Below are 68,492 nucleotides of genomic sequence, written 5' to 3'. Positions count from 1 at the left end.
TGATACAAGAAGAAAGAAATTTTGCTACAGGATCAAAACCAAATAAAGCACATCATATTTACATTTTCTTCTCCTCAAAACGCCCCCATGTAAGTAAAAGAAACAGTCTAATATTGAGCACCATCTTTGTGAGACTGTATAGAGAAGGCCCATAACGTTGTCTTTGTTCCTCCATCGGCCTAAAGTAACATGAAAATTGAAATCAAATATATGATTATATGTACATTAGTTATGCAACAGAATAGTTAAATGAAAATAAAAACTGATAAGTGAACGGTCCAAGAAAAGGATTACCCTTGATCATCATTTATTTGGCGTATGAAATCTAATAAAACCTGAGATAAAGTGGATACTCAAGTTAATTTGGTTAACAAGAGAAAATAAAAAAATTATGGTTAAGAAAATCATGCAGCAATCATACATAGGACATCAAGTAAAAAAAAAACAATTTATCGAGAAGGAGAACAAAGTAAAAAGTTATTCTTTATACAGTTTAAAATGAACCTGTGGGACCCCAACCAAGTACTTCACAAGTGTCTTGTACACCCCTGATGCAGAACCAAGCTGAGCTAGTTGTCTCCTCCTGGAGGATAAAATAATTTTTTTTTTTTGTAGAGAAAACATCATCTGCAATGATTTTACTTATTTATGATGGCAAATAAATAAAAAATCACCACCTCTCCATTTGCTGCTGCCACAATAAAGCATATCGATCATGTATTCTTCCACCAGAGTTAACTAAAGCATCAACCTCAGCTTGCCTGTTCCTCTCTGAGCGTTCTCTTTGCTGTCTGATGAGAGAACCACGAAAATCTTGTGGCATATAAGTCATCACTGCAAATATATTTACAGACCCCCTAATTAATTACCAAGACAGAATCTTAGCAGTGAACTCATTAGCCAAGAAGACTACACTGGCCAACAATGCAACTGAATTATATCATAAATCATTGTTCACATGAACAGATGAAATGAATCAGTTTCTAAGAAGTGTTGCAGATGCCAAAGATCATTCAGAGTTTCAGACAAATGGGACGAGGTTGCAAGTTTAACTAGTAGCCAAATGATGTTCAAAACACTAGAAAAAAGGATTTTTTTTTTTCTCAGTGCACAAGAGAGGGATGCAACGAAGTAAAATACAATGCATGATAAGTTGGAGATGACGGAACAAGCTTGCTAAAGTGAACCATTAACAAGCAACCGTTTGCAAATAAGTCACATAGGACAACAACAGGAGGAAAAATAAAATAAAATCCTGATGTTCACATCATGAACAACTTTATAGTGGAGAAAAAGTGTGATAGAATGGTTGAATAATCAAGATTTTTGGTGTTGATGTAATAACTAGACAATAGTATATTAATAAGGTAAACACCAGTGTGAAACAATAAAAAATAGAATTAAAAATTAAGGGCAAGTCTGCTGTTAGAACGATCTCCAAGCACATAAACAAGGATAGAAGAGGAAACGATGCATAAGAAAGTAAAGTGAGAGAAACAGATACATATAGCAAAAGAATTAAGGAATTAGTTAGAGGATTAAATGATAAAGAGGTAAAACAGACTTCAATAATTCCATCGAATATGCTTGTAATAATAGGAAGAACACAAAAGCTTATTGGTTGAATATCTATTATTTAACACTATCCAATCATCTGATTCTATTATAACCATGCTTTACTCATTCAGAACACATCATTCTCACTAGAACTAAAGCTTAAAGCTGTAACCAAAAGAATGAAAGACAATTCGTAAATGCTCCAAATTTGAGTTTAAGTTATAATATAAAAACAAAATTATAAAAATATAACAAACATGAGACGAAAGTTGTTCCTTAAGTATCAATGTTCCGTGAAACAATTAAATTAATTAAAAGTGAGAGCCAAGCAACTCATTTAACCAATGGAGGATGAACAATGTGCAATTAAAGAATTTTTTACTAGTATTTCATTAATCTTCTATAACATATTAAATTCTCAGGTTATCTCCTGAATGAGGTAGTGTCCATATGCTTATTATGTGGCTTCAACCTGGACAAAATTTCCCATAGCATATCTTTCATTTTATCTTTCCCAAAACCCTTAGTGAAACTTGAGAAAATTTAGAAGATGCCTCATCATTAGTAAACTGATCGTTGGAGTTAGGTTCATGGATCGTAGTATAATATTGACAAATCATCCATGGTGTTTTCCTAAAATTGTATGAGTTTTTTTTAACTTTCCATATGTAGCTAATATACAGAAAAATTCAATTAGACAATCTAATTTGAAAACCAGCTTATAATTTTACTTGTTTACCATTCATTGACTTCATTGTTTGTAACTAAGTATTAGGAAATTGTAATAACAATCCAAAAAGTAAGCAAGATTATCAGTATGCCAACCTGTATTAAATACATTATCAGCATTAGTTTGCTGAAATGCCTCCAGTGTCTTCAGAGTACTCCTAAGCTTAACTTCAAGTTCTCCAAGTGTAGCAGCTATATCTACATGTTCAGGGATGGCTTTCTCTTGAAGCTGCATATGTGGAGGTTTACCCAACATTGATGCTAAATAGTCTTAAGAAGCAGAAAGATTTACTGATAGCCACCAAAATAAATGGATCATAAACAATAGGCTACAGAAATTGAAACAGTGAGTAAATCCAGTTTACTTCCTAGAAGAATAAATTGAAACAATGAAAAATGGATTTTAGTTTTACCAATCTTGGTCGATGAGATTCCTCGAGCAATAACAAAATTTCTTCAATATTCTCCCTGTTCTTCCACAAGTTCTCATCAATTTTATGGGCAGGCTGATGGTCTACTTCATGTACCAAGAGCTCCTCACCTTCAAAATGTAACAGAAAATTCTGTGATATACAGAAAAAGCTCACTGTTCAAACTTTCAAAATTATGGTTCCCTTGCAGATGTGAATTCACACTCTATAAGGATCTGCGCTGAAAACTTAAGAAGAAAATCTAAATTGTACAACAAATAAATCACAGAGGACCACTATAATTCAGTACTTCCAAATAACTTAAATTCAAGCACCTTGTCAAGTTAAGGGCTCTCCCAAATTTTTTTTTCTTAACCATTCGAGTAAGCCTACTGATTCATGGTCTCACTTAGTCTCAATGATATCCAACAAGTGTGGTCAAACAATCTCAAAGTTTACACATCACCTAAATCGAGCAAAAGTTCACACCAAAGGGTCTAGTCTAGCATAAAGGTTTCTGAATGTTCAAGCACTAATGAGTGACTGCAAGTCCATAACCTACGATAGAGTAACCAAGATCTAGGGTTTTAAATAAAATGAATGGACATGTCCACATATGTCCTAAGTTCTGAGGAAAACTTTCATATTACACTTCAAAAAAGAAACGGTCCACTTCAAATAAAAAGCGAGTTTCTAAATCCACATAGACTACAATGTTTCACAAAATTTCAAACAAACACAAGTACATCTCAGAACAAAATAATTTCCAGATATAGACTAAAATATCGCATTCTGTAAACCTAAATTTTCTCAATATTTCAGAAACAACATAATGCACTACTCTTGATTCATACTTAAGATTGAGATTCCAAAGGCAATGTGGTTGCGCTGGTTTATTTTTCAGTCTTTCCATTGAATATCATATTCGTAGAATGGATGTCCAACATTTCAAAGCAATCAGATTCACGAATTGGAACTTAAATGATACAGAATATGTATGAATGATGCCATATTCTGGAGTTCTTACTCATCTCAAGCGCAATGAGAGCAACTACTTTGGTATCATAATGACAAATGCTACTCCCAAATGAGAATGGCATAGTATTTGTCATCAATGGACCATTGCCTTCAAAAGCTTAATCATGTCAGGAAGTACAACAAAATTCTGAGAAATTTACGTGCTGTCCATTAAAAGGATAGTTTACAACCTAATTCACCATCAACAAACAAAAGTAGCTGCAAGAAAAGACTCAGGAATGCAGTCTGACCCAATTACAACTATAAATCAAAACTTCCCTATGAAAATTACATATCGAACTCAAAATCCCTACGAAAACAAGAAAAAGACAACATCGCGACGAAAAAGCCAGGGAAATCACCAGAAGTAAGGGGGGATTCCCTCGCGAGCCTGTCCGACAACTCCCGGAGCTCCGCGGTGAGCCGGGATACGTCTTCTGAAAGCGGGGGCAGAGGGCACGTATCGTAATATCGGGCCAAAAAGGCCCTAGTGATCGGCACTAAACCCTCGGCAGACGAAGCCATTGTCACGAGCGATCAACGACTCGGCAACAAGAAGCCTTCCCTCGCCCAAATCACGCTTCGACGACCAGATTGGCGGAGGCGGCTATTCTGAGTCTCTCAAGAAGCATCATCGCCCGGGGCGGCGACCGTCGGCAACAAAAGAAGCGGTGGGGTTAAAGAAGCTCGGGAGACGTCGATGCCCCATCTGACTCACCACGTGATCCGCACGCTTCCCGCTGGTGCGTGTATCAAAACTCTCGGTAGCTTTAATAGAACCGTTACCCAATCTTTCAGCGAGCTCACGGGGGCCACGTTTCGCGGGAGGTGAGCGTCAAAAGCGGTGTTTGGATCACGGAGTCGTAAGAAACGCAGCCTTCGTATTGTCTTGCTTCTGTTAATGTTTTTTACATGTACACCCTTGCCCAGTTCCAAATTACTTATTTACCCTAATAAAGTTCGATGCAATAATATATCTTTAAACATTATGTTGGATTACCATTTGATTAGGCTGATTAATCTCAATCAAATATTAATTAAATCTAACAGTTGATCTGTAAAAGCCAATAGTCATTAACCTAATCGATGAAAATTAGTTTAATTATTAATTTCATGCATAAAACAAACAGTTCATGAAATTTTTTCCCTAAATTGAGATAAATAGAATCTATCAAGCGAACCATCTTTGAGACTAGCAAACTAGCATGTTGATCACATCCTTTTGATTGGAGCAATGATTGCACCAGTTGTCCATGAACAATAAATACCCTTAATGATTGCATTCTAATCCACTCCTAATCCCTCAAAGAACAACAAAAATTGATGATAGCACACATTGCAACATAACCAGTATATGAAACTTGACAACTTTAATAATGGTAATGAATCTCGATTCTATCATCAGATCGTTGGTTGAAACATTGATTTACATTAATAGTTATAAGAAATTTATTATGATGGTAAGAATATTAGGGATACTTTAGGTATTTTATGTTTTTATATCATTTTTCTTAAATATAAATTGCTTCCGGTTTTTTTTTCCGGAATCGAACCGGACCGAACCGTGCGCCAAATGCAGCCAATTCGAACGAGATCGACAGTTACATGGTCCATCGGGCATCATCTCGGCCTCCGCATTGGTGCCGCAAGGTTTCCCTGATCGATGACGACCCTGACGCCGTCTACGGCAGCCGCATCGGTCGCGCTCTTCGCCCTGTTGGTCCGTAATGGGGAGCAGCAGCACGCTGCGATACCGCAGGACTTCCCTACGCCGCCGCTCACCGCCATCCGGAACCTCGTCGATGCCTTCCTCCTGCCCTCTCCTCATCCCGCGGCTTCGGGTCCCACCAATTCGAGGTTCTTTCCCCTTTGTGGTCTCTTGATGTGGACTGTTGGTTGCTTTTATGGTGGTGTATGTAGGAAACTGATGATGAGGTGAACGGTGTCGGCGCCGTCGGACTCGCTTATATTCTTTCCCGCGGTCATCTACTGTGTTTGTCGGATTACTTTCGGCGCAATGTTGGTGGTAATGGAGAGGAAGGTTCGGCGACGTGGTGCTTGCGTTGATACTGCTTAAAACAGAGCAGGTATACACTCGATATGCTTCCTCATGCACGCATAGAAGTACTCACAGAAATCTTCTTCACCAAATAATTGATCTTCCCTTCATTTTCTAATAAATGGCTTTTTTGCTCTCCATCGAGGTTTACTTTCTTCAAGCCTTTTGGAACTCCAATTTTGAGTTATATTCAACTCTCAATTTTGAGTTCACTTTGGTGGTTCATTTCCAATGAAACAAATTGGTCCGCAATGTCAACAGGTTTCGAATGATTACTTGTCATTTACTCTATGCACTAAAGCTTTGCTTTTCTAAGATTGGATAGTTTGAAGATAGAAATAAGTTTTTCTTATTTATTCACATGAATATGGATTTAGATATAGAAAACATACAAAATTGTGAATGCTTTTTCGAAAACTTGTTGAAATTATTATGAGGAGCAATCAACTTGATTTTAACCATAAAGCCTCTTTTTGTTTTCTAGACGATATGTATATATTATTTATGTATATAAATTATAAATTGTTATTCAGACTCGTGTAATAAAACAGAACTGAGGAGAAGTATAGGAGGGAGTAAAAATAAATATTGCTTTAGAATTAGAGGTTAATGAAGCAAGAGAAAACAGCTTGGAATGTTACCTGCAGGCTGAGAATTTTCTTTTTCTGTAGTTCTGCAATGCATTGACACTTCGAGGAATATGTACTGTCCAAATACAAAAATAAAAAAGATAATTGGAAATGGAGATCCCTTGTTATTTGGGTTCAGGTTTTGTTGAGAATGTGTATCCACCACTGTATTCAAAAGAATTGCTGCTGCTAACATCCTTTCTAGAATGAGAATCGTAAGGATGTTTCGGAACGCCTTTTGCATATCCAAAATCTGTGGCAGATGAAGATGCTGAATTTGAGTTTGTACTTAGACCATCAGCATTCAACATTATCTCGATTTCCTTCACAACATCACTCATTGATGGACGATCTCCAGCTGACTCTTCTAAACACCTCAAGGCCAACTCTGCAAACTTCCTGAAAGCTATGAGATAAGCTGCGTTTTGGATTGCATGATCCATCAACTCTTTTAAACCATAGAATTCTTCATCATCTGCATCTATCGCCATCTTCACCTCACGGACAATGTACTTTCCTTTCTCAAGTGGTTGTTTAGCAGTCATCAGTTCTAACATAACCACTCCAAAGCTATAAACATCACTTTTGTCACTCAACTGTTGTGTCAAGTAGTATTCTGGATCAAGATAACCCTGTAATGATAAGCATTAAGTTGTTAAAGAATCAAACTAGGTCCAGTGCCAATATATTTTGGGAGAGTATATGGAGGTCCATTGTATGTCTCAATTTAATCAATTGCTTATCTATGAACAGGTAAATTTTATCACTAGCAATAATGGTTTAAAAACACATGAAAAAGAACATTCTGTTGCTGATAAAAGGAAGTAATTTTTGCTGATAAATGAAATAACAACTGCTAACCATTGTTCCTTTTACTTGAGTAGAAATATGCCCCTTCTCGTTGTCTGATACTAGCTTTGAGAGACCAAAATCTGCAACCTTTGCATTCAACTTTTCATCCAGTAGGATGTTACTTGACTTAACATCCCTGTGGATGATTGGAGGATCAGCAAGCTCATGAAGATAAGCCAATCCTCTTGCTGAACCCAGTGCGATTCGAAGTCTCCTCCTCCAGTCAAGTAGTATCCCACTCTTTCCTGAAGTTGACATTGAAGAAAAAGTTATGACAAAGAGTATTAACTCACTTTTAGGGGTACAGCTGAACATACCAGAGAGGCCTTCTCTTAATGTTCCATTTGGAATGAATTCATATACCAACATCTGCTCCCCTTCGTCAAAGCAGAAGCCCACTAGAGCCACCAGGTTTTTGTGATGAACCCTGGATAGCAACTCAATTTCAGTCTTGAATTCATGCCCACCTTGCATTGATCCTTGCTGTGCCCTCTTGATTGCAACTACTTGCCCTCCTGGAAGCATTCCCTTGTAGACCTGAGGAGGTCGGTAGAAACATCACTTGTCTAAGTTTATAATTGTATGGTTGACATAGGATAACCAATATGTTACCTTTCCATACCCTCCAGACCCAATTTCATTAGACACTGAAAAGTTATCGGTACATCTTCTAAGTTCATCGTACGAAAACCATCTTGCTCCCTTCAATTGTGGTGCATCAACAATTTCATCACCACTGTGTGCCCACGATGCTGAAATTCACAAAACGTACTTGTAAATGGTAAATGTTTCCATGTATTTTTTTCAGTACAGAATGAAATTCTTCTTACTTTTTTTGGTTTAACAATTTGTTTTCCTTATGCACATGGCTTAGAGTTGTGTTCCTAGTCCTTTATTAAACTGAGATGCGATATGACACCCTTGGCGACACACCTTGTATCTACAGATTTTTTTTTTTAGATTTTATTATGACAAGTTTAAGGTACACTTACCAAATGGTTTGCTTAGTTTTATGGCCCTTTGAGCCTGTTTCCTTTGTCTCAAGGCATAGATTGTTATGAGAAGAAGTCCAATAACCAGAAGTGCACAACCAACTGCTATTCCAATGATCAAGCCAATAGCTATTGGAGATTTTCCTTCAACGCCTAGATAATTTATTGAGTCAGCATAAGAAATGATCTTAAGTTGTATTTGTACATAAAGGATGGAGAAGTCACCTGGGAAAGGATATTGGAATGCTTTGAAATAGTAAGGTCCGAAAATTTCAGGCGGCTTGTATATTTGATTGCTCAATTTGAATCCAATCTGTAGAATTTCAGACCTGTTGAAGTACATTCCGCTGGATGGGAAAAATTTAACTTGTACCTGCAGGTAAGAGTCATTGTTGAAAAAGGGGTTTTGAAGAAACACTGATCCAGGAGGAAGGTCAAGTTTTTTCCACAGGCTGCTCTCCAATGATTGGAACAGTGTGCTGTTTGTCACATCTCGGAATAGAGGTGCTCTGAAAAACATCACTCCCTCATATGGGTAGACGCATTTGCAATTTTGTGGGTTGAGACTCTGATCTGGGGGACACAAGTTCGCTGCACATTCGGCAAGACTGGTTGAATAAGAAGGAATTGCTGGCTCTTGTCGAAGACTGCAAAATTTTGTCATGGAGAGCCAATCGCATAGAGGATTTCCTATGAGACTGCAGTCAACAACGGATTGAGGAAATGTTGGATAAACAGTTGCATTCAATGAAATCGCAGTCTGATTAAAATGTCAAATCTGCATCCAGAATTCTTACATGAGAGTTCTATCATAACTGGCGTCATGTGCAACTCCTGTAAGCTTATTATTTTTGAAATTTACGATTTGTAATTGCTGGCTGATGCTATTGCCCATGTCAAGGGTTCCGTTGAATTCATTGTTATCAAGTATCCTGAAAAATGTTGACAACAATAGTCAAATTAGACCCAAGGATTTCTTTGTTTTTATATGGATTCCCTCTTTTGCCAGTTCATGATTTGTTACGACGCTTACACTTGCTGCAGTTGAGTGAAGCTGAACAGCTCTTTCGGTACCTCTCCATAAAGTCCTCCAGATTCTATCACTCTGGGCGACAACCGTCAAGAAAACTTGGTGAAATTACAAGCTTATGAACTAAATCACTTGGTTCATAGTGACAATGGGTATTCGTTGTACTCACAGAGCTCTCAGAGATTGCAGTTCCGAGAACCAGGCTGGGGTTTCTGATGCGTCGAATGTGTTGTTGCTCAAATCCCTGAAGGCCATGCCAATTTATTGCTGCTCGTAGGTAATAAGAGAAAAAGTAGATTGCACGAAAGCAGTTGCAATAGTTGGATGAGTTCTTACACATAGTTGAGGCTATTCATGCCAGTCAGATTTGGCATCATACCTGTCAACCTGTTATTTGCTAGGTTTCTGAAGAAATGCAAGCAGAAAGTAAGTGCGACTTATCATATTACGACGGCTGAATGTGGATGAGTTATCTTACAGTTCCTTGACGTGGGTAAGATTGTTAATGTTGGAAGGGACCGGACCGCTTAGAGCATTCCTGTCCAATCGACTGTCAAAAGAAGAACTTAGTTACCGATGAAGAGCAGAGGAAAGTTTACGTCTGTTCGGAGGACACTTACAGGACCTGAATTTTCTGAACGAGGCCTATGGAATCTGGAATTTTTCCGGTGAAGTTGTTGCCGTCGAAAAGCCTGCGTGTAGAACAATCGGGAGTCAGGATACTGAAGCTAGCAGAAGCGAAATGAAGATGGAAAACATCAGCTTACACATGTAACAATGTCATGTCAGAACTGAAGAGTTTTTCTGGGATGGGACCTGATAATTGGTTCTTGTTGAAGTGGCTGTTAAGCATAGAGAGCAAAAGAAAACAAAATGATCCACGGGAAAGCAAGCATGAATGGGAGCATCGTCTTTGAATTCATTTGATCTGCAGTACTGACTAATTGTGATTCTGGTTTCTCTTTCTGCGGTTGAAGAATGACTTACAAATGCTGCGTGCGGACGAGCTGGTCCAAGCCTGGTGATGTTTCGGTGGAGATCGGAAGAGGCCCCGTCAACTGATTGTCTGCGATATCGAACCAGTTCAGATTGGAAAGCTTGCCCAGGGAAGCTGGGATGCTACCGGTGAACTGGTTCGAGTTCAAAGCCCTGGGAACAAAGGAAGAGATCCAAGTATCAGCGGAGAAAATTCAGCTCCTCGAATGTGTCATCTTATTGAGCTTTGAGGACTCAGGTTTTGTGATCATTCGAATTAATTCCTCACAAGTAAGAGAGGTTTCCTAGCGATCCTAGTTCGTCTGGGATGTTCCCGTTGAAGCTGCATCCCACCAAGATCCTGTCACGGATCAAAACCATTACATGTTGAACGTCTGAGAATGGTATGAAGCAAATGAATTCTTGTCGTGACAGGGCTTCTTACAGAATGGTGAGTTCCATCAGGTTCCCAATATTTGGAGTGAGCGTTCCGCCAAGCATCGTGTTGTAGGACAGATCCCTGCAAGTGCTTGTCGTCAGTTCATGCATTCTAGATCATAGTTTATGGAGCATGCTTTCTAGATCGGGCAGCGGTGGCCTCCACCGGATGGTGAATATTTTGTGGCACATCTAGCGAACAAAGGACAGCACAGTACAGATGCGGTTTGCCGATTCAAACTATGGTTTCGGTGGATGCTTGGTCAAAGGAGTTGAGCCATGGATCGCTATGAACTTTCACTGGTTTTCCACTGGCAAAAGAAGTACTGCTTGAGCTTGCAAGTGTAACTTACAAGATCTTCAATTCACTGAGCTGCCCGATGTCGTCTCCTAGTGTACCTTTGATACCCATGGTTGACAGCGTCCTGATACGCGCAGAAGTCGAGCAGAGAATCAAGGAAACAGGAAAGAAAATTCAGAAGAGAGGTTCTTTATGCTTATTTTTGATGGTTTCCTGAAACATGCGGGAATGCAGAGAACACTAGCAAGGAAGACGAAAGCTCACAGGCTTGTCACTCGGGAATTGCTGCACCGGACTCCTTCCCATGGTGTTCCGCAAGGATCGTCCGTCTTCCCCCAGCTTGGAGGTGTGTTCTGCCACTGCGTCATCAGCGAAAGTAGAGCAGCAGCTGCAGGGGGGCGGAAGAACAGCTTCTTATAAGTCGAAGGTGTTAGTAGAAACAAGACATCTGCTGAGCTTACAAGAGATCTCTAATCAATTTCAAGAGTTAAGTTTCTGGTCCTTGCTGAATCATTCACTGAATCTTCCATTAAAACTCGACACTCTCAGGGTATCACCGAGAGTTAAGCGGATGTTCATCGAGCGAGAATGGAACTCTCACTTTTCTGCTTTCAGTTTTCCAAACCACTAAATCAAGAAGAGAGAAACAGAAGGAATTGATACCATCTTGGGCATCTGTGCTTCCTGAACTGGTTTGAAGACTCGCCAGGAACACGAACAGGAGGAAGACGAGAGTCCCCATCTCAGTGCGCGGCCTAGAGAAGCGATGAAGCTCTCCACCCGCTGCAGGGCACGCTGGTCGAGTATTAGAAGCAGCTGCTTCCTGCCATGGTTCACCTCGTCATTTCTCCTGTGATACAGGTGATGAATCATAAGGTGAAGATGCTTTTTCCCAAAGAACTGTGCCGTGCATCGACTTCAAAGTCGGTCAATCTTGGATTACCACACCAAGTTCTGGTTTTGTTTGGATCTTGGAAGACTCTCGCTGGGGTCGAAGGCGAAAGGATGTCGGCACTATGATTGATGTCAACAAGCAAAAGATTCCGATGACTCCACAGAACATCCAACGCAAGCTTTAAGGTGGCATCGGCTTCGGCTGCAACTGTTGCTAGTTGGAAGGTTGGTTGTGTGGGTTGTGGACCCTCTCCATGCCATGCCTTCCCTTCCACTCTCTTCCGCACTCGATCGAAGACCCCCCCACCGAACTTTCCGAGCTCAACTTGATACAAGCCTGTGCACCGTACGTGACACAACAAGCTGAAGACGGTTTCATGCTATGTAGTTGAAGCCATTTATTGCGTGTAGGTGGGGAGGGCAAAGATCTCACGGACCAGTGGGGCCCGACCAGCCATGAGAGAAAGATGTGGTTTAGATGCATACACCATCATGAAATGCTGCCGATGCTGGCTCGGATACGACCATGGTGCGAAAAGCACTGGTCTCCAGGACAGGGAAGACAGGTCAAACACGGCTTCCACGCAGGCCGATCGATAGAGCTTTTATGTGTGGTTGGGCAAAGGTGATGCTGTCGTTGGATTATGTGAGCAGGGACGATGCCCAGGGAGGGATAAATCATCTTTTTCTCTTCATAAAGATCCACCCAGAATGGATGACTACGAGTGCTCATATCGATGATAGATAATGATTGATCTAATCTGAAACAAATGATATCATACATTCAAGAGTGGGAAGACTTGGATGGTGATAATATGATAGACTTCTTTGACAAGTCTACTCGTGGAAGATTATTCGCACATTGGGCCTCAAGCAATCGACGAGAGCCGAAAGGAAAGGAAATAACAACGACAACATTGTCATTCTCAATCTGATGATGAAGTTGCAAGGAATGCTGGTCCTGCAGAGAGGGATTGGATTCCATGGATGGCCCACGGAAATCGCGAGGAGGATTGAGAGCCTGAGACTTGGAGAAGGAATGCAATGCCGGGATGAGATTGCCATGCATTAAGTAGATGAAGGTATAATATCAAGATAAGTAGTCTCGACAAGTCCTTAAATGTGGTGGTTCGGGAATTGAGTTCGGGAGGATAACAATCTCTTTCGGCAAAATGACATTAAAAAAAAATAAAGGAAATTTTATTTAGATGAATAAATATATATTTTCCTCTATATCTAATTATTTTGGACAGTTTTATTATTTATATATATTCATTTTTTTATCTAAAACCCCTCGTAATTATTTTTATAAATACTAGTTTTGCCCTCATTTATTTTTTGAATAGGTTTGGCCTCTGTCGCCTCCTCTTTTACTATTTTCTCTTCGTCCTTATCGTATTCTAAGCAACATAAATAGGGGAAGATATGCTATTTCCAAACTTTACAAGGCGTAAAATGATAATAATGATAATAGTAATAATTAGACCAAAGCCATTACAACTTTATATTTTCTTGTGGTTAGCACTGAAAACTACAGGTTTGCAGTGTAAGGATGAACATTTTCCATCTCAGATATAAGTGATTGGATCAAATTGACCCAAGACTGATTAGGGTGATGAATAAGTCAAGCCTGACTTGGACTGAAACCTAACTTACCCAACAGATATGGAGGAAGTCAACTAATGAGACCACAAGAGTCTCATCAAAGATACTGTTGGAGGGGGATCCACACATGGTGACATCACCATTAGTAAGTACTAAGGGAGGGTTGAAGTTGTAAATGCAAAATTTCTTTGTGAAAATAATCTCTTGAGCTATTTCCTAAACATGGATTTTTGGTTTTTTTTTTTGCATGATTGAAAATACTTTATATAATATTTTTATAAAGCATGAAAATACATTGTAAACCAACTCAATTCTCCTATCAAACTCTAAATCACTTGCCCTGAATACCACCTATGTCCAAAATAAAGATAATAGATTAATTTATTCTTATAAATCAACTCAATTATTCCTTGGATGTCATTTTGTATCGATAAAAAACTATATTTTACATCATGTTTCCATGAAGTTTAAGAATTATATTCTGTGATATCATGTGTTTCTTTATCGTTTTACATATAAGAATTCGATATCATTACATGTGTTTTTAAAGTTTGAATTATTCAACTCGGTTTGACCGACATAATTATTGATTTTTGTTTTTTTGAGATAAAATGACTCACATAAGATCTAACATGCTCAAGGAAGAAGAAGAGTAGAAAAAGAGAAAAGAAATCTCATACAATATATCAAAATACTTGTTAAACTAAGTGGGATTGAGCTTAACATCAAACCCAACCAACAAATCTTGTCATCCAATCATTACACCATGTATTCTGAAAGCACCAAAAATAGTCTGGTCAAGTTTTGACTTTATCATGCTGCAAAATCATGAAAGAAAATTTTTGGTCACTTCGATTCACAATGTGTGTTGTCTTCTTTGTTTCAAACCTACAACTCTGTGTCTTCGAGCTAAAAACATTAAACATATGGATGTCACTCCAACAGTATCATATCCTACTGGGAAAGTGAAGAACTCATGAACAATATCATAGATGACAATATGTTGATTCGTTCATCTTTGTGCAGAACTCACGAAGAACCAGAGAGGCTTCGGGTGCAGAGTATGGAGCTTCTCGACTGCTGCAGTTGGAAGAGTTCGATTCTTCAGTCATTAATTATTCTTCTTTTTCCAAGATTGAAGTGCATAACTTGTCACAAGTATTCTTCTTTCCCATTCTTTGAGGTACTTCAGATGTTCTTCTTTCCATCTCTCTCGCTCGCTCGTGAGGATTACATAGCTTGGTTTAGACATGTTCATCTTTGTTCTTCTTTCGACTGCATCAGGTTTCTAAAGTCAAAATGGACATCAACAACTGTCAATTTATTCGCACTATGAAGGGGACTGCCATGAACTCTGCTTTTTGGGCGGTCTCATCAAAGTCAATAGCACATCAAAGACTTTGTTATATGTTCACACCATGAAGTAATTTGCCACTGCACACGACAGCCATGACATGAGGAATTGGTTTTCATATCATCTTTTCAAGGGAAGACTTCTTGTTCTTGACATATTAGTATGCATCAGTTTTGTTCTGTCATTTCTAAACCAACAGTTATCGAGTATTGTCGGGTGGTTTTAGGAGCTAAGATCATCTCTGTGATCTTTGAAGATTGAATTCTCACCAGGCCATCAAATAAGTACTTTGGTCATAGATCAGGCAATTAATAACATATGCACTATGTAAGTAAGAGCATCAGATTCATAACTTTATTGAAATGTTGATGCATCAGAGTATGTGTATTGCATGTAATAAGAGGAGGTATACATACTGTAATTAGATGAGATGAGACAATTAGTATCAATGGTGCAAAGAAAGACAGAGGAAGACCTAAAGAGATTTTACTCGATATTATAGATAAAGATATGGATGCTCCTGTTGTAACAATTCTCCTAGATAAAGCTCAGAGAAACAATCACATGAGGATTTTACATTGTGGGGAATATGATAAAGAGTAATTTTATTAGAATGAACATAAGTTGCTAAATACTGATAAAGTGCTGACATACCGAACAACATACCAATCTTTACTCTTAGGTATCACTCGAAAAGAAAACAAATAGGCTCATTCTTCAGCCCTGGTCAGTCAGCAAAACACCATTTGATGATATGGAGTAGATATAAAAAATTCCATCAATCGGTATGAAGGCTCCAAAAGAAAACAGTTACATTTGGCGCAATCTCCTACTTAAATTACAAAAGTGTTTTCTACATTGAAATGGAGATGAATGCAAGAGTCTCTCTCATAAAATTACCATATACAAAGCTAAAACAGGACAAAATGGATGTCCTAGCACTATATGAGTTGTATAAACACAGGCTAATGATCAAGTCATTGTTTTGACTGAACAGTGAGCATAGTTAGATCTGAACACGATGGATTTAGGATGAAGTGAACAGAAGAAGGATTAAGTGCATATGAGTCGATTCTTAAGAGCAATCATCCAGTTAGACCTCGAACTGGTAGACAGCACAAGTACCAACTATTTGTTTCTATTCATTGTGAGAGAAAATACTTATCACTGCCATAGACACCACTGTTCACTTCGCTGCTGATGGCCATTTCATCATATGGTTGCTCAGATGCACCCCTTGCATTCCCAAAATAGGTGGCAGATGAAGATGCTGAAATTGAATTTGTCTCCAATCTGTTGTCTTTTAATAAAATCTCAATTTCTTTCACGATATCATTCATTGTTGGACGATCTTCGGATGTATCTTCGAGACATTGCAAAGCCAATTCTACGAACCTCTGGAAACCGATTAGGGATCCAGCATTCAGAATTGCTGGATCAATTATGTCTCTTAGACCGTAGTACTCTTTGTCGCTCTTATCCATTGCCATCTTCACCTCACGAACAATATATTTGCCTTTCTCTATTGGCAGCCTAGCAGTTATCAGCTCTAACATCACAACACCAAAACTATAAACATCACTTTTTGTAGTCAATTGTTGTGTCATGAAATACTCGGGATCAAGATAACCCTGCAAAGATCAACAGGAAGGATAAATGTACAAATGCAACTCCCTTTCATTATTTGACAAGCAAAATAGTGTTGTGCAACACTGAATGTTCAATAAAAATAATCAAATGATATATTATTTCACAAACATATTAACTAGGAGATTTATGATCATGAATCCTGTCCTAGACAAAAGCCTTACCAGTGTTCCCTTGACGTTTGTAGAAACATGGCCATGATCGCTGTCCAGAATTAATGTTGAGAGACCAAAATCTGCCACTTTAGCACTCAAATTGTCATCCAAAAGTATATTGGTTGACTTTACATCCCTGTGAATTATTGGAGGTTTAGCAAGCTCGTGAAGATAAGCTAAACCTCTAGCCGAATCTAAAGCTATGTTGAGTCTCTGTTTCCAGTCCAATTTTATATGACTCCTCCCTGCAGTTAACAGTTGATTATTACTAATGTCATAGATGTGATAATCATCATGATAAACAAGAACTCCATCAAACGTGTTTGAAGATTATACCAGACAAGTTCTTGGTTAAAGTTCCATTAGAAATGTACTCATATACTAGCGTGCGTTCCCCCTTTTCAAAGCAAAATCCTACAAGTTCTACAAGGTTCTTGTGATGCACCCTAGACAACATCTCGATCTCTGTTTTGAACTCAAGCCCTCCTTGCATCGAACCCTTCTGCGATCTCTTGATAGCAACCATCTGTCCATCAGAAAGCATGCCTTTGTAGACCTGCAGAGATATAAAGCACTTAAACTACAATCTCACAAATTTCATTATAAAGACATTATAATAAGATTTCTTGCCTTCCCATAGCCCCCTGATCCGATCTCATTATCTACTGAGAAACCATCAGTGAATTTCCTTAGTTCATCCAAAGAAAAACATCTTGCTAGTTTTAGATGTGGAGCATCTCCGGCATCTTCACCAGTTGATCCCCATGATGCTAAATATGGAGAATAGGAATCATCAGAAAGCCTTAAAATTTCCAGGGGCTTAGACATAATTTATAAGCATCCAAATTAGCAATACAAATTAATATAATTTCCTTCTATACACATGATTATTGTGCCTAGCACTGAACTCATGCAGATGTCACTTGTACTTTCCAACATGCAGTGGAATTATTCATCATCTCAAAAAAAAAAAAAAATACTGGACACGATAATGTTCTTTTGGGGTCACATTACCAAAAGGATTGTTTAGGTCGATAGCTGTTTTAGCTTGCTTTTTCTGTCGTAAAGCATAGATTCCCAGCCCTGCGATGATGAACACGGCAGCAGCACAACCAACTGCTGTTCCAATGATCCAGGCTGGAGACACTGTGGGTGATTTAACAGCACCAAATAGACATGTATTGATTAGCTTTTGATAGGAAGTAAAAAGAGCTGAGTTCTTATTCTAAGAATATATACCATTGTGTTGGAAAGTATATGTATCAGGATTGAATACGCATGGTCCATAGATAGATGGGAGGTCAAGATTTTGGGTACTCAAGTCAAACCACTGCAGTGTCTGATTCCTGGTGAAGTATTTTGCACTTTGAGGGCAAATCTTCAACTCTACTACCAGATAAGCATTAACATCGAAGGAATGATTTCGAAGAGAGTGGTGAACTGGAAACGTGTGAAGCAAAGTTGAAATTTTTTTCTCCAATTGTGATGTATCGATACTTTGGTCACTAAAGGAAGGTGCTCTGCAGATAATTGGTCCTTCATACGGGTGCGAACAACTGACTTCAGGGGAATAAGATTGTGAGTCTTGTTCCTGACCGCAAAATTCCGTTTCCTGCAGATAACGATTACTGCAAACTGGATTTCCAACAAGTCTGCATTAGGTATGAAGAGATTTATTAGTTAGACAAGGCCTCGAGGAAAGAAGATACCCTTTTGTCTTCCTCATATTTAGACTGGGACATAGAGATGCGCTTACATTATAGTTTTGTTGTAGTTGGAAGAGAGTGTAACAGAGATAAAATCATTATTTTGAAAATTCACCATCTTCAGTTGCTGACTGATGTTGCTGCCCATGTTGAGAGTGCCATTGAATGCATTGTCGTTCAGCCTCCTGTAAATTGATTACAGCAAAAGAGATAGTTCCAGTAAGTTATGCAGGCAGTGAGCTTCTTAAACATTTTATGAATCATGTAAAGTCTTACACTTCTTGCAAGTAAGGTAAGCTAAATAGTGTTTGTGGCACTTCCCCATGAAGCTTCCCAGACTCTATAATTCTGATGGCACCAAGTGATTCTTCGCTTAAACTGCTAGCTCATGAAAATATGTAATAGTCAATGCTTCAGAAGTTAGTGAACTTACAAAGTTGTGAGATTTTGTACATCTGATAGCCATGCTGGAGCTTCTGATGGATCAAATAAGTTGTTGCTTAAATTCCTGAGGATAACATCATGCAAGTACGATGTTTAGTTTTACTAAAAAGTGACAGCATCGAAATTCCTGCATAGTCAATAAAGTAGATATTCTTACAGATAATTGAGGGCGGTCATCCCAGTCAGATTTGGCATCAATCCGGTCAGCTTGTTGTTACCTAAGTTTCTATAAGCAATGGAAATGAAGAATTTGTGAATCTAACATAAAAGAGTTTGTGACCATAGTATTAAATGCATTGAAGTGCCAATTACTGCTATATTTATCGACCACTTACAGAACATTGAGCCTTGTAAGGTTGTTGATACTAGAAGGAATAGATTCGTTCAGAGAATTTGCATCTAGACGACTGACAAAATGCAAGCAAATCATATCGGTGAGATGTAAATAATTAATAAATATTTTACTAATGGATGGAGCACAGATAAATAGGGTATCTGGTCAATGATCACTCACAGGACTTGAAGTGACTGGGCAAGACCTATCGACTCTGGAATTTCCCCAGAAAAGTTGTTATGGTCAAGAAGCCTGAAGAGAAACAATTGTTAGGAGAGAAATGTAGCGGCAACAGGCGGGAGCAAATTGTGGAAATGTTGCTGCTTACATATGTATAACTTTCATGTTGGATCTGAAAAGATCACTTGGAATTGGGCCTGATAACTGGTTTAGGTTCAAATGGCTGTCAAGCAAAGTGGACAAATCAATATTCATATTCAGATCCACTGCAGACTGCAGTGATCTGTTTATCAATATGGAAAATCCAAGAACCAGAGAGGCTTACAAATGCAGATTGTTCACAAGCTGGTCCAATCCTGAAGCCCCATTTGATGAAGTCGGGATAATACCAGTCAACTGATTCTCCGCCAGATCCAGCCATTCAAGATTGGAGAGCCTACCCAGAGATCCTGGTATTGTACCATTGAACTGGTTCGAGTTCAAAGACCTAGAACAGATGTTAAAGAGAACAATTAACTTCATTTTATATTTGGAAGATCAAGAACACAAAAATAGAAAGATTACAAAGATCACAATCCTTACAAGATCTTGAGATTAAGCAGATTGCCCACTTCAACTGGGATACTACCGCTGAAGCTGCAACCAATCAGTCTCCTATAAATAATGCAAAGACAATCAAGGTTATGCTGATTGCATGGTCCACTCAATATTAGAAGGGATATGAATGAGATTAGCAGAAAGTATCCTACAGTACTTACAAGGTTTGAAGCTGTTTCAAGTTCCCAATGCTTCGTGGGAGTGGACCTCCCAGATTTTTGTTGGATGAAAGATCCCTGCATATATAGATGTCAAAATCATATCACACATAAACAGTTGAATTGCCCCATGACTGGATATGGCTTGCATAAACAAATCTTATTTGTGTCTAAGTTCTAAAACATAAATCAAGATTGAATAATTCTGTGAGTAGTATATGTCAACAAGCTTAATTTAGAGACTAGAGGAAATCAAACAGCATTAGCATTTTTATCCTCCACGGATGGGAACTACTGCCAAACATATAACAGAATTACAATTCGACGTGTGACACTTACAAGAGTGTCAGCTCGGTAAGGTTCTGTATATCACCACTCAATCTGCCCTCAATATTCATGCTGAATAGCTTCCTGGAAATCAGGAATTGGTCAACATCAAGGCCACAAATGAAGTAGTAGTTCAGGGAATATATAAAACAAATGTAAAGAAAATTGAGAACTCACAGCTCCTTCACCCTCGAATCTGTGCAGTTGACTCCATCCCACTGATCACAGGGGTCATCTGAACGCCTCCAGCTCGGAGGTGTGTTCTTCCATTGATTAGACAGAGCTTTGAGAGCAGAAACTGTCCATTTAACGCGGTCATAAGTCACCCACAATAATACAAGCTCCACATAATTCCTAACTTGGAAATTTTCCTGTAGTTTATCCTTCTAATCCGTATGCTATTAATGTCTTAAAACATGTTGATGAGAAAACGGATGGAAAAAGCTACAACTTCAGCCGGATCTATAAATATATATATATCCTTGAAAGAAGCATGAAGAAAAAGAAAAAGAAACAAGTGATTTGCTGATTGCTATCCACATAATTTTACTCGTATTATCAGCGAAAGCAGAAAAGAAACATGATTTAATTTAGTTGTTTCGGTTCACAGCTTCAAAGAAAGAAGAGAGAATTACCATCTTGTGAGTCTGTGCGGCTGAAACCATGTCGAACACAAACAAAGCACATCAGCAACAGAAGAAGCCCTCCTTTCATCGGCTTGCCTGTCATAAGATGAAGTACCATTACGGCTCTTGGCTTCCGGAGAGACGACAATCAGAGGAGTTGATCAGGATCTCATACCTTCTTAGAGAGCTAGTTGGGTACAGTGATGCTGATCTTTGCCTTTGTTCCGACTTGTTTGGGATGCGAGAAGACAAGAAAGATTATTGCAAGGATTAAAAGTTTATGCAGCATCGGATGCCAGGATTTATTGGCCATCATCATCAACCTACCCTACGGGGACCAAGTGTTTGTAAGGCGGAGAAGTTCCACGGGATTAACAGGTCTGTTCAACCGGGTAAAGCCGTTGCTGGGTCAACGCGATTCACATCATTGGACTCGGCATCAAGCGAGTTCCGTTCCCCATTACACAAATATCATAGGCATGCCCAACTCATCTATCGCAACCGGCCCCACCAGTGGGGCCGCGATCCCCACAGCAGGTCGATCACGATCCAACTCCTCCTGCCGCGGCCACATCCCTGAATCCAGAGATCACCAGCACGTTAAACTTCCCAGAGGAAGAAGACAGAAAGCAAGAAGAAGATCGAACTCCCCTTTCGCACGCCAAGAAACATGCGTCATGCGTAGATTTGGACGCATCACCTGGTCGTCATTAAATGACAGACAGAGCAGCAGTCAGGAAGGTGCTGCCAACGCAGTTGACCTGCAACTAAATACAGAAGAAAAGTAAACGACGAGCTCTGATCTGGAGTTGAATTGACTTGTTATATCCTTCTGGATATCTGGAGTAGTCAATTGCAAGCTTCAATCTGGCGAAACATGAGCCAATGGAAACGGAAAGCGAGATCATGAGTTCCTTCAGGAATCAAAATGTCTGTCAAATCAAAAAATGTCATAAAAGCAAAAAAAAAAAGAAAAAAAAAGGAAACTAATGTCCATGCTTAGTAATAATTAAACATTACCCTGGCAAGCAAAAAATATGGTAGCTTTTACAAACTGGTATCAGTAAGGCTGGCTCATATGTATGCGCAGCAACCAAGAACATCATACAAAATAGTAAAAGCACCATATGCAAGAATTACTCCTCTCTCCATCAACAGCAGCAGTGCACAGATCAGCCAATGTACAAAATAGTAAGAGCACCATATGCAAGAATTACTCCTCTCTCCATCAACAGCAGCAGTGCACAGATCAGCCAATGTAAAATGTATCAGAAACCAAAAGCATAGACCATGCACATTATATGATCGCTGCACATAGAAACCAGGGTGCTTACTCTACCACCGGTTTGAAGGTTTAGCATTCATAAAACAAAAGAAAATTTTCCTAAGGAGATATATCAAGTTCATAATTGGGCAAGTTCATAGTCCCATTACCAAGGGTTTACAAGAAGCAGATAAAAGGAAATACATTGAGACGGAGAAATCTATTTGGAGAGTAAGTACTTACATTATACAGCCTAGTGCATCGAGCAATTAGCTATATTTCATAGACAGACATACTGTACAAGACAGTTTAACTAGAACTACCAAATTAACCCTTCCATCATGCCTAAGCATATCATACAGTACAGATCTCTAGTCATTGTTATCTACATTGCATGCCATCAGTCACATGTCCATGCCGACCAAGTAGTCTTCCTCTTCCTCTTCCTCCTCTTTCACCATCTCATCACCTAGGAAGCCCTCTGCAGCAAGGTTGCTGCACATAACATGGAATTTAAGTCATTTGATGGCACTGCAGAAATGACAGATATATAGCTAGGATTTTCAACCAATGGACTTATTTTGATAATTTGATAACAGCATAGAGGAACATTGGTACAATATAACAGAAATTATGCCTCACTCTATGCAAAGAACACTAGGACCCACCTAAAACAACAGCATCTGAAGCTGACGACACGCTTCAGCTTCTTATTATAGAAAAAGAAGTTGAACGACCATCTGCACCACACTAAATGCATGTTAACGGTGCTAAAATACATGACTAGTTGAGTATCATTAAGAGAATATATTACATGGCTCCTTTTTCCAAAGACAGGTCGCCTTCAAAGTCTGGGTTGTAGCTGTAGATTTCACAATCCTTTAGTTTCACAACCTGTATAGAGAGAACATATTAACACTTGACCATAATCATCAACATCAAACCTCCCGATGACTGAATGACTAACCTCATCTATGGCATTTGTCATGCTATCCATGAAGGAACTTTCCCCATTCACAATAGTCCATTCCTGACATCAAAATATTTCATACAGACAGATAGCGAACAAAGTTACCTTTGAAATCACAATCAAATTTGACTTCTAGATCAAAATTGATTTAAGTTCAAAAAAGAACAAGCTGTGGAAGAAAGAAAAAAAAAACTTTCAATCTAAGGAATTATTTTATCATTCCAGAATCATGTACAGGTTCACCATACATAACCAAAGCCTGAGAATCAAGGTAACAACAAAATCATCCTATGCTAGACCTCCTCCAGAACCAGAAAAGACTGAGAATAGGCAACAGTATTACATGATTACATCACAAGGTCACAGATGCAATAATTTCGGTCAAACAAAACATGAAGATTAAGTGTTCAAAAAGCAAAACAATTACCTAAGAAGTCGAGTTCATATATCCTCAATGAATTCATATATCTTCAATTTCAAACTATATGAAGGTATAAGAATGACAGTGATATTTCTGCCACGTTTTAAGAGCATCTGAAGCATGGTTATCAAAATGGGCAAAGACCATATAATAAAATTACCGTCACTTGCTGGCTAGACAATCCCATTCTCGACACTCTAGAGAGACAAGTGATGCAAAATTATCAAGTTACACTATGTAAGAAAAACATTTAAATAATGCCACCGCTGTCACTCTAAGTAGACATATGATGCAAATTACCAGGTTATATCAATATGAAAGATATAGATGTAGTTACACAACAGGTGACATGAGATTCAGAGCATCCATTAGCAAGTGCTAACAAAAATTTAATGGTAAACAATAATTATCAGTTCCACTTGACAAAACAAGAGCTTAGGAACAGGAACATACTCTAGCAGCTTCAAACAAGTAGGTCTCAAATATTTGCTTGAAACTATCCCATTCTTCCTCTCTGAAATAGAGATGGGATCGGACAGCACTGCTAGATTGACAAACATTAATAATAGAATGTTACATAAATCTAAACATGTCTCACCATCCCATTAGGCATTAAGGGAAAGTGAGATCAAAGAACTTCATACGAGCAACAAGTATAAAGGTAACCACAATTTTAGAGGGAAATGGAGAGACTTGAACTCTCAGCTCACAGAGCAACGGTTTCCACCGTTTGTCGGACCACTTGACAACACTCCCAATTCTGGAGAGAAAAGATATTAAGCGGGGTGTCATGTCGCTTCCTCATTGGATAAGCTGACAATGACATTACCCAAGATCCTTTCTTCCATTTTTTATGATAACTTTAATAAATGGTATGCAAAGAAGCATAAATACCTGAAATCATAATCTGGATACATGTGGCTTAGTGTAAGAACAAGATAGATCAGTGTCTTTCGACTGCATTATCAGAAAACCATAATAAGATTGCCAAAACTTTGTATGCTAACTTCCTAAAATCTGTAAATATGTTTTGCTACCTTGATCTACTAGTCAAATACTGCATAGGCGACGCTGAGTCACTGTCAGAAGATTGTTCGAGATAATCAAAAATCTGAACCAAGACACCAGGTTAAGACACCTCAATGTCATGAACAGAAAAGCATCAGCCAGTAAATACGATAATCTTATCATCCGGTTGGAAGAAAGATATTCAAACAACCTTCGTAATAAATAAGGTGATATTATTTTTAACACAAAAAACATGCAAAAGAATAGAACATGTTGAAGAAAAAGAAATGTTGTTTCCAACCAACACAAATAAAAAAGAAAAAAATAAATGCTCGCTTATGCAGATGTTGTCCATAACCACACTGTATTACCCTTATCCGGTGAAAATTTGCACTGTAGTCACATATGCCTAAAAATGTGGTCCAAATATATAATGCATGTGCTCATGTGTGACTGGTTTAGTGGTCTGAACCTAATATAAAGCTAACCTGCTGTAGAGGTCTTAAGACTGTTATTGAGTTGCCTACGTCCATGTTTAAGATATTTCCAAAAGTTGGACAATAGCACATGATATAGTTATATGCCAAGACCAGGCAATGACCCAACCGATCCTTGGGTCACTAGTCGAACCAATGGGTTAACCAGTTGGGCTACATGCTTGATTAACGATATTAAATATATATATATATATAATTTAAAGATTAAAAATTAAAAAATTGAAAATTAAAATAAGAAGAAGAAGATAATATAAGTTCAAAAGAAGAATAAGATCATAACGAAGATAGTGGATTCCATAAATGCCAAAAAAAATTTATGATGCTTCATATTCCTAAACAACAATGGTGTAAAGTGATGTGGGATACTCAAGTTAAAACTTGTGAAGTACAAAGAACTCTCCTTGTCTCACTCAAAGGGTCGGGGATAGAGAAGATTTCACAATATATATTAGTACAAGTTATTGTGGTGCTTCTGATATGAGATTGATTAAGTACAATGTAAAGGATGATATGGAAAAATTGACAATACAAAGTTTTCGACACAAGATCTAATCTAGAAGAATTGAATCATTTAGCATGTCAACATCAATCTCTTAAAAAACTTGACTCCTACATTGGAATGTATCATGTCATCATCAATCCTTAATAGTTAATTGAAAGAACTTCTCAACAAAGATTACCTCTTGTTCTAAGCTGAAAGAGAGTTTTCTATCTGTCCCAGTTTGCTTGCCTGAATGACACAAGGAAATAGACGTTGAACTTCATTTTCTCCAAACAATATCGACAGTCAAGCAAGTAAATCACATATTAAACTTACATGAAAAGGCTTCAAGATTTCCTTTTATAGTGCTCTCTCCAAGGCTCAGATGATTAAGGAAAATATTTATGCTGAACAAAAACAATATCTATTAAGCATCAAAATTTATAAGAAAAAAAAAGTAAGTCTTTTATGTAGTATCATTATATGCAGTTGCCAATATTTCTAAGTAATTCCATAGAAATTCAGGAAGCACCTGTCCAAAGGAGTATATTCCAAAAATTTCATCTTGGCAACACTTTTAAAGCACACAGAACCAGGAGGCCCGATTGCTTTGTCACTGAAGCAAAATGCTCTTTGTCCTGAAAGGAAGAAAATGAAAAGGTCACTAACACTATGATGGTTAGGAACTACAGCATCTGACAAAATACTTTAGAAAGAGTAGAAAAGACGTTTCCTGTTCAACATGCATGGAGCTTATTAATTATTTTGACTGCACACGAAGCTTCCAAGAACCCAGGTTATGACATATACGAAAGAAACAAAGAAAGATAACTATGGCACGTTTGATGACTCGCATATGCCACAAGAACCACTGAGCAAGAAGTAAAATAACCAAGTATTCTCCAAGAAATTCTGTTAAAATTGATAATAATAAATATTCCTATACGTTTCAATAAAGTATAAAAGTCTAATCACATACCAAAAATCAATACAATCAAGGAAAATGTTATGCAAAAGCTTTAGAGGTGCAAAGTTCCTGAGAAAGAAAAACAATATGAAGAGATAAAAATAATGAATTCGCAGAAAACTTTCTTCTGCCTTGAAATTTTGTGGCGATCCATTCAGCTTAAGATTGTCTGCATCTAAAATTTGTAACTATTTGATAATAGTAGTTCTTTTGGTTAAGGAAAAACTTATCATGGACGACGAAGAATGACGACTAAACTAAACACGTCGTGTTTCAAATTGAACAGAAAAAGCAGCAGTATAGCACGAAAAATATGCACCACATTTGCGGCGAAACTGTCCCGCAGAAAATGAGATAAGATCGACTGCTTTATTGATGATCCAACAGGGAAACCCCATTCCCTCCAACGAAAAAAAAAGAACATCACTGACATAACCTTCGACAACCACAAGTTCAAAGAGCCATCGCATCACGAAACATAAAACTAAGAAACCCTAACTCGGACCTTTTTTTCCAGGTTCGACAAAATTAGACCAAAAGAATAGGAATTGAGACCCTCGATCGAGGAAAGGAGCTGCAAGAAAAGAGATCGAGGCACGCGTACCTGCCGACAATCGCAGACGAGATGCCTTTTGTGGGCAGGGGATCGACGACCTTCACAAAAGGATATCGAACACACCCAACAACCCTCTCTAATGCTGGTGTGGGCAAGAGATGGTGATTCGAAGAGGGCGGCGTCGGCCGTGAAACTTGTAAACGGGATTCACGGTAGAAGTCCATATTAAATTCAGCGCTGAAGCGGGGCCCACGTCAAGTGACCAAACAATGATTAGCTAAAATTGTTCCCTGCAATAAATAAAACAGCAACAATTTCCCCCCCCGTTCGCTTCTGTGGTCAAGAATCGGTGACACCTGGACGGTGTTGCTCGACTGTTAAGTGAGGCTAAGAAGTGTATCTTATATCTAGAAATCATTCGAGAGGACCCACATTCTCTGACCAATAAATGTTCGCTCTCAAGCTGTTTTCTGCATGAAGATGACAGCAATGGAGTATATGAATTGAGGACGGCATTATGCTTCGCATATATCAGAAACCCAAAAAAATTGCCACATATTTCCCCAATAAATAAAAAAATTCGTTATCTTCTTATTATAATCCACCATAATAATACATAATTTATTCATCAAAATATTACGAGCATAATTTATTCTCAACTATTATTCCATCTTCTCTTTCTATTCACATTATCACTGTTGGGGGTTTTCCTTAAAAAAAAACCTATATTTTAGGGTTTTTTTTTTTTAATTATACATCCTCTTTTATTTTTAAAATAATACTTCTAATTTTAAAAAAATAAAATATCTTTTGAAAATTTTCTTGTTAAAATTTTTCATCCATTTTTTATCAGTTTTCAACTATAGAGTGTTTTCATTGAGTTTGTTTATAGTATTTTTTAAATAACATTTATTTTATCTTATTGATATATTAAAAATGTTATAAATATAATTTAAAATAGTATAAACAGCATCATATCGTATCTCTTTGATTATCTTATAAATCATTATAATATTATATTTTTAAGCTTAATTGAAGTTAGGTGTCTATTTAGATCATTTATAAAATATTTAAATAAGTTTTAAAGTATTTTTATTGTGATGACTAAAATAATATAACAAACCAAAAATATTGTAATACATAATAGATCAAAAATATCATGATAAGTGTTGGTGAACAAATGTGTCGTGACTGATGAGTCAGCACGGCCTGGTCCACGGGTCGGTGTCGGGAGTCTTCTGTCGACTGAACTGGATGTCGAGGTCGATCGGACCCTTGCGACGGGGTGTTGATCAACGTTTCTCGATCCAGGTGCTGGTTGATGGCTCATCGTAGAGACGTCGGTCGATGACTTCCAAGGTTGGGACGCTCGCGAGTCGAGGGTGGTTACTTTTCTGCAAAAATGACATTCGTTGGGTAGCCGCTTTTCCTGACTTTGGCCCCTCCGACGAGCAAGTCAGTGGTGGGTTGAATTATTTTTTTCCCCTGAGTCGGATGCCGACCATAGGTCTTTATACTACTGTACCGGGGTCGGTCGTATGCGAGTTGGCGTGATGGTACGCAGGTTGGTGTGATGGTCGTACCCAATAGCGTCAACCTGTCTTGAGCTTCCGGGACGATCATATCAAACAGTGCCTCGATATGGATTCTGACTTGACGTGTGGTGATGCTCTCCTTGCTGATTCTCGGGTTGGCATGTGGGGGTACTCCCCCTGCTAATTCTCGGGTTAGCATGGTGGACGTATCAAACAACGCCTTAGCATGGATTTTGACTTGGCGTGTCTCGAACCCAAAATATACCTTATCAATAAGCAAACAAAATTTTGAAGAATAAGTTAGATGTAGTCAAAATTTAAGATACTATTGAAAAAAAAAAAGAGATACCCAAGTGGGAAATATGAGAAATGGAATAATTTTTAGGAAATATCCCATCATTGTTCATCTTTATGTAATACAGTAAAACTATTCTCTTTGTATTTAAAATTACTATTACAGTTGAACACAAATTTTATTTTCTATAATTTTTGTTCTTCAATTCTCTCTTTTTTTTTATCCCCCTCCTTTTGACATGTGTGAGGTGTGCCACATAAACAAGGGAGAGCAAGTAAAAAAAAAATCAAGTTATGTCCTGCAACACATTATTAAAGTATGATGAGCTGTTGGATCTCTCTCTGTCTATGAAAGAGAGATGTTTTCATTGCATGATGACCACTCAAATTAAGTGGTGGACATTATTATCCCTAGAAAAAAACAATCTCCTATAAGATACCACTTTGACCAATCAAAAATCATGTCTATAAAATTATTATTTTTAGTTATTATCACATGACTTTGCAGTGTGGTCATTTACTCAGAGTTGATAAAATGTGCTAATCACTGGTGATTTCACATTAAAGAACTATGTGATGATTTCACTAAATTTCATATGCATTCATTTTAATAGCGTTTTATTTCTTTGTTTTTTTAATTGGATGATTGAATTAATAATTTAATGATTGTGACATTTATTGGAGGAATTACGAGATGTACCGATTGATACTTAACAGCTAAGTAGAAGTGGGTGACCAACTAAGTTTTAGAGACCAAGAAAATAATATTTTATCCCAAAAAATGAATGTAAAATTAGAACACCCAATCCATCTCACTCTTAATTCATTCCAATGATATATTTTTTATTTAAATTAAATTAAATTAATTTAGCTCGTAATAATATTGATTATTTAATCACTAATGTTTGTGAAGATATTGACTAGATTGACATGTAAATAAATAAATATATATTATATTTGATAGTAATTTTATTTAGTAAGATAAAAGGGTGAAATTGAAATGGATATTTTTGGGGCAAATCTTCATAACTTTCTATGGAGATTTTACTTGCAATAAATATTGAACATAAAAAAGATATTGGTTGATGCTTAGTAGCCAAGTAAAAGGGACTAAATATAATGTGTTGCGCGGAATTCAGTAGCATGGCTGACTCAGCCTCGATATTTTTAATGGGTGATCTCGGCCCTCAGACCCAATGGGTGGGCTCCGGTACCGCGTCAACCCTGAAGAGTTTCGGGGTGATTCAGTCAGTCGAAGAAAAGATATGTTTCGTTCGGTACTTTGTGCCACGAGGCGTCTTTATAACGTCGATAAGCCTGAGAAAGAAGAGAACACCCGAGACCATGAACCCCTTTGGTCATCACGGCGGCCACCAACACCACCACCACGGCCAAGAGGAGGAGGACGAGCGGCATCGCTACCCTCCGCCGGGCTACCAGCCACCGCTTCCCACGCCGCCGTACTATGGAGGCCCAGCCTACCCGCCGGCCGTCCAGCACGTGTCCCACGAGGGCGGGCCCGGATACGGTCCGCCGGCCGTCCAGCACGTGTCGCACGAGGGCGGGCCCGGCTACGGCCCGCCGCCGCCCGTCTACCCTCCCCCGCCTGGCTACCACGGCGAGGGGAGCTACGGCGGCAGCCATCACCACCACGGCCCCTCTCCTCCGCCCACCTACCCTCCCGCTCCCGGTCCCGGGGACCATCATGACGGTGGCTACGGCCATCAGCACCATCAGCACCACCACTTCCTTCCGCACTTCCCCGGGGTCCACCACGTGAGCCACGAGAGATGGGAAGGAGAGGCAGCGGCGCCGCCTCCGCCGGGGCATGGGCAGCCGACCGTCAGGATCTACACCAAGGCAGAGAATAACTTCTCTCTGTCCATTCGTGATGGGAAGGTGATCCTCGCGCGCAACGATCCCACAGACCCGTACCAGGCAAGTAAATTTGCTTAAAGATGCTATGTTTACCTCTAAAAATTGGATCTTTCAGTTTTAGTTCTTTGTTTTTCTTTCTTTCTTTTGTCCTCCTGTTGTTGTGTCTGATTTTGCGGTTTTTTGTTGGTTCTCTTTTTCTGGTGTAAAAAAGTTGAGATTTTTATTGTGGGTAGTTGCCTATAAATCTTCCTATATCTTATATTCTTCTACTATGCAAGTTCTGAATTCTTTGCGCTCACGATTTTAACTAAGTTGCTGGTTTGGGGGTCTACCAGGGTTATTCTTTTTCTCCTTTTCACCAGTTTCTTTTGGTGTTGGCAGCACTGGATCAGGGACATGAGGTACAGCACCAAGGTGAAGGATGAGGAGGGTTTCCCAAGCTTTGCTCTGATTAACAAGGTTACTGGTGAAGCTCTGAAGCACTCTTTTGGTGCAACTCATCCTGTAAGTTCAGCTTGATCCATACAGAATTGAATGTTGTTGATTTGATGAATTTTCCCGAGTCATCCAATTTTTTTCTCTTTTTCATCATGCTTGCCTGTTAATTATTGTTCAATTTGGATTTTAGTGATGGACATGCTGGATGTTGGCATGGTATATAAATTGTTTCTTATCATGGTGTGCCTCAATTTGAAAATCTTTTAACTGATCTATTATTTTTGTTTTGAAAAATTAGTGAAATATGTGAGAATTCCTGACATATATTAGATGGATTCAGTGTATTATTATTCTCTTGTTGAATCACACATTCACTTTTTATTTCAAATGGCTATTTTATCAATTACTGTTGAGTAACTTCATGCTTGCCCCTTACTGCTCTTGTTCTTGTCTGATTCTGGACTTTTTAAATTTAGTGACACATGCGAGAATTCCAGACATATATGGATTCAATCTATAATTACCGTCTTATAGAATCAGCCTTTTTCTTTCTAGTTCGAATGGGTATTTGGCCAACTGCCACTCATAACATAGTTAGATTCAATCTATAATTACTGTCTTATTAAATCAGGCATTATTTTTCTGCTTCAAATGAACATTTTTATCAATTACCGTTAAATCTATGCTCCTCTTGCTTATCTTGTTCTTGTTCAATCCCTGTCTTATTCATAATTAAAAAAAATATATATGCAGGTTAGGTTGATCCGCTATAATCCAGACTATCTAGATGAGTCTGTCCTGTGGTCTGAGAGCAAGGACTTGGGTGATGGCTTCCGATGCATAAGGATGGTAAATAACATCCGCTTGAACTTTGATGCCTTCCATGGGGACAAGAACCATGGAGGGGTGAGAGATGGAACGATTCTTGTGCTTTGGGAGTGGCTGAAGGGAGATAATCAGAGGTGGAAGATTGTTCCTCACTGTAAGTTTCTGAAAATACTTCTGGTACTTTTTGATAAATTGTAAATAAGAAACGGATCAAGGCAAACATAGTAATCTTATGCTCATATTTCCATTTCCTTTAGCTTTAAGAAATTGAGCTCTTGTATATTACATATTTCCCTTTGTCTTCAGGATGTTGAGCTGTTGTTTATAACCTCTTTGTCTCTTCTGAAATCCTGTTCCCTCTCCAAGTTCCCTAGAATTTCTTGCCTATTGTCAAATTGTAAATGAGAAGTTTAAATCAAACATGGTAAGCTTATTGATCCTTTTTTGCCTCAAGAATTGGACCATTGGTTACTTATTTGTCTTTTATGTTGTCCATTCTCTCTAGTAGAGTTGTCCTTTAATATTCATTATAAGAAGACATCTGATATTTTTATTCTTTTTTTAACTTCTTCCTTCCAATTGTCTTACCTTTACTATCTTGTGTGAATGTAGGAAAATTCTGATGGAGATTATGTTATATCCTTGATGTGGCTCAGTATCCATCTCTACAAGCTCTCGTTGTTAGTCATATTATTCAGAATAAGCTGTATGTTTCATGTGAGAGTGCTTTTGTTTATCCGAGCAAGAGTGGAGGTTATAGTTTAACAATGGTCCTTTGTATTTTCATGCTATATCTGAATGTAAACGGTCTCCAGTTTCTTTATGTCTATCTTCGCTGCTAAATATACATGCTAAACAGTTGTTTTATTAATATCATGTGGCATATATTGATTCCGACTCATCTTCTCTTATGAGCAAGGGTTGGTGAAACCCAAATTTCCAAAGTGCACTGAACAAATGAAAGGGACTAACTTGGTTGCTGATGTTGATTTTATGTTTCACAACTGATTTTATTAGGATGGACAACACATGTTAATGGAGTATTCTTAGGTTTTGGAACAATTCTAGTTGATTCGTTTTCACTACCAACATGGAGATCAGATGGAATTGTTGTAGGAAAGTTGACCTTCGGCCATTTGTTTTTGAGTTAAGAGTGGACCAGATTATTAATTTCACAGGTGAAATTTCAAGTGACATGAAATAATATAGAATAAGTGAGTACAATATTTTGGCCCTTTAGATTATTAATTTCACTGAGAGCTTTCATCTTTAGAATGTTGTGCACAAAAGGAAGCATCAAAATTGCTAGAGTACATACCACAAGGCTAATTGATATTGCACAGTTGCATGAAACTGAGAATTGATGAATGGGAGTAGCTTCTAGTTGGATGAGTATCATATATCTTGCGAACCCTTTGTTTGAAGTTTTCTTGCAAACTCTCGAGAAGATTTGTTTTACAGACTCTTTCATGAAGTTAGGTTGGGATATTAACTCTGTAACTTTGACATAGACCTCTGGTAGGAACATTTTGACTCATGGTATGATTGATGCATTTCCTGCATTTAGAGGATCTGATGCAACTTCTCTAAGTGTAATTTTCACATGCAGTCAGCCCTGTTCATCTCACAAGTCACTATGAAACAAATGTGTCAATGGTGAGTACTTATCTCACTGATAAGGATGGATTGAGAATGCAGTGTTCTGAAAAGAAATGTACTCCTCTTGAGCCCACTCATCACCATGAATGCTTGATATTTAACAGAATGCTTCCTTTACACACATCTGTTTTCATAACCTCTGGTGATCTTCATATTGGTTTTCTTATAGTGGTTCAGATGCTCTCAGTCTATTCTTCCTTTTGAGCATTTTATATTCGTATTATTTTCTCTTATACACATGATTTATTCATGCTATATACACATTTGCTGGGCATTTCAAATTTGACTACCTTCTATGTGTTTCTTGGGAGTGCATAAGGATCAAATGGATTTTGTATTGCTGCTTGTTCTCACAGTGAGTCTGCATCCAATGCTTGCAGAATTTAGAGCATCAACATTATTTTTCATGCTGTGAAAGGTTGTATTATTGCATGTCAAACATTCCCTTTGGTCAGTGAGGACAGCATCTTCTGTTCTTTGTCCATCTCAAGCCATATCTCTGCAACGTTACCATTGTAAAGATTGTGAGTGTTCCATATCAGTCCAAGCCCTCCCTGCATCAGCATAAGGTGCTTTCATATTGGTTCCATGGGGTGTTTATATCTTGGTTAAAGCACCTTATAATGTCTGACATACTTCCATTGTTGTAATTGGATTGAAGAGAAGGAATATACTTGTGACAGCATTACGATATGAAATATGTGAGGACACTGCAGCATGTGCCATTAAGATCAGTGTAGAAGCTATAGATGATTTCACTTGTGGTGTTCAAAACGAAGGAAAGACTGTAGCAAATAGGTACTTTAATGACACCAAAATGAGAGAACAAAAAAAGACTTCTTTGTGTGTATACACACATAAATATATTTGTATAGAATGAGAAGAGGAGAAGAATATATGATCTTTTACATGACACAAGAGACAGAGAGAGATGGGACAGCTTCGAGTCTGAGGTGATGTATGCTTGTGATGTTGGATAACTTATGGCCCAAATGATTGATGTAGTTGGATGATGCTGACAGGACCAAATCTTGTTTAGTTTTTGGTGGACATGACAACATTATTTGTGTTCATGTGAAGCTTCATATTTTAGTGCAACTGCAACTCTGCAATCATCACTTTTCATGGAGTTGAGGAGCTCTACAAATCACCGATCACTCGTGTGCAAAGCAATTGATATAATCCTAGTTGATAGCTACGAAACATATTAGCATTAACCCTAAATGCCATTTCAAATAAGGCAAGTTGGATATATATATATATCAATCAAAAAGGTTGGTTTCAAGCTTTGCAATGCTATCAACAAAGAGTGAAATGAGGAAAAAATATAGTGGTGAATGTATTATGTACAGTCTCTTTTAAGTTTCATGAGAACTGTTTGTGGGAACATACAATAAATACTAAGTACAAGAAGGGAATTACAGTGCAATGTTCATTGTGTTAGGGTGATTGATATACCATGTAAGGATAATTAACTTATTAAGATTGATGTGTAGGAGCTTTCTTACTGTCACACTGTGCCATTTTGCTAATGATATTAATTCCTACTTGCTATTGTTAATATGGTGTTCAACAGATGAGTAAGAATGTGAACAAAAAAAATTGAGTTTGAATTGTCAGGTCAAGTTTTTGTTTTCTGTCTTCATATTTTTGTTGTTTGTGCTGAAAAGAGAGATGAACAAGTCTTGGTTTAGATTGGATCAGCTGATCCCTGTCAAGCATTGTAATAATTCTCACAAGAAATGTCTGCACCACCACCATATGCATTTCAATAATCCAATTGACTAATTAATCATTTGTTGAATTTGACATCATGGCAAATCACATGCAATGACATTAGTGTCTTCCCCTTCATGAGCAATTCCTTTTTTCTTGCCCTTTCCTTTGGGGTTTTGTAGTACAGGAACACTGTTGATGAAATATTTTGTGAATCAACATGATTGCTTTTCAAGGTTTAGTTCACTTCAAAGATTAGATCAATCTGCAACAATATTTGGCTTCATGCAAGTGACTTTTCAGATGACTACAACAATTTTTTTGGTACTTCAATGCATGAATAATTTGATGTCTGAATTCAAGATCTGAAGTAAACACCTTCAAACTTGAAAAGCAAAACATATGCACCGAAAAGAAGCAAAAGTATAAGCCAAATCAAATTTCTGCTGTGTCATCAATTACTTCAAACAAAGACCACTGGGACTGCAGTTTGATGTTCTATAAGCTTCCAGTGTTAGGTTGACTCAACCTGGTCGAGGTGCATGTTCCTGTGGGTCAGAGTTACCTCTGACTCGGTTGTTTCCTTCACAAGATGACTGATTCAGACACAGGCCCATGGCACAGCTAATACCCTTTCCGAAAACTTGCTTGTCAACTAGCAGTAGATTCCGGGAAACTACACCATCCAAGATGAAGGTGATGGGTGATGAGAAGACTGAGATTTGGGAGAGAGGAATACCAGGACAAACTCTATGTATTATATTGTGGGTAGAGAGAATATTCTGGGTAATGAAGCCAATAACAGTGGCATTAAAGAACCCTAGTAGCTTCTCTTGGAAGTGCCTTGAGCGTTACGTATCTTATCCTTCGATATGACTAGTCATCTCTCTATTTCTTTTCCTTTGTTACATCGACCCCGACATCACAGCAACCTTCCCTTTGTTTCCTTCTCCTTGGATCTCCATCTCTCTACCGTAATTGTCTGTTCTTGGGATCTCCAAAGCTTCCTTATTCGAGGTGCACGCAACCATGGTGGATGACTGCTGGGACTTGCCCCCTGGCTTCAGATTCCACCCTACGGATGAAGAGATCATCACTCATTACGTCATGCAGAAGATCATCAACCACTGCTACACAGCAAGAGCTATCGGAGAGGTGGATCTGAACAAGTGTGAGCCATGGGATCTTCCAAGTACTGATGCTTCTCTTCCTCCTCAAGCTTTCCATGCCTTGTACCTTTCCTTGTTGCTGTCCGGTTCTAAGATTTTGGTGCATGCATGTTGTGTTGTTCTGTGCTAGGCAAGGCAAAGATGGGAGGAAAGGAGATGTACTTCTTCTGCCAGAAGGACAGGAAGTATCCAACTGGCACGAGGACCAACAGGGCCACTGAAGCTGGCTATTGGAAAGCCACCGGGAAAGATAAGGAGATACGTAGGGGAAAAGGAGTCCTTATTGGCATGAAGAAAACCCTTGTGTTCTACAAAGGAAGAGCTCCCAGAGGAGATAGGACTAATTGGGTGATGCATGAGTTCAGGCTTGAAGGCAAATATCCTCTCTCCAATCTCCCCAACTCTGCCAAGGTACTATTATCCTCTCTCTCTCTCTCTCTCTCTACATGTAACTAAACCAGTTCCATTGCAGGATGAATGGGTTGTGTGTAGGGTCTTCTACAAGCATGCAGGACTGAAGAAGAGCTCACCACCTGCGATCAACTCCAATGGAGATGATCTCAAGGACTTCAGTGCCTTGCCTCCTCTAATGGATCCCCCATGCATGGAATCTAACATGAGGCCTGATTCCAGCTTCATCCACCATGATCAACTCTATGACTTCAAAGCTATTCCTCCTGCCTTCTTCACTGAGATGGCTGCCGAAGATCAACAAGTGATGAACCACCAGATGAGCTCCTCCAATCCACCTCAGAATTCAGTTCTCCACTACCCACTCCTGGTCTCGGCAAAACCGGGCTACTTGCACCATGATGAAGCAATTCCAAGTGAGGCAGCTGCTGCAGTCATGAGGAAGCACTGTCAATCCATCGGCTGCCCCTCGCAGGAAACAGGAGTGAGCACTGACCACAACACCGAGATATCCTCGATCATGTCGAAGCACTACGAAGATTTCGACGAACCCTGGGCAAGTTTTGGATTCTGAGAACGTTTCTGAAAGAACTTGAGACTGATTTGTGTGTTAGCAACCATTTTTAGGGTCTCGTTGATCTGCCCAAATCCACTTCTCATGCCTTATTTATCGCAGAGAGAGGAGGCCTTGTGGTTTAGATATATGCTCTCTCACTGTACAGAGAGTTCTAATTCTCGTATGCGTACACATTAAACTCTTCTATAGATGACAGAAATGTTGAATTAGCTGGTCTCATCAACCACAATGTAACTACCGGACTGGTCATTCGTACCTTTATATAGGAGTACTGTTCGTTGGCTTCTCCAACCTCTCCAAAATCTAGCAACATGTGGTCTATCCAGCTCAAGATTTGTTCATAGATATCATGAGAATCTTGGCTAGATATTCCTGTCAGCAGCAAATATGAAGCTCCTGAGCACATCCCTCAAACTTCATCAACTCATTGATCATAGGATTCAAAGGGGGATAGTGACTGGCCAAGAGATGCGCAATAAGAAATTATTTAGGGTTCAGCAAAAGGTCAGGAGATATGGATGCAAGTGCAAGTGGTGAGGTGCTCTATTCATGTGATATGCTTGACCTCATCAACCAGGTTTTTGTCTAATGGGATGAGGATAAAACACACTTCTCCTTTGGGCAAAAGAATTTGGAATAAATTAGCACAATAGTCTCACCAACAGCCATTTTTAGCCACTTGATCTCGAAGAAGCTAATCGAATTCTTGTTCTGTAAACTACAATAGTATTTGCAATAATCAAATAATGGTATTTGCCTTTGTAATGATACTATGAACGCTTCCTTAGGACTTAAACATTAGGAAGAAACCAAGAAAATAGTCTCACATACTCCCATTTGCAACCACTTGATTCCAAGCAAGCCAACCAAGAAAGTAGAGTTTGTACTCATGAAGTAGAAGTCTTTGCCTTTATAATAACACTGTATATGCTTCCTTAGGGCATAGGAATTAGGAAGAAACTAGAAAAATAGTCTCACAAACTGCTATTTGCAGGCATTACAAACTAAATAGAGTTTACAATCATGAAATAGAGGTCTTTGACTTTACAATAATACTATGCATACTTCCTCAGCACTTAACAATTTGGAAGAAATGTGGAAAATAATCTCACAAATTGCTATTCGAACTACATGATTCTAAGGAAGACAAACAAATCTTTATTAGAAAATTTAATAGAGTTTGTAATCATAGTGGTAATGTGAATGGATCATTGAGTCATGATGGCTTAATTGTCATATTCATGTAATACGTTCATACGTACACGCATACATAGCAACCACATGTAGAAATATATTGGTGTTTTACATACACATACATAGCTTACCTATATTGTAAGACATCACAATCCAATATTTGATTGGTTCTGTAAGTACTTATTGAATGACTCTTAGACTTATACTTGTGCACGTTCTTAGGCTTAGGACAGGACGATCTTTCGATGTCCTTCTCTTGGTCATGAATTAATGGTGAAAATTAGTAACATTTTTAGTACAAGCTATCTTAATTGATTATTATATTTGTTTGATGCGTGAATGACTTTCCAACCTATCTTTCCAAGTTGAGAGTTGGAATTCTCGCTACGATGCATGATGTGCTTGTTGTTCTTTGGTCCTCTACAATAAACCTTTTCCTCGGATGGGATCTGTTGTGCTCGAAAAGAAAGAGAACAACTGATCGAGGTTTTATTTTGACTGAAAACATGATGGAATTGTAAGGTGGATCCTTACGATCTCAGATGCACAAGAACTGGCCACAAGCGAATGAGATGCGTTTGTCGTGTCTGATCACCGCAGAAAAGTGTTGCCAGCTGCGACTCATGTTGTAAATGGCATCTTACAATCGGTACGTCAGATCGACAACGTGTGCTCAAAACTAACCTGCCATCCCTTTGACTTCCGGTGGGGTCAGCTGATGACATCGCAGTCTCCAATGGGGCGACATCCACCGTGTGGGTCCCGCCTCCTTCCCGGACGCACCCGAAGGGCGATATCAATAAAGAACGACGGCAAAGATATGGGGAAGACTTGCCGCAATGGCAAAGCTGATGCTGAGGTGATGTGGATAGAAGGGGGCCAAAAGACAGATACTGCTACTACTACTTTTTATGAGATGAGGATGAACTAACCCCATGATTCCATGCTTCACTGATATGAGAGACACATGATTTAACCCCGTTTAATATGTGGATAGAATGGAACCAATATGAAGATAAAGAGTACTCCTCCATGAGATCATATGCTACAATGATATGGAACATGTTCTTCTTGTTTCTTATCTTTGTTGGATGATGTGTTACCTCCCTATCTTGATGCAGATGTGGTTCCCAATCTTTGCATCACTGTGGTAAGATATCATCATCCTCTCTCTCTCTCTCTCTCTCTCTCTCTCTCTCTCTTTGCAGATGAGTTTGACTTGAATATGTTCTTGGTGTAACTCATTCATGGATAGGTGGCGTAGGCCACGGATAAGACATGACCTGAGAACAATGGATGTGAAACCCCATGGAGGATTCAGATTATGTAGAGAGATGAATCCCAGCAATGAAAGGAGAGTAAAATGGATGTCTAGTGAGGATCAAACACAGAAAAATCAACATGAAAGACAAGTAGGAAGCTGACTCAGTGAATTGACCAAATGAAGCCAAAACAAGAACAAACACTCCTACACTGGTAGTCATCTCCCAAAACCATCATCACAGGTGTTTGGTCTGGATCGTCTTCTTTTTACTGTTTCGAAAAGAAGATCAACAGCACCATGAAAAATCCTATTTAGATGTTGTCCTATGTGATCCTCATGTTTGAAATTTCTATCAAGTATGAGTTGTACCAAAAGCTTCCAGCTTTAGGTTAAGGTAGATGACCAAATAAACTTCAATAGTAGTGCTCCCACTACACCTCACCTACTCCCATTAAGATAGCTCATTGAAGTGGCTGATCTCCATTAACCACATGATGGAGACTGTTCACCTTTCCTAGCTTTGCATTTGCTCCCTCTTGATTCACCTTGATGTCATGCAAGAAAAAAAAAAAGGATTTGTTACCAAGTCTTGTCATGATAAGTTGTTCATCGCATTTGACACTCAACAAAGTACTCTTTCTTTCACACTACCGTAGGCTTCAAAGGGAAGAGTTGATTGATGTGACAATCTTGATTTGGAACCCTAAGAAGTTGACAGCACATTTTTTAGGTTATATTAAAAAATATTTTAATACATATAGGTGTGAATTGAATCAAAGTTAAATATTTTTTTTTCTCGAACCCTCTTATATAAAATATAACAAATCTTAAGTATAATTGGTTGATAATATGGAGGTTATATCTCTTTGTCGATAGTCAGATTAGGTCAAGTCGGATTGAGTTAATTAGTAAGATTGAGTGAACATAAACATTAATGACGATAGAACAAAGATTGATTGATATCACATGTGTGCTATTCTTCTTATTTATATTAATGATTTTTTATGTCATGAAAATGACATTGCCATGACAAAATTTGGATTGCTTAATTGGGCTATTATTCTCTATTTTATCAAACATTTTATCTCCCTTTGTTTTTATTTGTAGGTATTGGCTAATTATTGGTTGGATATTGGCTAATTAGGGCTTAAGGAAAACCAATTTTAAGTCCAATAGTGGTCCGGTCCAATCCAATTAGCTTGGTTCTTATTTGGACCATAAATAGGCCGTTTGGCTTGAGGCTCATTTTGTCAAGGATGAACCACACCGAGTCAAGATGTTGAATCTATGCCTCTTTAGCTACCCTAAATCTTCAACTGCACAGCACCAATTCCTTCTTATCTATGAATTCTCTGCAACGATATGTTTTCTTTTTCTTGCAAAGGAGATCAAAACATTGGATTCACACAACTCTATTGTTTCCGAGATATACAATTCCCACCGAATAAATAATTTTCTTTTGTGAAAAAAAAACCATACTCGTCAGGGATTATTTATTTTTCTAATGCAATTTTAGGACACTACTGTTCTGAAAAGTTTAGGTTATTGGTTTGTGGGAGAGTAACAATTTTTAGTTCAAGCTTTTAGAACTTTGCATGCCATGTTCATCAATCAATTTAACAAAGATTAATTGATATGAGGTGCTAATAGTCATCTTATGTCTCATCAAAAATTGATAAGCTTGTTTGGTTGTACAAATTATGATTTACTGTTATATCATTCATATCGTATATCGTATTATATATGATGATCATAATATTCTAACTATGTCCGTGATAAATAATTTTAAAGCAACGGAAGCAATCAATTAAATATCATGGCGAGATAGTATGATAAACCTAGCAAACATATGTAGGAAGAGTAGTTAGATCATGACCTAAGAAGGATAAATAAGTAGTCTCTTAATATCCTAAGCATAATGTGCTCGCAAATGGTTAGTCTATTCACAAACTACAAATTCAGCTTTTATTATTAATAATATAATAAGTGATTATTGTAAATCAACATCTCAATAATCCATTATTTCAAGTTAATATGATATCTTATATGTGAGTACGTAGTCTTTCGTCCTCTATAAATATCTTATCACTTTTTTTTATAATTTTTTAATGTTTCATTCTTAGATTATTTTCATATTTATCCAACATTCCAACTACAAAATTAATATATTATCTCATGTGTGTTTGAACAAATATGAGCTTGAGAGACTTTAAACTGTATGAGAATATCTTTTATTTAGTTCCTTTACAAGTTATTTTTAAAATATTGGCTTTAACCAAAATTTTCATGTCTAGTAATAGATATATTATTAATTGAATAAAGCTACATACTAAATCTCTTTAAGATTTAGTCAATATATTCTTTCTAAAATATTCTTCGTAATTCTTGAGATCTATCCATAAAAATCTTAATACCATTAAGAAGTATGTTGGATTCATACAATAAACTAAAATTCTATTGACAAGCAAAATATTATCAACTTATAAGATCAATACAATAAATTTACTTTTACTAACTTTTAAATATATATTTCTTAAATTTTAAGAAATTATAGTAATATGAAACTTTATATACAATTGTATAGAAGCTTCTTTAAGCTATAAATAGATTTTCTTAGTTTATAAGTTTAACTTTCGTTTTCTGCGAATCCTTTAGGATGTCTCATCTTAGTAATAAGAGTGTGATTTAATCTTTTAGCAGTGCCATTTTATTATGATATACCTGATAAAGTATATTAAGTACAAATATCTCATTTTTGTATGAACCTAACAAAAGTGTTAAGATTCTAACATGACTTATCATATTTATCATAAGATTCATTACTCCTATCATATCTAATAATTTTAATTTTTTTTTTCTAATTATCCCTTAGACTTTATTTATTATGCCTTAAGAGCATCAATAACCTTAGGCTTTCTATGTATTAGATACATATATGCATATCTTGACAAGTAATCCATAAATGTGATTAAGTATCTTTCTTTGTTAAAATAAGAAATATGAAGTGGTTCATATATATGAGTATGAATAATTTCAAGAAATTCTTTACTTATGATTTTTTTATATATTTAGTTTACTTTTATTTAATATAATATATGCAAGCATCAAAATTAATAAAGTCTAAACCTTTCAAAATATTATTCTTCACTATTATTTTGATTATTTCATTGGAGATATGCTTCAAATATCTATATCATAAGATAGAAGATTTTCTATTATTGAAACTATATTTCAATCTAACATTTGATTATAGAGTCGCCAATATCTTTGTAAATTCAAGATTCAAATTAATTTTAGAAAAACCATCACATAAAATTTTAAAATTAATTTTTATTAAATCATAATATATACTAAGTTTATCATCAATAGAAAGATAATATTATAACTCATTAATTTTGGATAGAAAAATTAAATTTCTAAAAATAATAAAAATATAATATCTATTCACAAGATCCATCAAATGACTCGTCTTTAAGTATAGACAATAACTTCACACTATTATATTTTTTCTTTTAGATAATTCCTCGTAACTTTTATTTTTTTTAGTTTTCGAGTTGAATGAAATCCATACATATTATTGACAACATGAGTTTAAGTACCATTATCAATCCACCTAAAATTAGAAGGAACCTTTGTAATATTTGATTTGAAATATATAAATAGTAAGTTTATACTTTTTTTTGAACAAGCTTTATATTTAAAAAATAATTCTTCACATATCGGTTCTTGCCATAAAAGTAATTTAGTATGAAGACTTTTTTTCCATTAGTCTGCTTAGCATTTTCAAACTTAACAAATTTATTTGGTGGATAGTATTTCAATCTTCTTTTCTTATTACCACATTGTTGCATAGTAGTTAAAACATTTTGACATCTTTCTTATCTAAACTTTAATTCTTCTTAAACATATATATGGTAGTTAGCTTATTCATGTCTCATTTATCCTATTTGTATTATAGTCAATCTTAAATAAGCTAAGTTGAGGAGAAAGAGAAATAAAAATAAATTATATAAGGAATGACTCATCTACATTAATGTCTAATGCTTTAAGTTTCGTAGTCTTGTCTTAGTCATATTAAAGATATGATCATAACTCTCTAAAGTGTCATCATGCTAAACTGTAATCAATTCTTTTATTAATATGACAAACAATAACTTATTTTCAATAGCTCTCACATATACAAGTTTACTGGTTGCTAGTGATAATAAAGCCTTGATATTATTTACAATTGTTATTCTTATAAACATTAGAGTGAACCTATTAGATCTTTTTCAAGTATTTATTTTATTAGTTAGTTCTACGGTATTTTCATTAGTCAGATCTACGGGTCTTTCAACAAGTATTATGAATTCAAGATCTAATACACTTAGTGTGAACTATACACATCCTAATTATTCTAAATAATTTGAACTAGAGAGTATAGGGATAATAGAAGCATGAGAATGCATAAAAGAAAATATCACTCTAAAATATAAAATAACATTAATACTTTGAGTTTTTTTAAATATGAACTATTGATATCATTCATATTTGGGTGAAATTTTAATGTATTAGTGTTCAGAATTGTTTTTGGAAGACTAATATTATCCTTGTTGAATAGTATTATTATATTTAGAAATATAATCCTAAACTATAAAGATATTCAAAATGATATCATCATACCTCATTACATAATTATTCAAGGTAGATTCCCCTTTTACATCATCTAAATCTCCTAATTATGTATGCAATAATAAATATTTTTTTAAGATCATTTAAAATTAATTCATTAAAGTATTTTTATAAGTCATCAATCCAAGCTACTTTAACAACTATAAGACCAATACAATAATATAAAATATAATTTAAAATATTCTATAAATGATAGTGCATATGACATACAATAATGCCACCTCGGTGCTACATTGGTAAGTGCAACCACCTTTTGCTATGGTAGTGGATATGGAATATAATAACAATAAGAGAAGGGTGATAACACAAATACTTTTAAACTTTTACGATCGAAGGTATTTAATTTTAAATACCGTAGATCATAATTATGATGTTATATGAAATAAATTTAATATAAGAATATAAAATTAAATAATAATATATTCAGATTAAGATACGTATCTTTCGATACTATTCAGAATATTTTCATTTGATTTGTAGAATACACTTTGTAATTCAATTTTGAACGTAATACCGATATGCAAGAGAACTAGACTCCTTTTTTTTTTCTTCCTCTTTTTCATGGGACCACTGTGAGTGATGAAATAGAGACTAAAGATAGACGAGAATAAATCAATAATCTCAATCATGTCATGTTGTATCATATCGTGTTTAATTTCTAGGAGATCTTATATATTTATAGTTAAGAATAAAGAGTCTAAAACAAGTGATTATAAGAGTCCCTTTAATTAAGGTCCGGTAGTTATAGGTGCCCTGCAAGCCAATCACATAAGTAATGACACGTGTGACTTGACACGCAGTCTTTTTGTTTATTATCATATTTTAGTATTTTATTACTTTATATCGACTGTTGCTTGAATATATTATGATGTTCATGGGTCTGTACAATGAGAATCAGATTGTGATGAGATCACGATAATAAGACCAATTCTCCTTTAAATATAGATCCTAAGGTTACTCGAGAGGGACATCGAGATAACCGGACAGACTGGTGTGTTGTATACCCGTCCATATGATGGATACAGTTTGTCTTATAGTTGCTCGTGTGGGACACTAGGGATACAATACATGTGCTCATTGGGGAATTAGTTCACTAATCGATCCGCTTACAGAATGCTGGATAGTTGATGATGCCTTATTGTCAGACAACGATTCCATAGTCCTAATAGTATATCTAGTCCTTAGACTTGAGCTACTAAGGATATCTTATATGAGTACTTCCACTCTTTGATACCGGACTTATAGATCTGGAGGTTCCAGATCTAGCACAACTGATCATCATGAGGAATAGCTAAACTTATGAGGACTATTGAGTGTTGATAAAGGATCATTCACTCTCGGTGTTATGAGAGGAATATCTCATGTGTTCTTGCTCAAACAAATCCATAACTAGGGTTATTCGGATTAAGAGAGAAAGAATTCTCCGGGAGAATCCGATTAGAGCGAGACTCAAGTAGAAACCGTATAAGCCTGACAGTACCATACCCGGTACACGGTCTCTAGGATATTAGATGGATGAGAGACTATAGGTATATGGTAATTGAGGATAAACGAGTCTAATGGATTGAATTCCCCTATATCATCTGGGGACTACGACGTAGTGGCATAGTACATCCGCAGTCGATGAGTCGAATGAATTATTATAGATATAATATTTCACCGAGTCAGAAGGAGTTCTGACATGTATGACTCACGGCTAGCTCGATATTAGGCCTAGAGGGTCACATATATATAGTAAGCATTGCGTTGAGTAAAGGTTCGGATATAAGATATCCGCCGAAGCCCCTATCTTATTGGATGTCCAATAAGCCCATAAATTATTGGATCATATGTATGAGATTCAATAAGAGCTAATTAGAGATTATTTGATAGAGATTCACTGATCTAAGAGGCTTGGGTATTTGGATGGAGATCTAATACCCAATAGGGCAGGATTCATTAGGGTTAAGTTAACAGGGGACCTCGGTTCATAGGCTAGAGTCTTTTTGGTTTGTCTCTCCTATTCTCCTCCCCTTCTCCTCCTCAGAGCAGGCCTGAAGTTATGAGAAGTGTCATTACAACCCTGTTATATGAATCACCGGTAGAGAGGAGAATGCTTGACCTCCTTCACCCTCTCCTAAAGATCTGTAGGGATTCAGGGATATACAATCTCCCTATGTAACACAATCTTTCATTTACGTAGTTTTAAGTTTTACGAATCTTACGCACCAATCTTCGTACGATGACGAACACATATTTGAGAATTAGAGATTTTATTTTTTATGTTCTTCCGCTGCGCATGTGATATCGCCCCCTAAATTTTCCAATAAGATTATCCTCTAACAAAATCATATCATAAGTGAACTTTCTTTTTATTAACGATAATTATAATCATAACACAATAAGAACAATAATATATCTTATTTAATTAAATACCATCAAATAGTCTAACATTAGTATGATTATTTTTATATATCAATGTGAAATGTCAATCATATATATATATATATATATATGAATGTGAAATATCAATAAAAAATGCATGAATCTGTAAACCGTTTGTTCAGATGCAAGATATGAATTTTTTTGTTATTATGAGAAAAATATTGGATGCAAATCTGACATAGATGCAAGCATTTATGTAAAGAAACACATGATTTATGATTGTTTTTTATATGTTAACGAGAGCTATCAGTCAAATATTCATGAATCTGTACGTTGTTTGATTCTTAGAGAAGCCAGATATGCAATTTATGATTATTATGAGACAATAATGGATGCAAATCTGAGAGAGACACAAGCACTTGTGTGAAGAAACACATGATTTATTCGAATAAAATACAGCAAACATGGCAACAACCAAAAGAAAACTCAGTGGGTCTCCATTGCAAAACACCATTGGAGATCTCATGTCTCTTGACTACATACTGTAGCACCAAGAACATTTGAACTGATAAAAGCATGGCGTTAACAGATGCAAGAAAGCAATGGAAACATACACAAATGGCAGAAGAACTGCACCAGAAGTGGATTAAGCGGACACGGTCATCAGAGGTTTAACATGAGGAGCAGGAAGAAACATGTAGCCAAAGACAACTTGCCCACATCTTCTTTCTCCAGTTTACTTAGCTGCAGAAACAATGGCAGATACTGAGCAATGTCGGCAAGTCATCCTTGGCTGCAGGCATACTTCCTGATCCTGATGTCAAGCCACAGATGAGAAGGGATCAGATCACAGCTGAGCTCGAAGCCTAGTAAGTAGAAGAAGATGCAAGTACGATTTCGGCGAAAGGAAGATGTTTATTCTGCTTATATAGAGCAATTTGAAGGGATTTAGATGCTTCATATTTTATGAATTATCTCCAATCGAGGTGATGAGGACAGCTCCTGGAAGGATCTAGTTGTGGTCCTGTAGAACGAGGAGCAAGTGATAAGGTCTCACTATCTCTCTACACCATTCAAAACAATGCACTTTCCACTTCCCCATTACCAGCTGAGAAGATTAGCCAGAAACTTGTTACCATGAAGATTTTATCCACAGATTGTCATAGAAGAAACACTTGTCTGATTAGATTGGATTTTCCAACAGATCATTTAACGTACTCGAATCATCAAAAGAAGGAAGAAAGACAGGTAGAATAAATGCATATGATGGCATTTATAGCATAATGTGATACAAATCCTGTAGGTGTTGTGATTATACTCTTCTGACTACCTCATAAATACAAAACCAGGCATCTGTAAATGCACATGGAGGAGGCAGAGGAGTCATCTCAGTGGGATTATGATGGACATAGATTTATTAAAATATCATGATGAAATCAAGGGAAAAGATTGACTTGTCTAACAATGATTCTTTCTATTGAATTGGCTCTCATTTGATTCCTTTTTCTTCTTTATCATTGTCGAGGAAAAGTTGCCAAAAGGATCTAAAGAGATCACCTCTCTTTTGGTGTCACAGGTTGTCATTTTCCCCAAGTATCATCCATTCGAAGCTTGATGTCAATGGCGACGGCAACCACAGCTGCCCTCCCAGGACCTTCTTTAGGGTTCAATGAATGGTCTCACCTTATCCTCAAGTGGAGTCGAGTCTCACCTTATCCTCAATGAATGGTCTCTACAACTTCTCACTGTCTGCACACAAAAAGAAGCACCTTTGAGCCCTTTCATGGGGAGGGGAGGTGCAGGTCCCATGGATCTCACCTGGCAGCCAATAAAGTAATCAGTAGCAACAAATGAATTCCTTGGAAAGATGAAACCAAGTGGGCCTAAGGAATTGAGATCCAGAGAGACATCTATAGTAACACAACTTATACAAGTTCTTTTGGGGATTTGGAGGAAGCTGGAAAATGATGGCATAATATGTCACTAAAAGAATTTTTACTAGTAAAAGAGAAGGACCTAAATAGAAAAATATAGCCAGATTGCTTCACAAGATTGGAATTTCACAGGTGCCATGTGCCATCATATTATGGTTAAAATATAGACAAGGAAAGCTTTTCTGTTCTCAGAATTTAAATCAGATAATATCAAACATTGAACATGACAATAAGTAATAGTAATAGTAGTAGTAGTAGATTAATTAGTTTTAGGAGATTTTGACAACAAGAACTGTACAATTGTCATCCCCATCTATGAATTAAGAACATGAATGATCTATCTCTTATGATAAAATATTTTCTTTCAATGCAATTCTTCAAGGGAGCTGAATTAGCACCCTACATAAAAACTATTGTTGGCATGATTAAGATTCAATGTGAGGATATCACTTGAGGATCTTGAGATTCATGAATTGAGTCAAGTGCCTGTTTCTGAACAAAATGCTGGGATATTAAAAATTCTGATGCCAAGTGCCAAAGGAAACGGCACTTTGGTTTTGACATGAAGCCTTCCCCCATAAGATGGATAACACTGTTTTGGTGGAGATATTATAAATAGTATAAAATGCATGGTAAGAAAAAGCTACACATGTCACAGTCATATATATATCAGGTTGTGCATAGCAATTGAAAGCCTGGATATCTGTAAAACCAATGAAGTAAAATAATATAACTTATAATTAGCTCTTTTGAGTAAGAACTAAGACTGTTTAGAGAAGGGTATCAGGACCTGCATGTGCCCAATCCCTGGAAACTTTTCATAAGAAGAATGCACTTTGTAGTTATCAACAAACAATGTAAACAATAGAATCCATAACCTCAACAGAGGCAAAACAGTTCCACCAAGAACAAAGTCTGTTTTCTATTGATTGTAAACATTTTATTTATTTTTGCTTAAATATCACAAAATCAATTGGTCGGAGAGCTCCAACCATTTGGCCGATTGTATAAGGGTGATTAAATCTCAAGCTGAGGATTATATGTGATTAAGTCTTGCAGAATGTACAAAAACTAGCTGTACAGAAAATTTAACATAAAAAAGGAACCAATGAAAAAAACCAATTTACTACTGCATATTTGATTTTTTTTTTTTTTGTAACAATTTTCTGCAACAAAACCGACCAACGGCATGTTTCTTGTTCTTTTTTCTATAGCATTTTAAGTGATTTCTTTTGGCCAGTGGGATTTTTCTCAGCTTGATTACACAAAACAAAAGAAACACTTTAGGCACCAACAGGAATTACCTGACAAAAAAATCCCAACTACGTCCAGGTAATTAGATCATTCCTAACGTCAAATGTCAAACAGTGTTCAAGCAGCTCTTCGTTTTCCTATCCACTAAATACACAGCATAGTGATTAAATCTCAAAGCAAAATGTTGACACATTCCACCACAGCAATCAAATATAAACTAAGCAAGCAATCGACAACAATAAAGTAAAGTAAAGAATATAACTGGTAACAACACCAAAATTTACCTTCAAGAATATCAAGTTATTTCTAGAAGCTGCGGTTGTCATGAAAAATGTTCAAAAGTAGGCAGACCTAAACTATTAAGAAAGTTAAAAACCACAATGAATCCTGAAAATAGTGCATAAAATTGTTTTTTTACTTTGCTACACAAGAGACATATCACAGCAGCCAGAATGCCGTTCATCGCTTCCCACCACCTCCACCAAGCTTAGGGCCTTTAGGAGCCCTTGCCATGCTGCCCTTCGTCTGTGTACTCTTCTGAGCTTTAGCCACTATCTCAGCCTTCTTAGCTTTCTTTTCATCCTTGGTTTTCTTAATTCGTTCTTTGATCTCTCTGAAGAAATAAAAAGTAAACCAAATTTCAGTTCCTTTCTAGGAATGCAACAGAACAGTCTTCTCAACGATCCCACATTAAAGGACATTCACTGAAGGATGCTAATGAACTACCAAGTCACTTAACAATTGGTATTATTAGCTGAGATGATCACAGATAAGCTTTCCTACAAGCCTAAATCAAATGCATTTGGGAATTAAGACTATATTACAGAGAAGATACAACTGATAGGTTGAGTGTGTTTTCAATAGTCAGCACCCCAAAGAAAGATAGTCGTTAAGAGTATCAAATACCCCTATGGGTAGCAATTATAGGTTGAACATTCTGGAAAACTTATTGAAACATTTTAAAGTGGTCGGGTAGGATAGTGGAGATTAGTTGTGCTTTTTTTTCTTAATTAGTCATGCTACTCAACATGAATGCTTGTGAATTGAGAGCTTTACCGCAAAGCAGATTCTCTAGCAGCATCACGAACTTCAGGCTTCTCTGTTCGCTTTTTCTGAATGACTTCCAAAGTAGCACCAACAATCGACCTTGAATAAGGTTTCTTTGTAGTACGGCGTCTCTTCTTTACAGCTTCAGCATGAATATCCTAGACAAGGATTTCACAAACACCAAAGGGTACATTTCAATGATAGCAGATGTAAACAATCATTCTTAAAAAGCTAAACCAAACTGGATAACAAATAAGCACGCTCGGCAACTAGTGAATTACCACTGACAAATGAATTTTGCACCAGAAATAAATGAGCTTTGCATTTAAATAGTCATTACACATAAATAAGTCTGATGGACGCTAGATTAGCCAATTAAACTACTTGCTTCCTTTACACCAAGGAAAAGGACTCAATTTGTAGCAATGACAGACATATCCTACAGCAACAAAACAAGTAAAAGCAAATCAGCATTGTTTAACCATGTCAGTGTCATAGAGAAACGGAACTTGTGCCAGAGCCATGAAAGCAACTTAAGATCGGGCAAAAAGATAAGCTCTTATTGTCAAGTAGCAATCAATGAAAATCTCTCCTGTCCAAGTTCTTCTATGTGTATACTTCATGGAGCATGCATAGATCCTCAATAGACTAAGGACATTATATGTATATAACAGACTTTGTCCAAGGAAAATAACTCTTGACCTCATTTTCCCAGATAAGAAAAAATCAGCTTATAATAATATACCTTCTTATGCTGCTTTCTGTACATTGCTGTCCAGGTAAGCTTTGCAGGCTTCAATCGATTGTGAAAGTAGCGTTTACATTTTGAATTGGCAAACAGGAAAACCTGAAAGATAAGAGTAGCATAATGATGTAACAAGTACATCCACGTTAAAAGACAAAGAGAAACTCAAAGACTTCCAAATATTACCTGGGAGTCGGATCGAACAAATCTGATGCCTTTCCCTGGATATATCTTTGCACCACTAAAACGACAAAGCTCGGTCCTATAATCCAAACGACACTATTAGCTTATGAAAATCCACCAACTAGTTATAAAACATTCCTAATCCACTGTCATAGACAGTCTTGTCAAGGGCATTAGTTTTTGTATCCTTGCATTGCTGATGCAACATTGACAATATATATATATGTATATATGTATATATGTACATATATATAAATAAAAATATATATAGATATACATATATATAAGTATATATAGATATACATATATATATTGTGGGTTATGATTTGGTCAATAAATAATTGATGCATGACAAATAAACTAAACATAATTGAAGAAAAGTAGGACACTTCCGAAGAGCTTAGGTGCTAGAACCCGAGGCTTGCACCAAGATACAGAATAAGACAAGTCCACTATTGACTAAATACATTTACTATACTGAAAAGAGACATACTTAGAGTAGATCGCTTGTAAAAGTGCAAGGAATGTGAAAAGGAGGGCAGTCAAATATGGCTAAGAGTCAAATGAAAATTTTGTGGTCAGAAGTTACCACATGTCATAAAGAAAGTGCTAAAAATGGTGATGAACAAAGTAACTTACTTGAGTACCATCTTCTTTGCCTCAAGAAAATTTTAACAGCTTACCTACAAAAGTTTCATATCCCATGATTAAAATAAAGACAGAGCAACACGAGGGAAAAAGAAATTAGAGGGAATGCACTGGAAACACAATGATATTCAACATTTCTATTAGATACTTCATCGAACAGCAATTCTTTAGCTAAATTCAAGTTCACTTAGCAATTATCTTTTATTATGTTTGACACCCAAACAAACAATTACAGTATTATAAGAAAATAAATAAAACTTTGCAGCCTAAACTGTGGAAAAAATAATAAAAGTTCAATGCTGGATCCACCAAAGAAAAGAAAATATTTCATTCACTACAGTAAGCATAAAACAATTTGCTCTATTTTTCAAACAAAAAGACACGTAAAAACCTCAGAAGGGTTCTTTTCTAAGTGAAGGGTCTTGCTCATTACGACCTTTAAAGTTACGATGTCCCCATATATACAGAAGCCAGTATAATTACTCAAGTACAGAACAGATAAAAATGCTGAAATCGAAATGTTCATAGAAACTACGATTAGTAAACAACCACATCACTTCTTGCTAATAAGATGTAAGATTCTCATCCAGCAGACAAAGAACCGCAACAAACGCTAACCACAAACAATGTCGAGTCCGCCTACATAGCATGCTTTACAAGGACAAGATTTAGGACAAATATGCAGGATGAATCAAACATTTTCCGATTAACGTTCTCCATCTTGGTAAAACCAGCATAAATTCTTCAAAAGTTTGCTTCTCTTGAAGAAAAATACACAACTACCTACTCGTTTCTTAATTCAAGTTAGACTCAGAAACCCTAAACCTGAAATCTATTCGCATTTCTGCATGGAACCGAATGTGATCCAACGCATATTGTCATGAGAAACGAACAATTAAGAGCAGATCCAGATCGATAAATAGATCGAACGAGGCAAAGAGGAGATCAAGGGGGATCAGCTCCGTCGAGGCTTACGTACCGAAAGAAACCCTAGCCGCCAATCGGGAGGCTCCGAACTCGCCGCTTCATCTTAGGCCGGAGTGGGGTCTTTTAAGGCTTCCAACCAAGGGCTGGGATCTTCTGTACACCAGCGTCTATTTGATTAATATGGGACCGTTCATATCCTGAGTACGGATTCCTTTTATAAGCATAATTGGAGGGGATCCGCTCCGTGGGGTCCGTATTTGGAGATGCGTTCGGATGTGAGAAAGAATTGGCTGACGACTGTGATATACAAATTAAAATTTATTAACTTATTCAAGGCATTGACATTAATATTTTTAGGAGATAAAAATTATTGGAGGCGTAGCCATAAATATTTTTAGGGGATCTGCTCCTTTTTACTATTTATAATTTTTATATTAATTTTTTAGTATTTCTAAAATATTTATCTATAAATAAATAGAAATATTCTCATCATTTTTCTTTTTTTTTTCTTGTTTTCTTCTTCATGCGATAGTGAGTGAGTGATGTTGGACGAACATAAATACCCTTATCATCAGCATCTTTTTCTTTGAGTGGCATTGGATAGTGGAATGATCGTGAAAAATAAGAATATGATTGATAATTAAGAAATTATAAATAGTAAAATTATATTTTATTTTGTTAAGGTTGCCGAGCTTCCATTTTTAGAATAAATCAAAGTCAAACACTTATTCACTTTCAATTTTAGAATAAATTAGCTAACCAAATTATTCAACCCATCTAGAGCTCAATAAGGATCCTCTCAAGTGGTTTTATATTAATTTTATAAATAAATATATTATTATCTAAATTTTAGGTTAAGTTATTTAGGAAATATGCATTAAATAATTCATAAAAATAATTTTTTCATCTTTTTCTTAATTTTTATTATTAATACTAAATATTATCTTATCTTAATGCATTTAACGTTAGGTAAGGATCCTCTTTCTTCCGTTATTTTACTAATTAGATATATCATTTTTTAAATTATACTTTGTAGTTTATGAAATCTATGTTTCTTACTCATGAAATTTAACCTATGATTTTTTTTAGGCCGAACTCTATGAGATCATAAGATTATTGATATTTTAGTATTTAATACGTAAGCATGCCACACGACTTAAATAAAATTAATTATTATATTTATATATTTAATAATCTATCGATATAAGATATTTTTTTATTTTATTATTTATTCAGATTTTTTTTCCATGAAAATTGGCAGCGGAAAGCTTGAACAAGACGACTCACAAGCCCAAGAAAAGTGCGCCGACTTCCGTTAGGCCCAAAACTATATGGGTAAAGTTTCTGAAAAGACGCTTATAATATGTATTATTTTTGAAGTAAGGCCGCAGTCACTTTTCTGAAAAGGCCCTTATTTATCAATTATTTTTAAGTGAAGGCCCCCAATCGGCCATTTTCCATACCAGTGGGGTATTTTGCTTAAGGGGCCCTTATTAATATCTATTTTAGTAGCTATGGCCCCCCATTTTGGTATTTTACATTAGAGGACTCAAGTAAGAAAATAAACGTAGGGAGGGCTATTTGGATAATTGCACATTCCTCTTCCCCACCGGCATAAGACGAGAGAGAAAGAGAGCCCCATGGGGCGAAGAGAGATGATGCCCCAAGCCCAGCAGACGACCTCAGCGGTGGGGGCCCTGGCGGCGCCTCAGGATCCGCTGGAATCTGCGGGAGACGCAACCGCGGAGGCTCCTCCGAAGCAGGTGGCGCTGGCCATGGAGCGGCTGACCCGCGCCGCTCGCGTCATAGCCGACATCCGGCTGGGGGCGGATCGCCTACTCGAGGCGCTTTTCATGGCGGCTGACGCCCGCGACCAATCGAACAGCAAGGCCGTCGAGTTCATCCTCAAGGAGGAGAGCTCCATGCGTCAGCACTTCCAGGATCTCCGGGCGCTCGGTAGCCTCTTCGCTCTTCCCTTTTCCCGCCCTCATTCTTATTATTTTTCCGCTTTTACTCGCATCGAGAATTAGATTTGTCATTTCACTCATCTCATTACTGATTCTCTCGCTGATTTCTTGAGTTCGAACCAGCAATAAACCAAGAATATAGTTCCAACGAGATTAAAATATGCTGGACTAGGCTTGAATTCTGGTGTTGGATTTTATTTGTGTTAGATTCTATTGGTACCAATAGTATTTTTTTCTTAATTTAGGCACAATGTTTCTTTAGCGTTTCAGAAGGTAGATGCTGATCTTTTGGTACTTTTTATAGATATATTATCTCTAAGGTTGTTAAACCGATGGAATTTTCTCATGGCATGTTTTTTTTTTTTTTTTTTTTTGTGGAAAAGATAAAACTATTCATTAGATATCATGAGAATGTAACATACAAGAAGGCAGAAGTGCCCAGTCAAAATAATTTTCCCAGGTGGATACAGCCCGTGAAGTTCGCCCCAACATAGCTAGTTTATTTGCAGAGCAATTATCCTCTCTGCTTATATGTTGAAATCCAATTACAGTAACCTTTGAGGCAATGGCCAAACTATCTTCAAGTAAAGCCCTCAAGTATCTGGTTATTTGAGTAGAGCCATATATATAAACTTGGTCCACTCAAGGGAGTCAGAACAAATTAAAATCTTCCTCTATCCATTGCTCCTTGTTCTTCGTAAAGCCTCCAGGATAGCCTGTCCCTTAGCTTGTTGTGGGCTTGCTGCTTCTTCAGGGAGAACATCCAGCAACCAAAGATATGTCATCTGTATCTTTTGCTAAATAGCCTGTGCCTGCAGCAAAAAATTTATGAGAGAATGATCCATCACATTCAATTTGAACATTTCATGATTCAATCAAATTATTTCCATTTGTCAAAGTAATAGATTCGGCTCCATTAAATTCCTGTGATTGCTTAATCATATTGGTAGTGGCAGCTACTAAGTTCCTCCTAAGAGATTCATAATTAGATTGGTGATTTCGATAGTGACAATCATTTCGGTTTATCCATAATTGCCAAAGAGAATTTGCTATGATAGCTCTAGAACTGTTTTTTATTTCTTTAGTGGAACCCATGTCACCCTCAAGCCACGTGCCAAGTTACCATATGTTGAAATCAGTGAAATCCACAAAGGAGTTTCGCTTAAATAGATCCCAGTAATTTCTAGCAAATGTGCAGTCAATGAATATTTGTTTGGGTGATTCAGCTACACATTTGCTGACAGGGCATTTGTAAAATTTGAGACTGAAATATAGTAGTTATATAATCGGACCGAAATTTCTCATGGCATGTTAAATGATGAATTGTATCAAAAATTTATAAAAGAGTACTACGAACTTAGGCATTCTAGTTGATCTTGATTTATAAAATCGTAAGTTCTTTATGGTAGTTTTCTTTGAATACCCTAAAGATTAAAGGCACATGCAGAGCTATGGTCCAACTTAGAGTTCCTTGACCTTAAGGTTGCATCAACCAATATATTTTCTTGGAAATGGCATACAAAGTTAAATGAAAATTTCAGGCTCTTGAGAAATATTTATATACCAGGAATTCTTGGACTGCAGATTAGGGGTTATTCAACTTTAGGAGATGTTAGCAACTGTAGAATGACACTCCTTTTATTAAATGGATGGCATGACAACAACACAATCATGTTTCCAAGGTTCAATGTGGGGCGATGATCGTAATGGAGCATTTTTGGCAGTTCTATCTGGAGTTTTGACAGCTATTTTAAAGATAACAGAAAAGAAAAAGATTGAGAAAGTACAAGAGCAAGAACAATTGTAAGGCATTTACAGGTAGAACAAATGTATACATTTCAAAATAGCAACTAACAAATGGATGCATATTGAAACTTAACTTTAAGCTATTTTTTCTCTGGGATAAGTAAATATCTTATGATCTTGATTTTGAAATAAACTTGTAGTTATTGGCCTGATTAAGAAAAGAAGAGGTAGACAAAATTGAGTGCAAGTTTGAAGACCTTTTAGAAGAGAGGGAAAAAGGTTCTATGAGCAAGAAATTGGTAGGTTTTTACACAATAGAAATAAACCTCAACCTTGATAACTGGACCCAATTTAATAGATCTCTTCTGGAGTAAATTGACACAAATACTGCATTTCAATTGAAACAGTTGAAATTTGTCCAGAACCAAGTTAATTGCTGTTTGCCCAAGCTGTAATTGAGAGTACCAGCTTTTAGCCTTCCTTCAGCTCTCACTTGAAGCTACAAGCCATGAGTGTGATGATACAAGTTGTCAAGTGATTTTAGGTATCTGTTATATCTTTGCTTTGCTTTTGACTTCAATTTTTTTTCAACTTTTTAATTTATTATTTATTTCAGCCAACATATGCGAAAAAAATGGTGTTGCATGGGCTAGCTCACAAGTGTCCAGCTACAATAATTTCTACCAAATGAAAGTTGTAATTAATCAAACTTGCATGTTGTTACTCAGCAACCCTGATTCATCCCTTTTTATTGCTGGTTTTGTATGATTCATTGTTAAATTAATTTATTTAGCTGTCTCCATATATTTCAAAAACTTGCAGTATGATTATTCTCTTTGCACTTTAGGAAGACAACTGGAAGATTCTGGAGTATTAAATGGGTCCCTTAAGTCACGAGGTAATTCTTGGGGCTTACACATGCCCCTTGTTTGCCCAGATGGTGCTGTTGTTGCATATGCTTGGAAACGTCAACTTGCTGGACAAGCTGGTGCATCTGCTGTTGATAGAACCAGGTAGGATAAGTTGATCTTCAAATGGTTGCGATCACAATAAAATTTTTGCATTTTATACTCCTTATAAAGTGGCTAGAGACTGATTGTTCATCTTTGTTTATTTTGAAACTTTTATGGTTCTATGCTAATTATAATTTATTGTTATTTGAAGGAAAAGAATGCTGGCATCAGATATTGCTGAGGATGCCAAGTTTTTCATTCGTATATTTGGGTTAGGCCCTAGGATATAATTCCTTTATTAATAAACCATGTGTTACTTTAGCATACATGTGAACTTTTCCATAGTGTCCTTGCTCCCTCTTTCTTAATTGACTATTTTTCATCATAATTTATTATGGATGACAAATCATGAGTGACAATGGCACAATTCTGCGAATCACTATGTTATTAAATCTTGAAATCAACATCAATGAAGAATTTGATCATTTTGTTTGGCTAGTTGCAGCATGGCATGTGGTTCTTGAGCATGCAGCATGACATCATTGATTAGATCTTTGTTTTGGACTATTTATGAATGCTAGGACACCTTATGGCAAACTATTATGGATGAAAATTTTTTATCTGCAAAAGTCACAATTTGTTTTGAAGTTACGATAAACATTGAATGGTCAAATAGATTGTTAAAACATCCAGCTCTGTATCCAGAAACTTGACATTGATTGGGAACTTACATATAATAATTATTCGCAGGTTAGCTCTTAAGGCATTCACTGATCAGAAGAGGCGGTTTTTCCCTCACCTAGATGATGAAGTATCTGGTGATGGGGAGATTGGAATTGCCAAGAAACGTTTGAATTCCCAAGGATTGATCATGAGTCAAAGAGAAGAGCTTAGAGAGAAAAAATCTTTGTCTGATATCCTTAAAGATTTGGAACATGAGTTTCCAAATGCAAGAATCTTTACTTATCAGCGCCTGGATTGGTTAAAAAGAGCTTCCTTATTATCCTCTTCTGCAATCGAGAATTCATCAGATCCATTAAAGGAGCAGATCTTGAATCACTCAAGCAACACAAGATTTGGTTCTGTGAATGTTGCTGCTGCAGATCAAGCAGCTGTTATTGAATTGCTGGTTCCTTCCGTCTTTAGAGCTGTAGTATCATTGCATCCAGCAGGATCCACAAACCCTGATGCTGTGTCATTTTTTGCTACTGATGAGGTATGAGATTTACATTGTTATTTATTGTTATAAATGGTAAAATATGCTCTATTTTTTGTCTGGTAAATGAACTTTACATGTTATTTCCGTTTTCTGATTGGAATACTTTTCTAGGGAGGAAACCACATTCATGCAAGAGGTTTATCGGTTCATCATGTATTTAGGCATGTCACAGTAAGTGTTCTTTGAGTTTTATTTTTTTCCTTCTTATTTATGTACAGTAGTCTTATCCAAAATGAGCAAAAGAGAAGTTAGTGGAATGAAATCCACTTGCTTCTTTCAGCTTTCTTACAAGTATGCCATGTTCTCAATTCCTTTATTTCTCTGCAGGAGCATGCTGATAAGGCGTTGCAATACTTTGTGTGTGTGGATAACAATCTTTCACTTTCTCTACTTTTGGTACGTCAAACGTTTATCAGTACATAGAAATATGACTTTCTTACTAGTCCCACCTCACATATAAACCCTCTGATCCTTTCATGCCAAGAGAGCCTTTTTCTTCCACTTGATTAATTGCTGTTCAAACATGGCATGTATTGCAACTATCCCTTATGAACTAACGGGAAAGTAATTTTACCTTGTTAACTTGTTCGTTATGTTATGGTATTTCGTGGTGGACTCACCTGACTTTACATTTCTTGCAGCGCTGGATCTGCAGCCATCAAACATTGTTTTCAAAAACCTGCAGGTAATATGATGGTAATTTTACTGCATCTGGTACAAGGCCAGTATTTTCACATTTAAACTGTTATTTTTCTGTGCAGTAAATGTGATCGTCTTCTGGTGATGGATAAATCATTAGCTTTGCTTTTACCTCCTGTTCACCGTGCCTATCAGGAAACCACGACAACTGTTTCTAGCCAAACTGAATCGACTCCACCGACTAAGGCTGTCCATCCAGATCATATTTCTGCTTATCATATTGGGTGCTCTGCTGATGATTGCTGATAATGTTGCCACCATTGTATGTCCATTTATTCTCCTATTTTATAACTGAACAGCTTTATGTTTCTTCCCAGTGGAAGTACGAATGATGTTCTAACCTAGTAGTAACTGGTAAGATATCTGAGTTCTTTTTCCTTGGTTCTTGTAAATGATTCTGCTGGGACTTCACATGCTCTGTTGAAATGAAATGTGGTAGAGAAAGCTGCAGACATTTCCCTAGTTATTCTGCTAGCTTCATTGTCTGCCATAGTATTAGCAATTGACTATAGCTCCAATTTGTGCTACTTTGATATTTTCTTACAGCTAATGGAACAATCTATTTTCAAATTTGAGTACGCCATTTCTTTTGTCTTTGCTACCTTGCTTTTTTACTTTTCAACTCTCTATGTTCTTTTAGTTTTCTGAGCCTTCATATATGATATACTAGTTTCCATTAGCCATATCAGTTAATATCATCCCTTGTTCTTATGCCATCCTGATTAAAGCCTCATCTGTTCTCAGCAGTGGCTTTAAAGTTTTTTAAATCTAAGGTCCTATTAAAGGTTTTGAGCTATGCAAAATCATCATTGTATGTTGTTCAGGCTCGTGGTTCATTATTAAACTTGAATCATCTCGCTTTTGTACATGCACATCAGCACGTGGTTGCATGGAACAAAATAGCGGGTGCCTGATCTTTTTCTTGGTTTCTGTATGTGACAACAGCTATCACTTATTATGGAAGCAATTATTTTTCTGGCTTTTTTGCTCTGTCTGTAGTTTAGAGTCTTTAGACATCATCGTATTTTGACCTATTTCTTTTTTTAGCCTCTCTATGATAGTCACAAGTGAATCATATAGTATCCATGATAATATTGTTTTTTTTTTTTTCTGTTGAAGTTACAGTGAGTTTCTTATCTAGTTAAAGGAAGATCCTCACCAGGATTATTCACAATAGAGAATGCTAATGGTCTTGGAAGTCATAGCCTCCTTACCAGGATTATTCACTCAATAGAGAATGCTATGGTCTTGGAAGTCATAGCCTTCCTTCAGTGAGAAATCCATCCCATTCAACTTATATTATTGAAACTTATTACCTAAATAAAGCAATTCAAAGACTTAGTTGATCTTTATTTCTTACTGGAAGTTTGCAATATGGGTGAAAAAGGTAAGGTAATATGAGCTAGGTCACGTTAAGTGGAAGGAGATCTGAATTAGGGAGTTGCACAACTGTAAGTACATGAAAGAGGAACTCATTCATATTCCATTGACCACCATTTTCTTAGGGAGTTCCTTTTGCTTTATTTTGAACTTCAATAGGCAGGGCACACACGTTACGGAACTTGGTGGAGATCTGCTTGTCCATATAAAGTTTCTTGCAGCACAAACCTGATGACTTGATCTTGGTAAGTGGTCAGGAAGGTGTTTGGTAGGTTTAAACTTGAATGGGAAATATTTCAATTTGTTCAGCCATTTTGGATCACCCAGTTAAGAGTTATACTTAGATCAACAGGCCTACGGCCCTAGAGGCCATTGAATTGTGACAATGTAATGACCAGGTAACCTACTTAGGCCACCAAGCATGACACTTTTAGTTCATCTGCATGATTACCATTAGTTTGTAATGGTTAATAGGTTATGCTAGTTATCTTCATCTTTATATTTGCTGCATCTGTGATTTAGGATTTAGGATTATTGCCACTGGTACAGTGACATCTGCAGTTGGTGTTAGTACCCAGGTCTATCAGGTCACTTGTTTTCAGAAAGCCTTAGATATAAAATTTTAAGATTTTTTTCCTTTTCAGAAGACTAACAAGATGAAGTTGTGTGTGCGCATGAGAGAGAGAGAGAGAGAGATTATCAACCAAATTTCATTTTTCTACATAGGAACAAGTTTTTCTTCAATCATTGATCTCTAACTAAGTGTGTAGTCTTTGATGATTCCCTTGACTATTTGCATATACTGATTTATATAGCATAACGAACCAAAAATAGCCCTGTTATTCTGAAAGAATGATGCAGGATTCAATGTCTCTTATGCTTCTTGAGGCTACTGGAGATGGGACCAACAAGGGGACAATCCCAAGAGATGATAAGTAACAATGTTTGTTCTCTTTGAACTCCTGTTCGATTAATAGTTGTTGAGATAAGACATGACAAAGTCATGCTTTTTCTGTGTGGCAATAGTTTCACATTGCAGCACTTTGATTGTTGTGGTTGGCATAAAAGAAAAGTACTCTTCAATGAACAGTTTATGGCCATGATGACAGAATCAAACACGACTTGCATGGGTTCGTAACGATTAAATTAATGTCTGTGCTGCTTATGTTTATTGCATTGGGAAGATTACTGTTCCATGCTGTATAAGAGAAGTTAATCTTCTTTATTAAAGTTGTTGAGGTGAAATAATATTTTCAATTGATGTTCTTCAAGCCAAGATGGAAGAGTATCCCCATCGAGGCTTGTGCTTTGCTGGTACAAATAAAATTATATGTTTCAGTTTGTCTTGTTTTCTGGTTAAGTATGTATCATTTATGAATCTGCAAAATTGTACCTGGAATGCGTCACATTTGTTGAACATTAATTTTCGCTCATTATGCATTTCAATATAATAGTTACTCATTGTTCCTTTAGTTGTACAATTTGTTTGATGAAAACAAGAGAGCACCAAGTTGGGATAGGTCCCAACACCTACCTCATGAAAATGACCAAGGAAGATCCACATATCAATTTATTGACTTCATTTCTGAATCATTGCATTGCACACTTATCAGTTTATTACGCCATGTTATTCTAAGTCTAGATTTGTCATATGAGGTGTTGCTTGAGCTAGTTGGAACAAGTTATGATGCTTTTGATCTCTTCCTGGTTGGAAGAACAAAGAAGTGATCTCTCTCAACAAGCATTGCTCTTGCCTCCCCCCAGCTACTTGGAGCCTAAAAGGAATAACCAAGTGTATGAAACATTTCATACTTGAGTGTATTTATGAATCCCATGGATTCTGGCCTCTGGTATGCCAGTCACTTCTGCCACCTGCTCACATACACACCCCCCCCACCCCCAAACAATAAATGGTGCTTTACTTTTATGACACAGTCATGGCTTTAAACCTCTTGTGCCTCCTTCAAGTGGGGTCAAATAAGTGAACATCATTTCCATTCATTAGGTGGAGAAAAGATGCAAGGCATTTTTCATTTTGAATATGTGCATAATTTATACCTTTTAAAATGGAATTTATCATTTCCATAAAGCTCAACTTGCTTGCATCCCCTGTAGTAAATCTCTTTTAGATGACTGTCATTTGATTGTTAATTACATTTTGGAAGCTTTGTGCTATGATACTGAGAATTAGATATTTTAATTATATCCAAACTAATAACTGATAAGAATGTTTAGTAGTTATCAACCAGTCTTTTGGATGGATGTTAATGGGAGGGATGTTTGTGAAGGGTCTTAATATGCTTTTGTGATGAGATGAACTCTATTTTATATAGTACCATATTCATGCACATGCCATTGGGATTTTGTGGTTGCATATAGAGAGTGTGTGTGTGTATATATTGTGTAAGATCTTTATTCTTGTTAGGGATATACAATTTTTTTTTTTTTTTTTTATTTCCAAGAGCAAGTGAAACAAACTTTACTTGGTAGGGTAAACCTGCAAGTCTGCCTGTATTTGTCTTTGTTCCAATTGAGTAAGATTTCAACAGTGAAAAATAGTGTTCATCAGGCACATTCTCAAACATCCTTTTGGTCCTCTCATTGCCAAACATTTTATCTCAGTTGAAAACAACTACTTACATCACTATCACTGTGGTGTGGGGATTCAGGGGTTGTCAGTAAGTTTTCAGCACCTCTGAACACCCGATGGCCCTCGAAGTTGAAAACAAAGAGGCAAGATTGCTTTGCTTGCCAGACCTTCTTCATCTTTTCCCATTAGCATAGCAGTGGAATCACCTACCTACGCTTTTGTGTCTCCACAACTGTACGCCCTCTATGGGGACATGTGGCAGGCACTGCTGACTTGGCTAGTTCCCATGATATACTCGTGTTCTCATTGGGAATTAGTTTTATCTCTCTTTTACTTTCCAGTGGGTATGGATAGGGATGTGGTGTAGTTAATTGGGTTTGGAAAGGTTACATTTAGACAAACAAATTGGTGTGTGTCTATGTAGCTGAAAAAAATAATAAAAATTAAAATTTGATAAAATACCGACATATAAATACTGGTCAGAATACATCATTCTGATTGGTATTTGAGAGAGTCAGTCAACTCACAGGGGATGATTCATGTAACATACATTATCTTTGGCACCTTGTGTTTGATTAACATGACTTTTATACTAGCTCACTTTTCTTCAGTAGTTTTGGGGTTGATAGGATACAGCATCGCTCATGTAGCTCTGACCAGTCAACCCCTTGATGAGGGTCAAGCAGTGTAGAAATAAAGGTCTCCAAAAAAAGAACAGAGTTGCTGCTTTTGATGTTTTAAAGCTTCCCCCATTCCCCTCTCTCTCTCTCTCTCTCTCTCTCTCTCTCTGTCTTCATAGATTTCCTGTACACGAGGCTGGAACCCATTTTTCTATGTTGCTCCTACACCTAGGAAATCAATGAAGGGTAAGCTAATCTTCTCCCTGCCATATGTGGTCTCACCCTGCAACCAAGCTTTGCTCATGTGATAATCCACTGTCCCCTTTGCTGAAATCTCAGGATTTGCAGAGGAACCAGACTGATCAAACCCAGGAAACCACCTAATGGGAGCACCACCATTAGGTAAGAAACCACTGCCAGGGTCATCAGACTTCTGATGACATTGATTCCCTGCACTCAACACCTTTTCACCATATCCTACATAGAAAAAGGTAATTGACATTAATGTACTCTCAGAATCTGATTAATATGAAGAAGATGCAAATGACAAGATTACTATCAGTAAAGGCCTCATAACAAAATTGAATCATATAATTATCAAGAAAAATAGCCCACAATCATTCAACAAGAAAAATTGAGTTGTGGGATGTACCATTTACTAGATCATGAAGGTGTGTCTGATAAGGAGGAGGGTTGTGTCTGCTTAGGGAGCTGGGACCAACCACGCTGGTGATGGTGCTGAAGGAATTGAGGGACAGGTCTGTTGTGCAGGTGGAGGCAGACTCATCTTTGGTGCTGATGATGGTGGAATCACAACTGCAGGAACCATGGCTGGTGCTGTTCACCTCCGGTCTCTTGGGGAGGGCCTCCGGGGGTGGGGAGCTCAGAGAGGAGGAGGTGAGGGGCTTCCTCTTCCTGTAACCATTCGACTGCTCCCTGTGCTTCCTGGCCATGATCACATGCCAGTGATTCTTGACTGCATTGTCTGTCCTTCCAGGGAAGAGCCTGGCAATCAGTGCCCATTTGTTGCCATAGAGCCTGTGGGCAGCCAATAGCCTCTTCTCTTCTTCCTCACTGAAGGCTCTCCTGTTGATTCTTGGGTCCAGTTGGTTGAACCATCTAAGCCTGCAGCTCTTCCCTGTACAAAAACCAAATCCAACAAGAGTAATATCACAAGTCAAAGAAAGATCCTTGGAAAAGAAATTGATAGGTGTTTTTGCAATGAACATCTTTTTCTGAGGTGACTTGCTGGATTACCTGATCTCCCTTCTAACTTCTCAGCAATAAGGTTCCAGTTTTGGGGGCCATATTGGGAGACTAGCTGCCTTAGCCTGGTATCCTCAGCTGGCCTCCAATGTCCCCTGGCACAGAGCTTGTGGCGCTGCACACTCTCATGGGTGGTACTGTTACCACCTTCATCTTCCTCACCTCCATGATGCTCTTGCCCCCATCTAGAAATCTGGAACGCCCAACCTTGTTCAACACCCTTGCATTCCCTCTCTCCAAATGGAGAGCCTAAAGCACCAGGAAATGGAGGCAGTGGTGGAGGAAAGAAACCCATGTCAGCTGTAGCTTTCAGTTCATTTGAAGCCATTTCTCTTTGTCTTCCAAACCAAGATCATGTACATGAAAATAGATGAAAAAGAAAGAGAGAGAGAGAGAGAGAGAGAGAGAGAGAGAGAGAGAGAGAGAGAAGCCAAAGAAACACTAGAAAAGGAAACACAAAGCCATCCCAAAAACCAGCTGATGAGTAGTTTGCAGGAGAAGCTTGAGAGGGTAGCAAAGCTTTTAAAACAGGAGGAAGGTGGATGATAGAGGCCCCCAAAGAGTTACCTCCCTTCCAAGAAAAGGACACTGTCACAGAAACAGCCTTGGCGCAAGAAAGCCACACATCTCTCTCTCTCTCTCTCTCTCTCTCTCTCTCTCACAGTGTATGTTTGTGAGTTTATGGTTCACCTAGTTTGAGTCTGATAGCTCTGTGGGCAGTGTGCATTGGGGTTCAAAAGGGTACCACTCGTGTGGGTTTTGGAGTATGAGCCTCCTACAACAGTCTTTTTATAACAGAGCTGCCCTCTGTCCCTCACAGCCTTGACAAATCCACCAGAGCTGTCCTGTCTCCTCATGCCCCCAACTCCCCTTCGGGCATTGGCTTTCAAAACACATAAAAACTGGTAAAAGTAACTGCACACACGACAGAGAAGGGGAGTCAGTAGAGGAAATGGGACAGGTACTGTTCATCCTTTCTCTTTCATCACCCTTTGTTATCATCTGTTCTTTTTGTACACTTTTTTTGGTTTGCTGACCGATGTGGTATGCTGCTCTCTTAACTCTTGGTCCTTCATCGGATATGCTTCCCAAAATTTCATCTCCTTTATTCCTTTTCTTAATCCAATGCAATTTGATTGGGTTAGTTTCTGATCTAATTTCTATTATATGGAAAGTAGTGGTTCATGTGGCTTTTATAGAGTTAGAAGAGGAAATAGTACAGCCACTGTTCATCAGCATTTGTTTTTGTCTGCTGTTTGTGTTAATTATTGGTTTGCTGACAGATGTGATTTGTTTTTCTTTTAACTCTTGGTCCTCTACTAATGCTTCCAAAATTCCATCTTCTTTATTCCTTTTCTAAGAGAAATTTGCTTAGCTTGTGTGCTGATTTTATGAGGTTAAATTAACATGGATTTGTTTATTGTTTGTAGTAACCAAAAGGTTTATACACACAGGTTTTAGGCACACTAAAAAACAAGTGCAATTCACTGTAAGTAATGAGCTTTGATCTGTTCCAAGTTAGAATTACTAATGATAATAATACCTGGTTATCCAAGAAAATAATATTTTCCTTCTCTTTTCTTTCTTTTGAATGTGTGTGTGTGTGTGTTGGGAGACAAGTTTTTTAGGTCTTCTGAAATTTTAACCTAATGTTTATTTTTTTTTTGGAAGAACCATGAAAAAGGAATAATAAATAAATTAGCTACATATTTAAGCTAAAAAAAGCAGTCAGGAAAAATTACAAGGAATTAGAGGAGTTTGAACCTTGTAAAGATCAATTGTAGCACATATCTCTTTGTTTACCTCCCACAATATAACTAAACATTTTTGATAGCAATGTATCAAATAATTAAACCTTATGTAATGAGGTTAACATCATCTTTTGTACTTTTTAGTGGTTCCATGTGTGTCAATATAGGTTGAATTATATTCATGTTAGATAAGAAATACATCAAAATTTTGAATTCAAATCTGACTCATGCTATTAATGTGCAGTTCAATCTAATTTGTACAGACTATTTAATGGATGGTGGATCAATTCAAATCAGTCAATATCTAATCTTCTGAACTCATTTTTAATTCAATCCATATCCATTGATCTTACATCACATTTGCGTATGATTCTGTCAACTTATT

At 37.2% G+C, this 68,492-nt stretch overlaps 9 protein-coding genes across 17 annotated transcripts in view; 3 read left to right on the top strand and 6 right to left on the bottom strand.

The window, feature by feature from the left end:
- Nucleotides 1-4,394, bottom strand: part of LOC103977773 (uncharacterized) — a 12,135-nt gene extending 7,741 nt beyond the window's left edge. Inside the window, exons 1-7 of the mRNA XM_009393381.3 lie at nucleotides 4,076-4,394; nucleotides 2,700-2,827; nucleotides 2,383-2,515; nucleotides 678-834; nucleotides 505-583; nucleotides 295-335; nucleotides 63-179 (exon numbers count right to left, since the gene is read on the bottom strand). Of these exons, the coding sequence (XP_009391656.2) occupies nucleotides 63-179; nucleotides 295-335; nucleotides 505-583; nucleotides 678-834; nucleotides 2,383-2,515; nucleotides 2,700-2,827; nucleotides 4,076-4,238 (818 nt within the window). The 5' untranslated portion in view covers nucleotides 4,239-4,394. The remainder of the gene's footprint in view (nucleotides 1-62; nucleotides 180-294; nucleotides 336-504; nucleotides 584-677; nucleotides 835-2,382; nucleotides 2,516-2,699; nucleotides 2,828-4,075) is intronic.
- A 2,007-nt stretch (nucleotides 4,395-6,401) lies between these two features.
- On the bottom strand, nucleotides 6,402-12,588 carry LOC103977772 (leucine-rich repeat receptor protein kinase HPCA1). Of its 3 annotated transcripts, XM_009393380.3 has the most exons (20): nucleotides 11,933-12,588; nucleotides 11,653-11,839; nucleotides 11,254-11,377; nucleotides 11,042-11,113; nucleotides 10,696-10,770; nucleotides 10,540-10,611; nucleotides 10,263-10,424; nucleotides 10,043-10,117; nucleotides 9,896-9,967; nucleotides 9,754-9,825; nucleotides 9,612-9,680; nucleotides 9,445-9,519; nucleotides 9,279-9,350; nucleotides 9,043-9,177; nucleotides 8,471-8,943; nucleotides 8,246-8,398; nucleotides 7,866-8,005; nucleotides 7,571-7,790; nucleotides 7,263-7,498; nucleotides 6,402-7,033 (listed from the first exon to the last, which is right to left on the bottom strand). In XM_009393380.3, exons 2-20 carry the CDS (start codon nucleotides 11,729-11,731, stop codon nucleotides 6,527-6,529), a joined length of 2,883 nt encoding a protein of 960 aa, XP_009391655.2. In that variant the 5' UTR covers nucleotides 11,732-11,839; nucleotides 11,933-12,588; the 3' UTR covers nucleotides 6,402-6,526. The 3 variants fall into 3 exon arrangements, with proteins under 3 accessions (XP_009391655.2, XP_064977509.1, XP_064977507.1); XM_065121437.1 differs by lacking the exon at nucleotides 8,246-8,398 and having other exon boundaries at nucleotides 11,933-12,072; XM_065121435.1 differs by lacking the exon at nucleotides 10,043-10,117 and having other exon boundaries at nucleotides 11,933-12,072.
- Nucleotides 12,589-15,630: 3,042 nt separating this feature from the next.
- LOC135619400 (leucine-rich repeat receptor protein kinase HPCA1-like) lies at nucleotides 15,631-21,444 on the bottom strand. The gene is made up of 20 exons (XM_065121384.1): nucleotides 21,192-21,444; nucleotides 21,026-21,112; nucleotides 20,568-20,688; nucleotides 20,403-20,474; nucleotides 20,067-20,141; nucleotides 19,891-19,962; nucleotides 19,634-19,795; nucleotides 19,457-19,531; nucleotides 19,309-19,380; nucleotides 19,130-19,201; nucleotides 18,952-19,020; nucleotides 18,784-18,858; nucleotides 18,627-18,698; nucleotides 18,401-18,535; nucleotides 17,884-18,296; nucleotides 17,659-17,790; nucleotides 17,275-17,414; nucleotides 16,981-17,200; nucleotides 16,654-16,889; nucleotides 15,631-16,473 (listed from the first exon to the last, which is right to left on the bottom strand). The coding sequence occupies exons 2-20, from the start codon at nucleotides 21,102-21,104 to the stop codon at nucleotides 15,985-15,987; spliced, it is 2,781 nt and encodes a 926-aa protein (XP_064977456.1). The 5' UTR covers nucleotides 21,105-21,112; nucleotides 21,192-21,444; the 3' UTR covers nucleotides 15,631-15,984.
- Nucleotides 21,445-22,471: 1,027 nt separating this feature from the next.
- Nucleotides 22,472-27,367, bottom strand: LOC103977770 (uncharacterized). Of its 5 annotated transcripts, none has more exons than XM_009393373.3 (11): nucleotides 27,229-27,367; nucleotides 26,190-26,295; nucleotides 25,994-26,064; nucleotides 25,857-25,906; nucleotides 24,709-24,782; nucleotides 24,566-24,628; nucleotides 24,125-24,215; nucleotides 23,248-23,310; nucleotides 23,095-23,174; nucleotides 22,949-23,020; nucleotides 22,472-22,775 (listed from the first exon to the last, which is right to left on the bottom strand). In XM_009393373.3, exons 2-11 carry the CDS (start codon nucleotides 26,219-26,221, stop codon nucleotides 22,685-22,687), a joined length of 687 nt encoding a protein of 228 aa, XP_009391648.2. In that variant the 5' UTR covers nucleotides 26,222-26,295; nucleotides 27,229-27,367; the 3' UTR covers nucleotides 22,472-22,684. The 5 variants fall into 5 exon arrangements, with proteins under 5 accessions (XP_009391648.2, XP_009391651.2, XP_009391652.2 ...); XM_009393376.3 differs by having other exon boundaries at nucleotides 24,125-24,212; XM_009393377.3 differs by lacking the exon at nucleotides 27,229-27,367 and adding an exon at nucleotides 27,130-27,217 and having other exon boundaries at nucleotides 24,125-24,212.
- Nucleotides 27,368-30,333: 2,966 nt separating this feature from the next.
- On the top strand, nucleotides 30,334-33,047 carry LOC135619393 (ricin B-like lectin R40G3). Of its 2 annotated transcripts, none has more exons than XM_065121367.1 (4): nucleotides 30,334-30,947; nucleotides 31,269-31,391; nucleotides 32,079-32,307; nucleotides 32,766-33,047. In XM_065121367.1, coding segments are annotated over exons 1-4 (948 nt in total). In that variant the 5' UTR covers nucleotides 30,334-30,353; the 3' UTR covers nucleotides 32,768-33,047. The 2 variants fall into 2 exon arrangements, with proteins under 2 accessions (XP_064977439.1, XP_064977446.1); XM_065121374.1 differs by lacking the exon at nucleotides 32,766-33,047 and adding an exon at nucleotides 32,460-32,593.
- A 3,265-nt stretch (nucleotides 33,048-36,312) lies between these two features.
- LOC103977767 (NAC domain-containing protein 87) lies at nucleotides 36,313-37,971 on the top strand. The gene is made up of 3 exons (XM_009393371.3): nucleotides 36,313-36,720; nucleotides 36,828-37,108; nucleotides 37,170-37,971. Exons 1-3 carry the CDS (start codon nucleotides 36,558-36,560, stop codon nucleotides 37,680-37,682), a joined length of 957 nt encoding a protein of 318 aa, XP_009391646.2. The 5' UTR covers nucleotides 36,313-36,557; the 3' UTR covers nucleotides 37,683-37,971.
- Nucleotides 37,972-50,610: 12,639 nt separating this feature from the next.
- On the bottom strand, nucleotides 50,611-54,070 carry LOC135619376 (large ribosomal subunit protein eL24-like). The gene is made up of 6 exons (XM_065121325.1): nucleotides 53,969-54,070; nucleotides 52,981-53,024; nucleotides 52,345-52,420; nucleotides 52,159-52,260; nucleotides 51,423-51,571; nucleotides 50,611-50,979 (listed from the first exon to the last, which is right to left on the bottom strand). Exons 2-6 carry the CDS (start codon nucleotides 52,989-52,991, stop codon nucleotides 50,826-50,828), a joined length of 492 nt encoding a protein of 163 aa, XP_064977397.1. The 5' UTR covers nucleotides 52,992-53,024; nucleotides 53,969-54,070; the 3' UTR covers nucleotides 50,611-50,825.
- Nucleotides 54,071-55,517: 1,447 nt separating this feature from the next.
- Nucleotides 55,518-60,966, top strand: LOC135619382 (mediator of RNA polymerase II transcription subunit 27-like). 2 transcript variants are annotated; one of them, XM_065121337.1, is made up of 8 exons: nucleotides 55,518-55,872; nucleotides 58,477-58,642; nucleotides 58,794-58,853; nucleotides 59,333-59,798; nucleotides 59,913-59,972; nucleotides 60,129-60,197; nucleotides 60,443-60,486; nucleotides 60,563-60,966. In XM_065121337.1, exons 1-8 carry the CDS (start codon nucleotides 55,557-55,559, stop codon nucleotides 60,744-60,746), a joined length of 1,365 nt encoding a protein of 454 aa, XP_064977409.1. In that variant the 5' UTR covers nucleotides 55,518-55,556; the 3' UTR covers nucleotides 60,747-60,966. The 2 variants fall into 2 exon arrangements, with proteins under 2 accessions (XP_064977409.1, XP_064977417.1); XM_065121345.1 differs by lacking the exon at nucleotides 58,794-58,853.
- A 3,980-nt stretch (nucleotides 60,967-64,946) lies between these two features.
- Nucleotides 64,947-67,006, bottom strand: LOC103977763 (transcription factor CSA). Its single transcript, XM_065148911.1, has 3 exons — nucleotides 66,348-67,006; nucleotides 65,743-66,228; nucleotides 64,947-65,567 (listed from the first exon to the last, which is right to left on the bottom strand). The coding sequence occupies exons 1-3, from the start codon at nucleotides 66,682-66,684 to the stop codon at nucleotides 65,302-65,304; spliced, it is 1,089 nt and encodes a 362-aa protein (XP_065004983.1). The 5' UTR covers nucleotides 66,685-67,006; the 3' UTR covers nucleotides 64,947-65,301.
- Nucleotides 67,007-68,492: the final 1,486 nt, after the last annotated feature.

The sequence above is a fragment of the Musa acuminata genome, chromosome BXJ1-3 (assembly GCF_036884655.1).
Source record: "Musa acuminata AAA Group cultivar baxijiao chromosome BXJ1-3, Cavendish_Baxijiao_AAA, whole genome shotgun sequence".
Classification (NCBI taxonomy): Eukaryota; Viridiplantae; Streptophyta; class Magnoliopsida; order Zingiberales; family Musaceae; genus Musa; species Musa acuminata.
This window is presented reverse-complemented; position numbering and strand designations above follow the sequence as displayed.

Bases quoted from the DNA above. Each gene is read 5' to 3' on its own strand.
- LOC103977767 (XM_009393371.3), top strand. From the start codon at position 36,558: ATGGTGGATGACTGCTGGGACTTGCCCCCTGGCTTCAGATTCCACCCT. The intron at 36,721-36,827 runs GTACTGATGCTT...GTTCTGTGCTAG, and splicing joins TGAGCCATGGGATCTTCCAA to GCAAGGCAAAGATGGGAGGA. The intron at 37,109-37,169 runs GTACTATTATCC...GTTCCATTGCAG, and splicing joins ATCTCCCCAACTCTGCCAAG to GATGAATGGGTTGTGTGTAG.
- LOC135619400 (XM_065121384.1), bottom strand. From the start codon at position 21,104: ATGAAAGGAGGGCTTCTTCTGTTGCTGATGTGCTTTGTTTGTGTTCGA. The intron at 17,791-17,883 runs GTATATATTCTT...AATCACCCACAG, and splicing joins ATATACTTTCCAACACAATG to TGTCTCCAGCCTGGATCATT. The intron at 16,474-16,653 runs GTAAGGCTTTTG...TGATCTTTGCAG, and splicing joins CAAACGTCAAGGGAACACTG to GGTTATCTTGATCCCGAGTA.
- LOC103977772 (XM_009393380.3), bottom strand. From the start codon at position 11,731: ATGGGGACTCTCGTCTTCCTCCTGTTCGTGTTCCTGGCGAGTCTTCAA. The intron at 10,118-10,262 runs GTAAGTCATTCT...TATGCTTAACAG, and splicing joins CTCGTCCGCACGCAGCATTT to CCACTTCAACAAGAACCAAT. The intron at 8,006-8,245 runs GTAAGTGTACCT...TGTGAATTTCAG, and splicing joins AAAACTAAGCAAACCATTTG to CATCGTGGGCACACAGTGGT.
- LOC103977770 (XM_009393373.3), bottom strand. From the start codon at position 26,221: ATGAAATTTTTGGAATATACTCCTTTGGACAG. The intron at 24,216-24,565 runs GTATTTATGCTT...TTGTCAATCTAG, and splicing joins TATCCAGATTATGATTTCAG to CAGTGCTGTCCGATCCCATC. The intron at 23,311-24,124 runs GTATGTTCCTGT...TTTTGATGTCAG, and splicing joins ACTTGTTTGAAGCTGCTAGA to GAATGGACTATTGTGAATGG.
- LOC135619393 (XM_065121367.1), top strand. From the start codon at position 30,354: ATGAACCCCTTTGGTCATCACGGCGGCCACCAACACCACCACCACGGC. The intron at 30,948-31,268 runs GCAAGTAAATTT...TGGTGTTGGCAG, and splicing joins ATCCCACAGACCCGTACCAG to CACTGGATCAGGGACATGAG. The intron at 31,392-32,078 runs GTAAGTTCAGCT...ATATATATGCAG, and splicing joins CTTTTGGTGCAACTCATCCT to GTTAGGTTGATCCGCTATAA.
- LOC103977763 (XM_065148911.1), bottom strand. From the start codon at position 66,684: ATGGCTTCAAATGAACTGAAAGCTACAGCTGACATGGGTTTCTTTCCT. The intron at 66,229-66,347 runs GTAATCCAGCAA...GTTTTTGTACAG, and splicing joins GAAGTTAGAAGGGAGATCAG to GGAAGAGCTGCAGGCTTAGA. The intron at 65,568-65,742 runs GTACATCCCACA...TTTTCTATGTAG, and splicing joins CCTTCATGATCTAGTAAATG to GATATGGTGAAAAGGTGTTG.
- LOC135619376 (XM_065121325.1), bottom strand. The intron at 52,261-52,344 runs GTAATATTTGGA...CTTATCTTTCAG, and splicing joins TTGTTCGATCCGACTCCCAG to GTTTTCCTGTTTGCCAATTC. The intron at 51,572-52,158 runs GTATATTATTAT...ATCCTTGTCTAG, and splicing joins ACAGAAAGCAGCATAAGAAG to GATATTCATGCTGAAGCTGT.
- LOC135619382 (XM_065121337.1), top strand. From the start codon at position 55,557: ATGGGGCGAAGAGAGATGATGCCCCAAGCCCAGCAGACGACCTCAGCG. The intron at 55,873-58,476 runs GTAGCCTCTTCG...TTTGCACTTTAG, and splicing joins CCAGGATCTCCGGGCGCTCG to GAAGACAACTGGAAGATTCT. The intron at 58,643-58,793 runs GTAGGATAAGTT...TGTTATTTGAAG, and splicing joins TCTGCTGTTGATAGAACCAG to GAAAAGAATGCTGGCATCAG.